This window comes from Kogia breviceps, chromosome X (assembly GCF_026419965.1).
Source record: "Kogia breviceps isolate mKogBre1 chromosome X, mKogBre1 haplotype 1, whole genome shotgun sequence".
Classification (NCBI taxonomy): Eukaryota; Metazoa; Chordata; class Mammalia; order Artiodactyla; family Physeteridae; genus Kogia; species Kogia breviceps.
Window position 1 is genome coordinate 116,721,476 of NC_081330.1, and position 71,672 is coordinate 116,793,147.

General features: G+C 39.6%; 1 protein-coding gene and 3 pseudogenes across 2 annotated transcripts; 3 read left to right on the top strand and 1 right to left on the bottom strand.

Annotated features, from left to right (window-relative positions):
* Positions 1-12,459: 12,459 nt before the first annotated feature.
* LOC131748796 (membrane-bound transcription factor site-2 protease) lies at positions 12,460-51,785 on the bottom strand. Of its 2 annotated transcripts, XM_059051155.2 has the most exons (11): positions 51,499-51,752; positions 48,495-48,643; positions 46,521-46,749; positions 36,614-36,717; positions 34,793-34,920; positions 26,377-26,495; positions 25,286-25,466; positions 17,036-17,130; positions 16,475-16,670; positions 14,345-14,420; positions 12,460-13,221 (listed from the first exon to the last, which is right to left on the bottom strand). In XM_059051155.2, exons 1-11 carry the CDS (start codon positions 51,571-51,573, stop codon positions 12,999-13,001), a joined length of 1,575 nt encoding a protein of 524 aa, XP_058907138.1. In that variant the 5' UTR covers positions 51,574-51,752; the 3' UTR covers positions 12,460-12,998. The 2 variants fall into 2 exon arrangements, with proteins under 2 accessions (XP_058907138.1, XP_066879738.1); XM_067023637.1 differs by lacking the exons at positions 12,460-13,221; positions 14,345-14,420; positions 16,475-16,670; ... (1 more) ...; positions 25,286-25,466; positions 26,377-26,495 and adding an exon at positions 30,052-32,143 and having other exon boundaries at positions 51,499-51,785.
* On the top strand, positions 16,067-16,154 carry LOC131749037 (U2 spliceosomal RNA; annotated as a pseudogene).
* LOC131748801 (heterogeneous nuclear ribonucleoprotein A1-like) lies at positions 41,085-42,097 on the top strand (annotated as a pseudogene).
* On the top strand, positions 51,572-56,259 carry LOC131748218 (nudC domain-containing protein 2 pseudogene; annotated as a pseudogene).
* The last annotated feature ends 15,413 nt before the right edge of the window (positions 56,260-71,672 follow it).

Consider the following 71,672-nt stretch of genomic DNA (forward strand, 5'->3'; position numbering starts at 1 on the left):
CCCTTCCCTTTCCCTCTCCCCACTGGTAACCACTAGTTTGTTCTCTATACACGTGAGTCAGTTTCTGTTTTGTTATATACATTCATGTGCTGTCTGTTTCTTTTTTATTATATTCACTAGTTTATTTTTTAGATTCCACATATAAGTGACTTCATACAGTATTTGTCTTTCTCTGACTTATTTCACTTAGCATAAAACCCTCCAAGTCCATCCCTGTTGTAAATGGCAAAATTTTGTTCTTTTTAATGGCTGAGTAGAATTCCAGGCTGTATTTATATAAATATACATTCTTTACCCATTCATCTGTTGATGGACACTTAGGTTGCTTCCATATCTTGGCTATTATAAATAATCCTGCTAAGAACATTGGGGTGCATGTATAACATCTCTTTGAATTAGTGTCTTCATGTTCTTCAGATATACAGCCAGGAATGGAATTGCTGGATCATATGGTGTTTCTATTTTTAGCTTTTTTGAGGAATCTTCATACCGTTTTCAGCAGTGGCTGCACCAATTTACATTTCCACCAACAGTGTACGAGGGTTCCCTTTTCTCCACATCCTCACCAACATTTGTTATTTGTGGTCTTTTTGATGATAGCCGTTCTGACAGGTGTGAGGTGATATTTCATTGTGGTTTGGATTTGCATTTCTCCAACGATTAGTGATGTTGAGCATTTTCTCATGTGCCTGTCGTCCATCTGTATGTCTTCTTTCAAAAAATGTAGGGCTTCCCTGGTGGCGCACTGGTTGAGAGTCCGCCTGCCGATGCAGGGGACACGGGTTCGTGCCCCGGTCTGGGAAGATCCCACATGCCGCGGAGCGGCTGGGCCCGTGAGCCATGGCTGCTGAGCCTGCGCGTCCGGAGCCTGTGCTCCGCAATGGGGGAGGCCACAACAGTGAGAGGCCCGCGTATCAAAAAAAAAAAAAAAAAGTCTATTCAGGTCTTCTGCCCTTTTTTTTTTTTTTTTTTTTTTGTGGTACGTGGGCCTCTCACTGCTGTGGCCTCTCTCGTTGCGGAGCACAGGCTCTGGACGCGCAGGCCCAGCGGCCATGGCTCACGGGCCCAGCCGCTCTGCGGCATGTGGGATCTTCCCGGACCGGGGCACGAACCCGTGTCCCCTGCATCGGCAGGCGGACTCTCAACCATTGCGCCACCAGGGAAGCCCTCTGCCCATTTTTTGATTGGGTTGTTTGTTTTCTGAGGTTGAGTTGTATGAACTGTCTATATATTTTGGATTAGCCCCATATCTAGCCAAGTCATTTAGCTTCATTAAATGTCCCAACCTGTAAGGCAGAGAAAATGATTGTAAAGGAGAAATCAAAGAGGTAACGTATGAAATTTAGCCACTTAGCTAAACGTATGGTGTGATACAAAATAAGCTGTTACCGTGGGGGTGATGAGGGGAGGTTTCATAAGGGCAATGAGATTTGAACTGGTACTGGAAGGGTAGAGAATAACATTTATTGTGTGCCTACTGTGTGCCTATCTCAGTTTACATAGCAACATTTTTGAAGGTATTATCCTCAAAAAGAAGGAATTAAAACACAGAGATAGGGCTTCCTTGGTGGCGCAGTGGTTGAGAATCTGCCTGCTAATGCAGGGGACACGGGTTCGAGCCCTGGTCTAGGAAGATCCCACATGCCGCGGAGCAACTAGGCCGGTGAGCCACAACTACTGAGCCTGCGCGTCTGGAGCCTGTGCTCCGCAACAAGAGAGGCCGCGATAGTGAGAGGCCCGTGCAAAGCGATGAAGAGTGGCCCCTGCTTGCCACAACTAGAGAAAGCCCTCGCACAGAAATGAAGACCCAATACAGCCAAAAATAAATAAATTAATTAAAAAACAAAACAAACAAAAAAACCCACAGAGATATAATCTGCCCAAACCTCAAAGTAGCTCCATATTTCAAATTCCTCATTTTTTCCACTCATAGGAAGTTGTGAAATAAAAAGGGGTTGATATTGGAAATAGATGATAATAGAAAATAAGAAAGCAGAGATGATCAATAAATGCAGAAGCTGGTTCTTTTCTAAAAAAACCATTTTATTTTGAAATAATTTCATACAAAAGTCTCAAGAAGAGTACAAAGAACTGCCTCATACCCTTCTTCCAGATTCAGTAATTGTTAATATTCTGCCATATTTGCTTTATCATCTCCCTCTCTTTCTCTCTCTCAACCATCTTAGAGGATCATGCCCCTTTACTCTTGTCAGAGAGAAAACAGTTTTTCCTCTACCCTCTTAGGTTAATGATTTGAGGCCTACAAATTAAACTGACAAAAGACAGATTAGCAAGAGAAAAAAACACACCAGATTTAATTACATATATAACACAGGGTTTCACCAAGAAATGTGACTCAAGGAGGCAGCTGGAATTTAGGGCTTATCTAACATCTTAATGGGGGATGGGAAGGGGTGGAGGGCACTCCTAGAAGAACAAATGACTTCTTAGAAGCAGGGGAGAAAGGGCACTTAGGAAAAACAAATGTCTTTTTGGAAAGATAAATGGGCCCTTAGGAGTATAGGTAGGAGACAGGGTAGTTTTGTGACAATATTTGAGAAAATTAGAGGTGCACCTGGGAGGCACTTTATGATAATCGAGCTCTTCTGGGAGGCTCTGCTTTTAGGCAGATAGAGGGTTTTAGGAACTCAAATGCCTTCCATTCAAAATCATTTTTATGCCACAATGCCTTATTCTGGACCTCTTCTACTTTTGTACTTCAGCCCTGTGTTTCCTGAGAATTTAGGTAAACACAAAACATTCTTGAAATCACAAAATTCAGTGCTGTTATCCCAGAGCTAAGCAGTGTGCGCCTGTTCCTCAAGTGCCTCTGCTGGCAGGTCTTATCTACAAGTGGGATTGGCTAGGCTGCTTCTTGTAGCTGTGTGAGGACTATCTTACTCAACAAAGATTTCTAGAGTGCCTACTTCGTGCCAAGCACTGTTCTAGACACTTAAGACTCAGGTGATGTTTGATGGAGAACTTCAACTGAGGTTCTCCATCAAACCCACAGATAACCACACCTGAATCCGTGTTTCCTCTTTCTCCCCTCTTAGAGAGGCATCCCTCTTGCTGCTTTGCTTGTGCTCTGGATCCCATCTCCTCCCTTGGTCTTTTTGTCTCTAGGGTTCTTCCCATTTGCACCAAAAACATGCCTCATGAACTTCCCATTGCTAAAGCCACGACAGTAACACTAAAAACTTTCCCCTACATCCTTCACCAAGTCCCTTCACTCTTTCTCCCCACCCCTTCCAAATGGAACTTCATGAGGGCATTTTCTGCACTTGCAGTCTCTATCTGCACGCGCCACCTTCCCCTGTCCCCACAATTCCTCCATTCACTACAACCTGGCTCAGCTTCCCCTGCTGTACTGGTGCTGCTCTCTTAAGATCATCTATGAACTCCTGCTAATCCCATGGACATTTTGCAGCCTCTCTCAACCACATCTCATATTATTGACACCTCCCTTCTTTTTTTTTTTTTATTGGAGTATAATTGTTTTACAATAGTGTGTTAGTTTTCCCTCTACAACAAACTAAATCAGTTATACATACACACATGCTCCCACATCTCCTCCCTCTTGCATCACCCTCTCTCCCACCCTCCCTATCCCACCCGCCCAGGCGGTCACAAAGCACAGAGGTGATCTCCCTGTGCTATGCAGCAGCTTCCCACCAGCTATCTAATTTACATTTGATAGTGTATATATGTCCCTGGACACCTCCCTTCTTGACACATGCTCTTCCTTTTGTTTCTCTAATACCAAACTCTCACTTATGATTTTCTTACTAATTTTTCTGAAGCTCCTTCTGTTTCCTCTTCCTTGTACCTTTCTTACCTAAATGCTGGTGTTCCTTAGAGCTCCATTCTAGGACACCTTCTCTTCCCTTTTCCTTTTTCTACATTCTCCCTGGACTATCTATCCACTCCCATGGGTTCAATTACATATTTGGTTTGCATGGTATCTCCAACTAATTTCTTTTGAGTTCCAGACCTGACTCAAGAGTTCCAAATTGAACTGTGCATTTTCTGATGTTCCCTAGCTCTGTTAATGGCACTGCCATCATTTAATTATCCAAGCCAGAAATGTGAAGTCCTCTTGACTCCTTCCTGAACCTAAACTATGTGTAACCATCAAATATAGTGGATTCTACTTCTGAGTTGGTCCTCTTCTCTCTTTTGATCTTTACGGCCACCATTCCATTCTCTCTTTCTTTTATTTTATATTATTTTTTAATTTTTTGGCCATGCTGTGCAGCATGTGGGATCCTAGTTCTCCAACCAGGGATCAAACTGCACCCCCTGCAGTAGAAGCACGGAGTCTTAACCACTGGACCACCAGGGAAGTCCCGTGCCACCATTCTATTCTATATCATCATCATCTCTTGCTGAGATTACTGAAATAGTCTCCTAACCAATTTTGTTGCCTACAGACTTGCTTCCCTCTAATCCATGCTTTACCCTCAGCCAAGGTGATCCATACAAAATGTAATTCTGATTATGGCACTCTCTTGCTTGAAACTTTCAATGACTTCCCATTTTTGATGAGGTTAAAGTCCACAGTCTTCTCTTCATATTATTAAGACTTGGCCTCTGCTAACCTTCGTTTTTTTTGGCTGCATTAGGTCTTCGTTGCTGTGCTCGGGCACGGGCTTTCTCTCTAGTCGTGGTGAGTAGGGTTACTCTTCATTGCGGTGCGCAGGCTTCTCATCGCGGTGGCTTCTCTTGTTGCGGCACGCAGGTTCTAGGGCCTGCGGGCTTCAGTAGTTGTGGCTCGCGGGCTCTAGAGCACAGGCTCAGTAGTTGTGGCTCACGGGCTTAGCTGTTCCACGGCATGTGGGATCTTCCCGGTCCAGGGCTCGAACCTGTGTCCCCTGCATTGGCAGGCAGGTTCTTAACCACTACGCCACCAGGGAAGTCCCTCTGCTAACCTTTAATCTCTTGCCACCCCATGCCTACAACACTTAGTAGTAGTCAGCATACACTTACTGTTTTAAAAATAAATGGCATTTTTTTCTTTCAAAATACAAAAGAGAAAAATTGTCTTACTTACTGCAGCATCTCCAGAGCCCAGAACACTGCCCAGAACATAGTAGGTATGCAATAAATATTTCTTAAATGAAGGAAAGAATATATGTATCAGTTCTAGTGACAGCAGGATGAGGATGAGCAAGAAAAAATGGGACATTTTTAATCCAATAAGCATATATTAGAGTAGCATACTTACAAGAGTCATACTCTAAAATTTGGCAAGTTAAAAAACCAACTACAATGATCTCAGAAGCATTTTAAATGGAGGGGAAAAAAGCACACTTAACCAACTTCTTTTAAACTGATCATTTATTATGAATAGAAAAAGTTAAATTTTTATAAGAAATAAAATACAAATTCATAGTATCCTAACCTCTTATTGTCCTGATTTTAAACCATGACTAAAATTAACGCATATATTTGAACAAGTAATCAAGAAATGCAGTGTTCCATACGTAATCATTATATAACTAAAACAGATGAAGATAAGATACTTACTTTAAAATCAGGACATCTATTTCAAAGACAGATTTTTTTTTTTAAGCTTTAAAGACTAATATTTAAAATTCCGCAGAAAGAGGAATTAATGTTTGAAAATCTCAGCAAAAAAAATTATAAGAAATTGATGAAAACAGTACCTTTAGATAATGATATATATTAAGGATAATCTCCAGATTGCTAATCTATATTGTTTAGGAATGAGAAACACTATTTCAAAAAAGACAAAAAAACCCAAAAAACTTACCTTAAGGAAAATAAATTTAAGCACTCTATTCAATTAAAACACATGAGATATGCTCTAAGTTCATTGTACTAATGAATTGAAAAAAATAAAATAGTAAATAGTTGCTTCCTATATAAATAAGAATGATTTATCAAATGAAAGATAATTTCACTTATTATATCTATTCTCTCCAAGGGATATAAATTTATGCCTCTTCCTGGCTGGTATGAAAAATCTCTTAAGACTAAACCATCTCCTTTGAGACAACTGGTTAATCATTTGGGGATAACAAAACACAAGGTTACATCCCTACTTTGCACCAACGTCAAAATACATTGCACGTAGATTAATGATTTGAATGTGTGGAAAAACAAAATAATAAAAATATTATAAGAAAATGTGAATACTTATAAAATCTTGAGGAGACTTTCAAAACATATCATCAAAGGTGGAAAGCATAAGGCAAAGACTGACAGACCATGATATATGAAAACATAAAAATAAGCATTATACTTAAATGATGTTTTAATATATTTGCAAGTAACAAATGAAATGATGGAGCTGAGCTTATGAGGAAAAGCAGTAAGAAGACAATAATCACTCCCTTGCAAAATGGGCTAAGGATAGGGATAAACAAAGATAATACAATGGCCAATAAATACATTTTAGTATTCAACCTCTTTTCTAATCAAAGAAATGCGAATTAAAATGAGACGCCATTTTACCTTACCCAATTAACAGAAAAAAATGTAAATGCAACAAGGCAATATGTATATATAAAACTTTGTTCAATTTCAAGATAGCAATTTTTCCTTTTAGTATTAAGTTTCTAGAATTACCCAAAATCATAGATATGCAAAAAGATGTAGTTATAAAGATATTCCTCACAGCTTTGTTTATAATATTGCAAAATTGGAAGTAATAGGGGCTAATTAACATATGGCATATTTAACACTGCAATATTATACAGCTATTAAAATAACACCAGAATATTAATAACATTGAAAAATGCTTATAATACATTGTCAAGTTTAGAAGGTAGCTTACCAATTATCTATAATACAATGCTATTTTTTCAAGAAATTACAATTTACTTTCATTTAACATGTTTTCTATAATGAACTTGCCTTTCTTTTCTAGTAAGAAATATTCTATAAAGGCCCCCGAATTACATTATCTGTCTCTTTCTGTTCCAATTCCAGATTCCCAAAGTAAACTCCTGATAACCAACCTCTTTTTCCCAGTTATTTCTGTAACAGAAAAGGGGATGGCCTGAACTGGATGAATGAAAATTCTGTAAATTGCTAAGTACTACCTCCCACTGTAGATTGCTGGTGATACATAAAGCCTAGGAAGAAAATTAGAAGCCATTAAAGGATGGAAACAAAGTGGCTGAAAGGGAAGATAAGAATGCTAGGAATAAAGCATGAAAGTCAAGGGCAGGTAAAAGAAATTAAGATACGGTCCAATATATCTGCAAACCCTTTGTGAAAATGTGAATCTTGAATGATGACAAGTAGTAAGAAGGTGATAATGGCTGCAGGGAAATATGGGCAAAGGATGTGGATAAAAAAGATCTACAAAACAACAGACATTAAGAAAAAAGTTTAGCCTCTTTTCTAACTACAAAAATACAAATTAAAATGAACTTGTTTAAAAAAAAAGAGCTTACTTTGAAATGCAATGTTCCACACTGTGTACAGCTTTCTATTGTCTGTGGTTTAGTCGTCAAGGTGCATCCTACCCCAAATTCTCTCCTACACTGGTTCATCACAGTGCCTCCTTCTGAGTTAAGACAGTTTGGGTTAAATACCCATGTTACTGTCAATGAATACACCCATGAACACAGATTATTTTGAATAGTTGCAGTGAGCAAAATCCTTAGCCAACACCTTAAGTACGATTTTAGGTCCATTTTGATTGCAGGAAAAAATATTTAAAAGGGTCAAGGCCTGGGGGAGACACTCTGGAAAACCAGAGCTAGCCCAAAGGCACTGGAAGCCAAAAAGGCATACCAAAAGGAGGCAAGATCTAATGCCAGTGTGGACTGAGATATGAGGGCAAGTTTATGTTATAATTCTGCATTCTGAAAATAAATAAAGTACATAATAGTAACTTGAGCGTGTCAGGCGCCATATTAAGAACTTTAGGTAAACTGTTTTACTTAACAATATTATAAAGGAAAATACTATTATGTCTATTTTAAAGATAGTTCATTCTATACAGAAAAATAAACCTGGATTTCCTACCTCACACCACGTATTCTAGAAATTAAAGATCACATTGTGAAAGTACAGCTCTAAAGCAAACAGAAGAAAGTATAGGATATTATTGTGACTTTGGGACAGGACAGAACTTTTTAAGTAAGACTCACAAAATACAAACAATGAATCAAGAAATTAATAGATTTGACTACATCAAACTAAAAATCCTTGTTCAACAAAGGATCTCATAAATAAAAATTTATAGACGGATGATAGACTGGGAAAAAGTATTTTCAACATCTAAAATGGACAAGAGCTGATATCTAGAACTTGGGTTATTCTGTAAATAGATAGTAAATATTTTAGGTTTTATGGGCCATATGGTCTCTGTTGCAACTGTTCAACTCTGCTGTTGTAGCATGAAAGCAGTCATAGGCAACACATAAATGAATGAATATGGTTGTGTTTCAATAAAAACTTATTTACCATAATAGCTGGTGAGCAGGATTTGGCCTTCAAGGTGTAGTTTGTTGATCCCTAATCTAGAATATACAAGAAATTCCTATGGATCAATAAGAAAAATTTAGGATGCTTGATGGAAAACTGAACAAAGGATACCAATAAGCAATTGGCAGAATGAAAAATCCAAATGGCTAAACAAATATATAGATGTGCAATATTATTAATAACATGAGAAATGCAAGCTCAAAGGAAATGCCATTTTGCACCTAAGGGATTTGTCAGGACATGGAAGTCAGATAATTCAGGTGGAGGTAAGGGTGCGGGTAAACATGAAACCCACACGCCTTGCCAAAGAATAAGTTTCAGTTACAGAGAGATATTAAGTGCTAAGTGAAATTATTGCATTTCCATACTCCAAATAAAGGAGGGCTCTTTGATAAAGGGCAGCAGGCAACCTTTCAACAACACACATACATTATCTTTATTTTGCAATTAGCGATAATACACATTATCTTTATTTCACTATGCCAACTGGACTGCCAGGGAATTCCCTCGACCAATGTGTTTTAGACATGAAGAAAATCTTAATATTCATAGGGTTTAATTCTTTTACAGTTTAGAGTTTCATATCTGTAAGAGGAGGACTGGCTTTATGATGCCTGATTAATGGAATGTAAAATTCACATGAATTTAAGATAAAGTGAGATTCAACTTTATAGGATGGAGAGCCAATTACAGGGTTCTACTCTTAGATACTTCTGGGTTTTCCCTTCTCTACAGTGTCAGGAGCACTTCAGTACAAAAGTCTGAGAAGCATTCAGATAATAAGGGACATTTATTGAATATCCATCAATCTTTAGCTAAATGAAACTAAGATATAAGGGTGTTTTTTTTTTTTTCTTTCTTTAATGGGAAATCAAATTACACAATATAACCTGCTTGGTAATTAGAACTGCAACTTCCTTTAGCCATATTTTTCTATCTCCACCCTGAATATAACCTATTGTAGCATTAGGTTCTGAAATAGAGGCTTTCCCCTCATTGAATTCATTTGCCATGGTCTGATAAAATATACAATGGATTATTCAAATTAGTACGGCCTAAACAGCAAGAGTAGCTTGCATATGCACTGACTTAAAAAGGCTTACTGTTTCAATAAAGTATATCCACATGCTTTACCTTAAAAATAAATTTGTGACTTAACTCTATAATTTATCACATGTTCATGTACTTTAAAAGGTTAGATTATACTAAAGCATATGTATACTATTGTTTGATGAGTCATTAAAAGAAAACTGGTTTACATTGAATCGTACATTTTAAACAGGTGAATTTTATGGTATTTAATTATATTTCAGTAAAGCTGAGAGATAATCAATCATCTAGTCTTGTGGCTCTTAACTGTAGTATAATGGGATCAGAGGCAAAGAGGAGGTGTGAAATGGGGCTAGCCAGTCAGGAATTGCGCTAAATTCCCAGCCTATTTTATCTGGCCCTTAGTAACCAAGAAAAGAGAGGAAGAGGGGGAGGGGGAAAGAAGGAAAGAGAATGTGAAGAATGTGTGCGCGCGCGTGTGTGTGTGTGTGTGTGTGTGTGTGTGTGTGTGTGTGTGTGTGTGTGTGTGTGTGTGTTCCAAAACAGTAGTGAGAGTACGGGGATTTCATTTAAAAAAGACTTCTTTCTGTGGCCTACCAACAACTTTCATATATGGATTGCTTGAGTGAAAACTGAGGCTGCTTTTAGAATCAAGAATTTTAAAACATCTAAGATGGTACTGTATGTAAAGGGAAAAATTTTGACAGAAAAGAGTACAAATTAAAAAAAAAAAAGACAACACATAGATGATAAAACATAGAGTGCTGGTACACATTTATTCTTTTATTGCTAAACATTAAACACCAGCAACTATGATATCTTCAAGTTAAAGCCTAAGAATGAATTACAGCTCAGTTGAAAGATTTATAGAAAAAAAATACCTGTGTACCATTAGTATGTGGACATTCAATAAATACCACAGGACAAACTGATGACTAAGAGCCACATATCCATGAAGTGCATGGTTATAATTTACTGTTAGAACAGATAGTGACCTGTAAGAGCGATTATCAGAAGGTCAAGTTTAACTGCATGTCTTTTCAAACTGAAATGCTAAAAAGAATATATACATCCTTTATGGATTTTAAGTGATTAAAAACAACCCTGAAAAATGTAAACAGTGCAGAGTAGAAACACTGAAAATAAAGTTTTACCGTTGAACAAGTGCCAACACAACACTTTCTTCAAATCCTCAAAATAATTCATTTTTCTAATTGCTCTACAGAAACCAAAATGGACTATTTTCATAAAGATGATAATATATCAGGGACACAGACCTTCCAAGTTATTATTTTATGTTAACATATATTTACAGTATATTCAATAATACTCTTTACAGCTTACTTAAATAGAAACATGCTTTTCTAATCCATAAATAACACTAATCATCATCCATTCGACCACATTTATTAAGTATTTTTGATGTCTCATGCACTGTGCCAGGGATGCCAAGATGAGTATGACATGGTCCTCACTCTAGAAGTGCCCACAATCAAGGTGAAGGAACAACACATAACATTTCCTTTCTTACACAATGAGGCCATTTCTGTAAAAATGGAACTGATCTGCTCAATACCCTAATACAGTGTTTGCCAAATCCTGACCCAATGTAGCAGGAGACCAAGGTGTTTAAAAGCCATAAGAAAATGACGTGCTTGGGGTTTTTTTTCCACCCAGAAAAAGAACTTTACAGGTAGGATTTCATCTACTAAATTTTTTTCTCAGTTTTAAAAAACTGACCTGCACATATATAGCATTTCCATTAATAAACTGCTTAGTTCATGCAATCGAATTAATTATGTAAGTATTTCACGGTATTCCCCAAACTTTACTACCTGAACAGGTCTGCGTATTACTCTGCTAATATACTCTAATCCTGAAAGACTGTCTGCCTAAAAATAGAACAAATGCCTTCTTCCTAGGATAAACCAATAATTTGTACAGTTTTAAGTAGTGGTAATAACTGATGACCTTGAGTCATTAAAAAAATGTTAAAATTATATTCAATATATAATTTCTGTTTAAGAAGGCAGGCAGATTTATAATACAATCTAAAGTTTCCTTAAAAATGGTTAAAAAGTTTTAGTGCCTAAAAAGCAACTCAGTGATCTGAAAGAAGTGAACCCCACAAATACCTCAATTAGTGAAAGAGCTGGATACGTGACTACTCATGTTCTTGAGTATATGAGAGAAGTAAATATTTGTCATCAAAGAAACAGCTTGCTCATATACTTCTAATACCAAAAGCTTCACACTGGCCTATTGACTTCCCAGATCTTCCAGGGCTGCATCTCCAGTCCAAAAGATCTCAAACTAGGCAGGGCTCTTTCGGGCTCAAGAGTCAGTTCCCAGGCACTGGCAAATCCACATTTGTACTCACATGCAGCCATACTCACTCTACTACCAAGTCTTTCGTGGACCCACAGAGGTAGCTTAGGGGAAAGATGGAAAGCAAGGACTACATATTTAATTACCCAACACAGAGAAACATCGTAGCCACTGGTGGGGACAGAGTATGGTCCAAGGCTTAAGGTAATTGCTTCTTGAAGACAGGGACCTAGGAGCTAGGCCCCAGATAGCTCCAGCAGCACAAGAGAAAATATCTACCCCGGAAGGATTCCAAGCTTTGAAGCTCTGTAGAGAACAGTACCCAGGACTGCAGAAGGTCCTGTGATCTGTCTTGTGACCTGCCACAAGACCCACCTGGCTCAGTTCTGAGGTTCACCCCTAAATGTCCCAGCTCACATACTGCAGGTGGGAGATACTTCTGCGGCTCACTCTGAATGTCAAGGGTAATGGTGCTTTATGAGAGTATAGGGACATATTATCAAAGAGGCAACTCTTGTGGGGCAAAACATGTCTCACCCTATTATAGACCCTACTTCCTCTTTGTTCATTTATTTGGCGTCATTTGACAAAGATTTTCCCTTTTATGTCAGCAGATTCTTTTACAGAATTTTATTAATTTAATTGTAATCAGACCTCAGTTGTCAGAGTACAAAATAATACACAATTGAATTTAAAAATACTTTTCAAACAAGACAAGGGACAAGAGATATAGACCAAGAAAATGCTCACCTTTCCACTTGGCCAAAGTCTGGTCTCCTTCAAATCTGGATTAATGATGCTTTTTCAAGAAGTTTTTCCCAATTAATCCTACCCAATTCTGTTTTCCTTTACATTATTTCAACATGATACGTAGCCACACAAAAAAGGTTTAATATGAATTTGCACTTGTTTAGAAATTGTTCCACAAGCATCTGCGGGTTGTAGGTTCAGTCTTTAAAACTAGAATGTAATCAGGGACTATGCCTTTCATTTCTTCTGTTTATCCCCCATCCCAGAGTTTGGATACTCTGGATAAAGAACTTAAAGTTGTTGGCTAAAATGTAATTGTAAGGAAACACTTTATATTTCACACCAAGTAAGGTTCTCAATATTGTATATTGTAACTCAGAGATTCTATCAAATGAGTGCAAATATTACCGTGCTGTAACCATCCAGAGTCCCAGGGTCACATTGGCAGCCAAAAGTATACTGCCACCAAGCAAGATGAAAAATCCTATCAGATCTTTGACATCATTGTCTCCAATCACTGAGGTAAGAGTAGCATCTAGGAAAGAGTTTAAAATCCATTGTCCATCCAAAGCAAAGCAGGGCACTGCATTAACAATAGCCAGAGCTCCCGAGAGGGAAATAAGGTACCTGGTTAAAACCGGTTAAGGAGCTTACAGTGAGGTCTGAGGGCAAAGCACATTTCTGGGAGTCAAGCAGGCATTTTACCAGGACTGGATTTGAGATTACAGGTGACTTCCTTCCTTTCTTTAAATCTCTGCTTACTAGTATACACCATTGCTTCTTAGATCTCTACTATTTAAAACAAATGACAAGTTATTTCGAAGTTCAAAAACCTTGACTAGAAAAATAAAGGCCAACCACTTGTAAACCAAGACAATCTGTACTGAACTCCTTCAGAAGACTAACTCTTTCTAATCTTTTAATGATACATCAAGAGAAAGGAATAAGAAATAAGGGAAAATTACTTTTTGATCCTTATGAAGTATACGTTATATTAGATATATAAAGATTTTGGCCCCTTGAACTCTGTTTTACTATCATCTGTAAGGTCATAGTGTAAATATCTCTGAGAAAAAGCTGCAGTCTACAAGGTACAATTTTGACTGTACACAGTTTTTAGTAAGTCATTTGTTAACTAATTTGTTACTAATTTGCTCATTTGTTTCGTTTCATGTTTTTGCCAATCATTAAGGAAAGAAATTAAAAAGATTTAAAAGTGACAAAAATAAAGAACCTTTCCAAACTGTTCAGTTTATTCAAATTCTATATAATAACCAATTAAAATTTTTCTTTATATGCAAATATAATACGCTAAAAAACACATGAGATTTTGTCTCCTCTGAATGCTACTTTAGTAGTGGAAACCACTTTGATCTTCCTTACACATTCCTCCACTTGGTCAGAGCCAACAGGCTCAGAAGGGGTGGAATTCATCACCTCATCAGTAGCTAAAGCGTTCATCCTTTATAAACGTACTAAAAGGTTTTATACCTCTAAATTCAATTCTCATTTTGTATTCTAGGTTCCTTCCCTTCGACATCTTAACCTTTCTCTCTTCCCAATCAATCTTCCTTCTCTGACTTCTCCCTTCCTAGGTACAATCTGATCTTTTTCAACTTTAAAGTCTCTTTTTTTGGTATTAGCAGTTAATTGATACTTGTAAGGTCTGTTCATGCTCTCTAGTCAAGGTAAAACTGATGAAGTTCCAAGTAGCACATTTTAAAAACATCTTTCACGCCAGAAAGGATACTTGACAAATGTCTCCACGACCACAGGCAGATCTATGCTTAGAAAGTTGAAACGTGGGATAAAACTGGTGATGCTCACTAAAAAAGAAAAATAAGAAATAATGAATATTATTTATACAGATAAGCAACAGCATTATGAATTTTACCATATGACTAAAAATTGGGCTAGCCTATTAAATTGATTGAGAAAGCCCTTCCCAAACATATGCAGGCAGGCTCTATGGCCCACATATAAAAGCAATTGGCAATTGTAGAACATCTAATAAAAATAGTGGAATACAGAAATTCATGTCTCAGTGTACTTATATTTTGAGGTGAGAATACGATCAAACTGATTATATATCAACTGTGACTATCAAATAGAGATTGACTTTAAAAATACACTAGAATTTATATCAAAAGAGTCCTTATTCTTTCAAAGAGGTATAACCTTAAAATCACATTCACTCCAATTATCAATATTATGCCACTTAACCTCCTTCTGGTCTCGGTGTTTTTTTTCATCGCTAAAACAAGGATTAAGACTAGGGGCTTTTTAAGGTCTCCTCCACTTTGTGTATTCCATGATCCTGTTTTTGTTCAAAACATTTAAAAACTCTCTTATAATTAAATAGAACCCATAGCACACATTTCTGAATTACCCTGAAAAGGGACATTTCTACATTTGTTGAGTAGGTATTATATACTCTAGAGTCACTTAGTGTCAAACTAATAAATAAGAATGACCCGACTTTTATCTTAGGATATGACTATGGAGAAATGAGAGAGCTTTTTAAAGAGTAACATAAAACCCACATGTCCATCAACTGATGAATAAATACAGTAAATGTAATATATCCATACAATGGAATATTACTGGGTTGGCCATAAAAAGAAACGATGTACTGACACATATTACAACACGGATGAACCTTGAAAACATTATGGTAAGTGAAAGAAGCCAGCCACAAAATATTCCATTTATATGAAATGTGCAGAAACAGGCAAATTGGCAGAACCAGAAAGTAGATTAGTGGTTGCCAAGGGCTGGGGGTGGGTGGGTGTAGAGAAGTAGAATGACTGCCTAATGGGTACGGGCTTTCTTTTTGGGGTGATGAAAATATTCTGGAGCAAGACTGTGGTGATGTTTCCATTTAATACACTCTGAGTGTATTAAAAACTACTGAACTGTACACTTTATTTAAAAAAAATTTTTAACATCTTTATTGGAGTATAATTGCTTTACAATGGTGTGTTAGTTTCTGCTTTACAACAAAGTGAATCAGTTATACATATACATATGTCCCCATATCTCTTCCCTCTTGCATCTCCCTCCCTCCCACCCTCCCCATCCCACCCCTCTAGGTGGTCACACAGCACTGAGCTGATCTCCCGGTGCTATGCGGCTGCTTCCCACTAGCTATCTACTTTACGTTTGGTAGTGTATATATGTCCATGCCACTCTCTCACTTCGTCCCAGCTGACTGTACAATTTAAAAGGGTGAATTGTATGATATGTAAATTATATTTCAATAAAACTGTTATAAAAAAAGGAACATAAAAAATCTTGTACGACAAAATAAGTTAGACTGTATGATCTTCAGCCATATGGAAAAGCTGTATGTTTAATCCAATCACGTTGCCACTGTTAAAACAATTATGCTGGCCCGGTTTTGAAATTATATTCATATAAAATTCATGTGTCATGCACAAATCACTTTATCATCATTATCACTATGATTCCAATCGCTTCTCGGCCTTTTGGCTAAGATCAAGTGTAGTATCACTATGATTCCAGGCACTCTTTGACATATGCTGCTCTTGCTACTCTTTGGGGAGCTTGGATAAATTTAATAAACGCTCAGAGAATATCTGAGAGATCATCTATGTGATATAAACGGTAGTGAAGGAAAAATGCGTTATGTGTCACTCTCCATAGGCAGACATGGGGATCAGCTCCATCTTGCTTTGTAAATCCAGATTATTTTCCTACTGCTTAAATTTCATTTCATGCTTAAGAACAAGTTAACAAGACTTTGAAAAGTGAGCAAATATAATAAATAAAATTAATGCAAGATGTGTACTGAGTTGCTACCACTGAGAATATATGCCATTGTAGCGATATTCTGAGGGTCTACCACAATAATACCCACCTGTGTAGTGAAGGTGCAGTGGATGTCCTACATACAACATATCGATTTGAGGTGGGTGTTTCACTTTTATTAAGCGAGTATGAGTTTCCAAAGAAGGTATTATACAGAAACTTGAACTTGAGCTTTTTTTACAATCTTTATTGGTTCTACAAACTTGGGTGGCTTCCACTGCTTTCCGGGCAGGTAGACATGTATGCTAGGGATAGAACATTAATTAGTCAATACTAAAAATGACTTGTTAACAAGAAAAACACCAAGTTACATTACTTCAATATCTTTCATGTCACCTAGTATATTAGGAACGAAGTTCATATACAGGAAATGCCATTTATGTGTATCTACTATAAATTAGATTTAATTATTCCACTTTGGCCAAATAAGATATCACCATTATAAAATGTTTAAAGATTCTCAGATGAAATATGACATGTGAAATGTAGAGATTTTAATAAAATGATACAAATCAAAAGGGCAATGGTTTCGTAGATTTCATTTTAGTTCTATATGCTTATTTTGTAATAATTATATCAGGCAAGCAAGACTGCTTCAGGGACAACTTACCAAACGCTTATTAAAATTATTTCTATAGGAAAAGCACACATCTGTAAGGCTGTGATTGTTACAGCATTCAGTTGAACCGTCTAGGCGTTTGTACGCTGAAGAGAAATGGTTTATTAAAATGTGTTATTAAAAGAAAAGAATCCATTACATAGAAGTACATTTGTAATAAGGATTTTGCTTTCAAGACAAAAAGAATTAAGTAAAATGCATATGAGTTCAGAAACAACTGTATAATTGACAGTTCAGCTTGTCAGCTACTCTCTGCAGAGTTTGATTTTACATTATAAAAAGAGACATCCAATGTGAAATCAAGAGGCATCAATTACCCGAGGTTAGTTGTCGTCATATAAACTTACCCACTCGTAAAGCTGGAGTTCCAGGGTCTCAGTAGGTTTTGCAATAACTCCAGGTGGTCACGCACAAATATTTAATGAGCCACTATTAGATGTCCTCATGCTGCTGATCCACTGATCCAATTTCACTACTGAACTCCTGTGCTGTGCTGTTAGCAGAGTGAGCTAGAGCAGGGGGTCCCCAACCCTGGGGCCACGGACCGGTAGCGGTCCGTGGCCTGTTAGGAACCGGGTCGCATAGCAGGAGATGAGCGGCGGGCAAGCGAGTGAGCGAAGCTTCACCTGCCGCTCCCCATCGCTCCCCATAGCTCTCATTACCGCCTGAACCACCACCCCTGCCCCCTGTCCCGTGGAAAAATGTCTTCCACAAAACCGGTCCCTGGTGCCAAAAAGGTTGGGGACCACTGAGCTAGAGGATGCCTAAGAGACTCTCATCCCTAAGGACATCCCTATTATAGCAAATATCTATCCCATCTCCAGGCTTATCTTGAGGCTTTCCCCACAGAACCAGGGTGGCCCAGTGTGACCCCACAGATATGCACATATTCGCCTGCATACTAGTAATCCAGTTACCATTTTTGGAAGATAACAGAAACAGGGCAAGTATCCCCATTATTCATTTATTTTTTCAAGTTCTTTGGTAGACTGCTTCACTTGTGTCTAGGGTAGAATAAAGAAGCTAAATCACTGATACAGCTGGGACAAAAATTTTTTTCCATATATTTATTTTGGAAGGTTTCCTGCATTCAGCACATCAAACTTGTAAAGCAAAATTGTTGTGTGGGGACTTCCCTGGCAGTCCAGTGGTTAAGACTCCCAGCTTCCACTGCAGGGGGTGCAAGTCTGATCCTTGGTCGGGGAACTAAGATCCCACGTGCCACGGGGTGTGGCAAAAAAAAAAAAAAAGGGGAGAAAAAAAATTGATGTGTGGCAAGGACCAATTAAACTTAGAATCTTATATACCTACTACCATACTCATATGTACTGAAGAAGACCGAGTAAAGTTATCCCCAATTTCCAATACTGCGAAAAGCATTATTAACAAGAGTGTCTTTAGGAGTGCTGGCATGAAAATGGTTGTTGATATGCAATCTGACTTTATAAGGATTTTATATTTCAGGCAAAGGTTTTTGTTTGTTTTTAAATCTTTTCTTTTTTTCTTCTAGATCATTTGGTTAGACTGGATGTCCTTAAACACGCACTGTTGCCAACACGAAGAACAAAACAGAGGTGAAGTAAACTAACAGATGCATCAATTTCTCCTCTGCAATGGCTGGCTGTGTGGGTAGTTTTGCTTTGTTTTCTTACCATAACTGAATGGGTATTTAAATTCTGGGTAATGAGTAATATTTAAAATATGAAAGCAAACTGTGAACATCTAATGGCACAAACTTGTGCCTATAATCACTCATCAGCCCTAATGGTAAACTATAGGGTAAAAAGGTGTTTAGGATTAAAAAAAAAAAAAAAAAAAAGATCCAGGCAAAAGCCCTCAATATTTTTTCTCATCAATTGCCAAGTCACACCAATTTTTACCTCCTCATTATGTTTCTCTTTATTCCCACTAAAGGGTAGACTCCAATCCTTTCTCACTTGCCCATTTGAAGATAGTCCTAACTCATCTAGCTTACCACCTAGCTCTCATATGCAAACTTGTCCTACATTACTGAATGCTTCAGATTAACCTTTCAGTGTAGAACTCTGAGAATGTAGCTCTTCTAATCCAAATATCCAAAGACTCTGTGCTACTCCCAGACAGTCTAAATGCCATAGCCTAAAACGTAAAGACTTCTACTTTTTTTTTTTAGTCACCTTAGCTCATATTCTTCTCTTGCTGAACCAAATTATTAGCAGTTCCCTGACCAACTTCTAGTCTGTGGCACCAAGGTTCATTTATATCGGTCTCCCGAAATTAAACTCACTGTTGAGGCCCAGCTCGAGAGCTGCTGCTATGAGGCCTGTCCTCACCTTTTCAGTCAAGACTGACTGCCATCAACTCTCACAACTCCCAATACTTTTTGTCATTAATTATATTAAACCTTGTACTGTAATGTGGGCACGGTCTAATTCTTCGATTAGACTGTGAGGTCTTTGAGGGAAAACTTTCTCAGTATCTTATATAAGGTGAATAACTCAATATGCACTGAATACATAAATGGTGCTCTTTGCCACTTGTCTTTGTATCAGTAATGATTTAAAAAAATTTACATCTTGCTTGATCCTTATTTTTTCTTGGAGGAATGTATGCAATACAGAATTGAAAGTCAAGAATTTGATATCACCGTTGATATAGCATGTCTGATAATACAACAGCTTAAAGGGGCCAAGCAGGTATCAAATAAATGAAGTGGATAGTGTGGGGAAAAAATAGGAAATGGTGGGGACTGTGATGAATTAGAGAATATATACCTTGTTCTAAGTAGGGTTAGCAGCCAGGCCACTCAACTTGGGGCCCAGAGTCAAGAGATCATCTATTTTATTCCATGAGAAAGAAGTCTGAACCCTCATGTGAAACCTTTTCTTTTTGCTTTTTGGCCGTGCTGTGTGGCATGCGGGATCTTAGTTCCCCAACCAGAGATTGAACCCGTGCCCTCTGCAGTGGAGTCTTAACCACTGGACCATCAGGGAAGTCCCGAAACCTCTTAAATATTAAATATTGGCAGCCAATTAAGAATTTAAAAAATATTGTGCAAGCCAAACCACACACATCTGTCAAGGCTGGCTGGATTTGGCCTCTAGGTTACCACCAATTTGTGACCTCTAGGTTATGGCTTCTTCCTATGGTGATTAATCCAATTAAAACATAAACTGATGGCTATGGCTACCCTGACAAAATGAAGTGCCCCCTGACATACAGAATTTCCCATTATTTTGTTATCATGTGAGAAGTAAACTTGATATTTCTCTGTTTATCAATTAAAAAAAATTTGTACGTTTAAAAATGTATTTTATTTTAGAATCTTTTCTACTGGATCACATTAAAGGACAAGTCACTTAATTTCTGTGACTCAATTCGTAACCTATAAGACGGGTATACCACAGGTAATTTTCACATTAGTATACTGCTATCAACATGAGAGACCAATCCAATTCTACTTTGGAAGGCACAGTCAAGACTGCAATGGGAGGTCCCAGAGGCATTCATGGGTTCAGTTTAACTCTAGGAAATTAGAATTCTCCCTTAAATCTCCCCAGACTTGGAAACAATTAGGGAAATTAAGACCAGAACAGTTTCATAATTCCATTACAAGGAGAAGCTGCATATTCTGAATGTACCCTAAGATGGGCCCTAAGATACTTGTAGAAATAGTCTAGTCTTCAAAGGATGGTCTAGACCAGAGGTAATTTTGGAAGAAGGCTGGAAGGAAGAGACTTTTTCAATCTATAGTTCACAGTACTCACTACTTTCTACATCACTAAAATGAATTGAACAATTTTCTTACCCTAGCTTAATAAGTACGTAAATGTAACTAGACTTCCGACATAGGCATGCAAACCTATTTATTCTATTTATTTATTTATGGCTGCGTTGGGTCTTTGTTGCTGTGCGCGGGCTTTTGTGGCAAGTGGGGGCTACTCTTTGTTGCGGTGCGTGGGCTTCTCATTGCAGTGGCTTCTCTCGTTGTGGAGCACTGGCTGTAGGCACGCGGGCTTCAGTAGTTGGGGCACACGGGCTCAGTAGTTATGGCTCGCGGGCTCGAGACCACAGGCTCAGCAGTGGTGGCGCACGGGCTTAGTTGTTCCGTGGCATGTGGGATCTTCCCGAACCAGGGCTCGAACCCGTGTCCCCTGCATTGGCAGGTGGATTCTTAACCACTGCGCCACCAGGGAAGTCCCTTTATTCTTAGTTCTATGGTAGAATTTATACCAGCACCACCTAGTACCAAGCAGTTAAAAAATTATAAACTCTCTCTCTCTCTCTTCAATTGGTGAGAACAAAGAAACCGTGGATGATACCTTGATATTCAAAATGGGAGAACAGACACTTTTTCCTAAACATTAGAGAAGATTTGAGCATAAAAACAATCTGGGTACTCAAACTATGTGGAAAAGATTTCCAGAGTTTTCCTTTTATTACCTTAAACTAAGGCAGGAACGGTCTTTTCTCACTTCAGTTAAAGATGCATAAGACAGGACAATACTCCCTGTGCCAGGCAGTTACAGGTATATACCCTCATCTCCTTTGAACATGAATACAGGCTATTCAAAGGGGATGCCTGTATCTGGACTCATAGCTTCATTTTAGGGAGCGGCTGCCTTTAGTATTCAATCCCACTGTTTTTAAAATGCCATTCAGATGCTGGCTTTAGTAATCTTTCTTATTCACGACAATGCTTCCAAGAAAGAAAAAAGGAATTTAGCTTTAGGCATATATGAAGAGTATCCCCTCAAACTAAAGAAAGAGGATGCAAGCTACTGGTTAGAAAATAATCCCCCAAAAGAAACAAACTAGTTCTTGTCTGTAACTTTTAGTTTCATTCAAATCACTAAGTGGCATATGGACACACAGCAATCTCAAATTAAGCAGAGGCTTGAAAATGAAGAGGGGAAAAGTTTGTTCTGTTCTGATGCAGAATGAAACCAGATATTTATTCCAGGTACAAAGGGCTCTTAAGCCTCACCCAGTGTCCTTTTTGGGGCTTCCTGGAAAGTCCATTCAATCTCCAAGGAGCGCCCATGTACCAAGGGCAGAGGTGTAATTCAACCAGCCTTGGCTCTGTTGGTGCTGCTCATAGATTAGCAGGTTAATGTTTAAAATCAAAAACGAAAGCCCTGACAGAAGAGACAAGTAGTTCCCAACAATTTCATAAAATGAATAGCCATTTCATGTAGATTAACCACATTTTTCTAATTTGCAAGACATATGCCTGTTAATATTTTAAGGAGAACATCTAGTCTGCTTAATTAATACCTTAATTAATTAATATCTTAGGGAATATCTTTAAAAATTTAAAATTACCCCTGGGAGAGTCAGGGTATGAAATGAGGCCAGAAATGATTGGCTGGGACAGCTTATGAGCACTTTCAGAGTCAGATCTTTCCAAGGTGGCTTTATTGTTTTCAAGTGGTATAAAGTTTTAGAATTTTAATTATGTATATTGAATTCTACTCTAAATTGAATATGAATCACTTTTGGATTATGAGCTACTTTGTATCACCATATTTGGCTATATCTTTGCCCTCTATTCATAATGTAGGATAACAAAGGTCCCTAGATACATGTAAAATAATACATGGAAAATAAAATAATATCAATCCGTAGTTTTCTTAAATGTCCATAGCCACAGTAGTCAAGTCTGCCATTAAAATTAATCTAGTATATATTTTAAGTTAAGTATATATATATATATATATATATATATATATATATATTTTTTTTTTTTTTTTTTGCGGTATGCGGGCCTCTCACTGCTGTGGCCTCTCCCGTTGCGGAGCACAGGCTCCGGACGCGCAGGCCCAGCGGCCATGGCTCACGGGCTTAGTTGCTCCGCGGCATGTGGAATCTTCCCGGACCAGGGCACGAACCCGTGACCCCTGCATCGGCAGGCGGATTCTCAACCACTGCGCCACCAGGGAAGCCCTAAGTATATATTTTAAGTTAAGTTAATGTAACTTAAAATTGTTACAGTCTGGCTAAGAATATGTACTCCATTTAAAAATGATTAAATGGAGGTACGAGTTTATCAGATACAGTCATCATGTAAAATCAGCAAGTATCCTAATACAGTCGCTCCTAAGGAAATGAAACATATATTGAAGATTTTTTTTTATTAGTGTGGGAAGAGTAATATCTGCTTTGGGCTTTTAAACAAATACCTCCGAAATATAGCATATGATCCATAATAGTGAAATATTCAAAAAGTGAATAAGGAAAGAGTTTCAGAGTATTTCAAGAAAAATTTCACTTCTATTCTGTCTGCCGGAAAAAAGACAAAACCTTAAACATCTGAAATGCAGATATTCTAAATAAAACAATCCTACTGGAGAGAGCTTTATTTGATTACTGTGTCATTTTGGCTTTTGTAATTCAATACAGATTATACGAAATTTAGAGAAACTTGAGGAAAATGATAAAGGACTTAAGAAGTATGAAATTATGGATTATTTCTCTTACAGAAGAACACAGTGTGGATTACACACCCAATTGAAAAGATGCAATACATGGAAAAACATGAGATGCAATATGAAGTACTGAGTGCTACCTATGAGGTATTTTTGCCCCTGCCAAAAATGGATCCTGAATCTAATCAAGCCTCTGGACCTAACTACCATCTATAGGAAATTTGGGGGATAGCAAACATATTAATGATAAATTTGACAAAACAAATGACTCAGTTTCTTCAATAAATGATATTAAAAAAAAAAAGTCAGGAGGAATTGTTACAACTTAAAAGTGACTTAAAAGGCACACCATCCAACTTAAACCTACTATAAAAACAAAACCAGGGAAGAGTACAGGTATTAGGAATTATTGTAATTTTGTTAGGTGTGATAACAGTACCGTGGTCATGTCTAAAAGGTCATCATCTATTCAAGATATGCTGAAGTTTATGGATGAAATGACAGGATACCTGGGATGTGCTTTAAAATACTTCCCTCAAAAGTGGGGCTTCCCTGGTGGCGCAGTGGTTGAGAGTCCGCCTGCCGATGCAGGGGACATGGGTTTGTGACCCGGTCCGGGGGGATCCCACGTGCCAGGGAGCGGCTGGGCCTGTGGGCCGTGGCCACTGGGCCTGCGCGTCCGGAGCCTGTGTTCCGCAGTAGGAGAGGCCACAGAAGTGAGAGGCCCGCATACCGGAAAAAAAAAAAAAAAAGTGGACAGGCTGGACCAAAAAAATGGCAAAATGTTGATAACTGCTGAAGCTAGGAGAAGGATACATGAGGTTTCAGTTTTTCTATTCTCTCTCTTTTTTGTTTTTTGGGCCGTGCTGTATGACTTGTGGGATCTTCGTTCCCCGACCAGGGATTGAACCCATGCCCTCGGCAGTGAAAGCGTGGAGTCCTAACCACTGGAGGACCACCGGGGAGTTCCCTGTACTACTCTCTTGACATTTATGTATGTTTGAAAAATGTTTACAATAAAAAAAATTCTTAAAAGTGGGTTATACATGGAAGACTACATTTGAAAAAAATTTAAAATCAGTTCTTACTACTTTGTTACTGTTGCACACAGTACTTTAATACAGTTATTCTTGATAATTAATCATATTTCTTAACCCCAGTAGATGTAGACAAGTATCCAGGTATTTCTTGACTTAAAGATGTAGTCTGTGAGCATAATTTGTGCTTTCCAGCATTTTCAATAATTTGGGTCCCCATAATTTTGTATGAAGAGTTGGCAGACTGATTTTTCAGAGCTGGAAGAGCTAAAAATAAATTTGGAAGCTTCTGAGAATAAACTTGCTTCACCCTGTCGCCTACGACACAGAACAATGTGAAGTCAGATGTGACTTCAGTGGGTATTTTCGGACACCAAGATGACTTCCCCTGGATGACTGCCACACAGAAAAACCCTACCCCAAATAGCTTTGGACATGCCACCATCCATACAGCACAAGGGTATTTAATTGCTGGAATTTAGTTAATTGGTTATGTTTGAGCTTGAATGTTGACTTAACACAAGTGTTTTTTAAATGCTGAAAGAATTAGATACTACAGTTCTGAAAATCAAATATGAAATTAGTTAGAAGTTCAACAACAATATATAATAAACAAAACATACATATTAGTATCTAACTTACCAAGAAGAATGTTTACTAGTTTAGGCTTATTATTACTTTACTGATTTGTTTTAAAGAAGTTAGGATAAAATAAATCTACAGACATGATCTAAGAATTAGCAAATGGCAAGTACTGCTGCTTGAAGCATTATATTATACTGAGGAAATATACACACCTCTAACTGGGAAGCTTAACTGCTGTAAAGTTGATGCACTTATACAGTAACCAATTTGGGGCTCATAGGCGATGGTATCTAGACATTCATTCCAATCTTGTACATTTGTAACAGGACAATCCTGTAGATGGGTGACAAGGTCTCCCACAAAAAGGCCTCTGGGTCCAACGGCAGGTGAGTCCTTGGGAAGAGGGCAGAAATAAATCAGATAATGTGTGAAGACAAGCTATGATTAATCTGAGCAAATAATAAAGACACTGAAATAAGTAGACAATTTTGAATAATGTAGAACATAATCCAGCTTTGAATCCAAGATGTATAGTCCTAGAAAATTAACAAAATAACACCCAACAACTAGTTACTTTTCATATTTCACTAAGATTTTGAATTTTTCACAAGTGAAAACCAAACAAACCCCACTTGCCAACAGTTAAGATTTAAATGATAAACTTTTTCCCAAACTGCTAATTAAAATTTTTGGTGAAAGTAGTCAACAGAATGCCTTCATTGTCCTATATCATCAATAGATAAAATTATAAGACTTATCTAAACACAGTCTCAAATATGCAGACAATACCGTCAGCACAATGAATACATGAGTACGTGAGGCAGTTGTTCACAAGGTAATTTTCCTTGTCCCAAAGTGTGAAGAGAAGACTTGATACCATCACAGTAGTCGAAGGGAGTGAAATACAGAGTTGAAGACATTAATTTAAACTCCCACGAAATGTTCTGGCTGGCTAGCCTAGGTTCCATCTTTCTTACTTCTTAGGAGTAAAGACATCTGACTCAAAAGCAGAGTTATAAAAATAAAGAGTACAGGTAAATGATGCATTTAATCAACAAACTACAGGTAGAAAGTCTTGATACTATCCTTGTAACTCAGAACAGAAACAATTTTCAGTATTTTAAAAGAGCCAATGTAGTTCACAGAACTACTTCTTTGATTTGAAAGGATTACAGTAATTTCTTCAGGAGAAACTGAGCATTCTGTATATGAGAAGAGTTTGAATAAAAGTTCCTGACATAAAATGCTAAGTGTTACATCACAAAATCTGGTGAAAGAATACCCCAAGTAATCTATTATTTACCTCAGCAACTTCAGTGATAAGCACCCCGACTCCAGTGTAGTAAAACGGCAAGAGAATTACAGGAAGGAGAACAAGAGCTAAAATACCCAGGAGTGCAAGGACGAAATTATGCCAGATACCTGAGAAGAGAGAAAAAAAGGAATAAGCTCAACCAGGGGTAGGGATGATATCATTCCAGGTAGTTGTACTCCATAATACTTAGGCATTCTGATAATTTAGTAGAGTAACCAAAAGAAGCTGTGAGGCAGATAGATCTACTTATTAGTACAGAAGACAGATGTTCAGTTAGAGGTTTCTTCCATTTCAGATATTAGAATCTAAAATGAGCATGTTAATACAATACCAGGAAGACCACATGCTAATACGATTTAACACTATTAGAATCTATATTCTATTACATATATACCTCTATTATATATGTAAAGGTGTGTGTGTAAATAATGAATAGAATATCTTCTACTTACTATACTCTTTTCTCAGAAAATGTATACGTATTAATTTAAACATACTTGTGAAATAAAAAACATACTTGTGATCTTTGAAAGGAACTTCAGAGCTATCAAATAAAAGTTAGGATGAAGTAAAAAACACCCTTGCTGAACTGGGGTATGTATCTTACATCAAGACTATAACTATCTCTGCCATCTCTGCAGAGATGGTTAGCTGAACCCAGTGGTGTGCTGGAGCTTGCCACAGCGGACTGGGCCTCTTTAACCAACTCCTCCTTCAGGAACTTCAAGTTGGCACTTTGAAATTGGCCATGGTGGGAGTATTTACACCACAGAAACCAGCAAATGCTACGTATCAGAGCTCTCCGCCCTCTCCTTCAGGGCTAGATGTTAAACATTCACTAGCATACCTCTAGATAACCCCCCCTCCCACACCGATCCTTGCCCTCTAGTACAGTTTTTCTCATAAGGCAGGGTGGAGGCACTACCCGCTCTCTGAGCAGTGTGATGCTTAGCTGTGCAGGTCTTGTCCCTACAATACAGGACATAGAGCATTCCTGACTCCATCCTCTGAGTGTCATTAGTGCTCTCCAGTCACTGAGACAACCAAACAACTGCCCCCACCCCACGCATTTCAAATATCCCCAGGAGGGTGATAGCACCAGTGGTTGAAGACCAGTGTTCTATAATGATAGAAACATAACTTAAAAGACATCTCCCAGACTCTCAGGAGGCTGAGTAGGGCCATATGACTATGTTTTGGCAAAAGGGTGCAAGTGGAAGTGATGGGGATTGTCTTACTGGCTGGAATGTAGCTATGACGGAGCTAAACCTCAGTCCATGATGTAGAAGCTGCGCGTTGGGAATAGTGGAGCTAAGACAGAAAGAGTCTGAGTCCCTCAAATCATAGAATTATCATAGCAGCATTGAACTACTTACATTTGCAATGTTTTAGGAGAGTTTAAGTCACTGTCATTTTTAGCTTTTATAGCGGCCAGATACCTAGCTAATATGGACCATATTCACATTGTAAAATGTTCCTCTAGTCCAGGACATATTGGGTAAACAATATTTTCTGGTTTGCACACAGAAAGATCTTTTAAAAAACACTAATGGTATCAAGCTATTTATCACAAACTATATTTTGCTTTTTCATTTATATATTTTCGACTTCTTCCTTACCTGCACATTCATATCTAACCCATTTCTTATATCCACTACAGAGTAATCCTCTTTTTTTTTTTTTTTTTTTTTTTTTTTGCGGTACGCGGGCCTCTCGCTGTTGTGGCCTCTCCCGCTGCAAAGCACAGGCTCTGGACGCGCAGGCTCAGCGGCCATGGCTCACGGGCCCAGCCGCTCCGCGGCATGTGGGATCTTTGCGGACCGGGGCACGAACCCGCGTCCCCTGCATCGGCAGGCGGACTCTCAACCACTGCGCCACCAGGGAAGCCCCAGAGTAATCCATTTTTAAAAGAACATACTGACTTATTTATAAGGTTCCCTACTAATGATCACTTAGGCTGTTTTAACTTTTTCATACAATGCTGCAACAAACAGCTTTGCTCATATTGTTATGCATCTAATTAAGAATGCATCTCTGAGGGTATGGAAAATTGCCCAGAAATGGAATTAGTTGGTCAAAAAATACGTGCATTAAAATTGACCTCCAACAAGTTTGCATTCTCCTAAGTGGCATATGTTTCCCACCCTCTAAACAATAGTGGATGGGATGCTATCATAACTTTAGACTGCCATCTGCTAGGTGAAAAGTAAAATCTCATCCTGACTTCTATTTCTTTAATGATGAGTGAGCTTGTATGTTTTTCATGATTAAATGGTTATTTGTATTTTTGTCTGAGAATTGCTTACTTCTGTCCATTGTCAGTTTACATTTTTTGACTGGGTTGCCTTTTTTTTCTTAAACTAATTTACATATATTCTTATTTGTAATACATACACTAAGGAGTTTGTTCTTCTGTATGAGGTACTATGATCATTTCCTCCAGTTTGTTTGGCTCGGTTTATAGTTTTGCCTAGGCAGACATTTTAAATTTTGGTGAGGTCAAATGTCTCCTTTTGTATTAAGTCTTTCCCAGTTCAAGATTATAGAAGACACTCACCTGTGTTTCCTTGTATTGTTTTCATAGTTTTTTGTTTGTATGTTTGTTTTTAATTTTCACTCGAGGCATGCGGGTTCTTAGTTCCCCCACCGGGGATTGAGCCCATGCCCCTTGAAGTGGAAGCACAGTCTTAACCACTGGACAGTCAGGGAAGTCCCTAGCATCATTTAAAAAACAAAATTAAAACAAACAGAAAAAACCTCTAATTCTTTGACCCGCTGAAATTTACTCTAGTGAAACTAATTAGGAATACAGCTATACCACCCCACCATCCTGTTACTAGTCCCAAAACAACTTCACAAAATAATCCAGCCGCATTGATTAGATATACCACCATTACCATGTGCTAAATCCAACTTTACCCTTAACCCCTCAGGATGGCCTAAATGCTTTCACCCTACCTCTCCCTTATCAGGATGACACCACCATACGACTTTTTCTCATCCAAGCAACAGTCGAAGGGGCACACAGCAGCACTGATTCTTTGACTCTCAGGGCAGGGGCAGGACTCTCCTATCTCTTGTCAGGGATGCAGGTGGTACCAGACTACCCTGCTGGATTCCAGATTTGCCCATGATGGCTAAATTGCAATGCAGGTACCTTTATTTCCTTTATTTAAACAAACTCTTGTTCATTAATGATTCACTTTTTGAGTATACCAAACAAACTTTTGTTACAATTTTTTTTTTTTTTTTTTTGCGGTACGCGGGCCTCTCACTGTTGTGGCCTCTCCCGTTGCGGAGCACAGGCTCCGGACGCGCAGGCCCAGCGGCCATGGCTCACGGGCCCAGCCGCTCCGCGGCATGTGGGAATCTTCCCGGACCGGGGCACGAACCCGTGTCCCCTGCATCGGCAGGTGGACGCTCAACCACTGCGCCACCAGGAAGCCCTGTTACAATTTTTATTTTCTCTAGAGCAGGGTTTCTCAACAGTGGCACTACTGGCATTTTGGGCCAGATAATTTTTTGTTGTGGGGGACTATCTTGTGCACTGTAAAATGTTTAGCAGCATCCCTGGCCTCTACCCACCAGATGCCAGTCGTATCCTCCCTGTTTTCTCTATTTTCTAGGTACAATATTTATATAGGCAAGTTTTTTTCTTTCTTTAGAACAGGTATTTTATTTTTTTTTCTATTACAAGGGATGTATGTACCAAGTATTAAAAAGTCAATACATACACAACGTATTCCACAACTGAGCACCACTCCTTAACTAAACAGGCAAAAAAATGACACTAAAAGACAGCACCTGGTAGTATTTGGGGGAAAATAAGAAGACTAAAACAGGTTTAAATCGACTACTACATTTCATCCAATATTCAATACTACACAGTCCAGTTCATCTAAAAGGTAGTTATGCAAAATGTGTTAATGTCAAAGAATACAACCAAAATTAAGATGGCAAACTAAACCTATATCACTTTTTTTAAACAGGAAAATACTTTATATATGCATGTAACTGTCCTTCTTTTAAAGAAAATCTGCAAGCAACGTTTTCTACTTCCAGAAAATCCATATATAGAATTACTAAACATATTCTTAAAAATATAAATATGAACACTTAGAAAATCCAGAACTTTAAAAACTTATCAACAGATGAACTTCATATTTAAAGGAATGTGAAAAGTCCCATTTTTAGCACAGTTGTATAAACAACAGTCTTTTGATGTGAGCTTCATGAATTGTCCTCCTTTTGTGAGCAAATATTAAAAACATAATTTTTTTTAAACGGTATTACAGAACAAGACAGAACATCTTAACAATGTTATCTTACATAAAGAATTACTTTTTAAAAACTTTAAAATTTTATTTTTACTAACCTGTCAAAACCTGACCCTTAAATGTGTTAGAATCATTAAAAAAATTCTTTTCTAGAAACAGTACACAAAAAAGAGGCATATTTATTTCCCATCACATTCCTGGAAGATGCTTTCCGAGCCTGAGAAGTTTCTTCTCTTCTTTTTACCGTCTATCTTTAGGTTTAGCATGCGTTAAGATATGAGATTTCAGGTTAGCTGACTGAGTAAACCTCCTATTACAGTAATCGAAGGGGCACACGAAGGGCCTGTCTCCGGTATGGATTCGCACATGGGTACGCAAATTGAAATCCAGGGAAAAGCGCCTTCCGCAGCCTTCGAAGGTGCACTGAAAGGGCTTCTCTCCCGTATGCACCAGCTGATGACGTTTCAGTTTTGAGCTCTCAATAAAAGCTTTGCCACATTCTATACATATGTGGACTCTGGGGCCATGGGTGTGCATATGTTTTCTCAAAGCAGCGTTATCCCTGAACATCTTCACGCAGCCTTGGTTAGGGCAAGCTATTGATCTCGGGAGCTCTTCTTTGCTTTCCCGGGGCTTCTTTCTAGTAAATTCTGCCAACTGTTTGGGATCTGACAGGTCAACGCCAGGAATTCCTCCAGGAGGCAGCTTCTTCCCCGTCATGTACTCTGAATAACCAAGAGTCGGGTTCCCAACAGCCTGCCCAGCCTCACGGCCTCTCTTATTGCCCACGGAGCGCACGGTGACGGCGAACCCACCTTCCAGGGTTTTGATGTGCACCTGCTCCTGCTCCCCCTTCTCGCTGCCCTCCTCGGAGCTGCTTCCCGCCCTGGTCTTGCCGCCGGCGTAACGATTCTTGTCGCTGGGCTTTCTGCCTTGGCCACTGGGCTTCCTGCTGTGGCTGTAGGCCGAGGAGGATGTGGAGGGTGACAGGGGAGCCAGGGTCTCCAGAAAGCAGTCGTCTTTGTCGGCCAGGATGACCATCTTGTTCTCCAGGTTGCTGACCTGCACGTCGTCAGACTGGTAGTAGCCCACCACCTCCTCCTGCATCTGCACCATCATCATTTCCTCGTTGTGCTCACCTTCGTTTGGGGTGCTGATAATGAAAGGCTGCAGCATTACCAGAGACGGATGGTGGTAGCCATCGTGGACAGAGCTGCCGCTGATGTCCTCGTACTCCTCAGCTACCTCAACCGCCATGGTCTCCACAGGAACGGTCTCCACAGAGACGGTCTCCACAGGGGCGGTCTCCACAGGGACGGTCTCCACAGGGACGGTCTCCACAGGGACGGTCTCCACAGGGGCGGTCTCCACAGGGATGGTCTCCACAGGGACGGTCTCCACAGGGACGGTCTCCACAGGGACGGTCTCCACAGAGATCTGGTGCAGCTCCACAGCATCAGCATACATCTCCGAGTTTTCTACGGTGACGGAGAAAGTGTTTGAGGCCATGGCCGAGGGCTCTTCTGAGGCTTTGGCTACTGGGCAGCGAACGGATGACTAGAAGGCCGCAGAAAAAAACGGCTGTGGGAGAAAAGCCCGAGCTCCGGAGGAAAGAGAGGGCACTTCCGGTGCGGGACGCCGGTAAACGGTAAGACGTAGAAGCTTCTGGGCACGCCTCGCACATGCGCATTGGGGCACGCCCCTCACATGCGCTTTGCGTCACCCCTCACATGCGCTTTGCGTCAACCCCGCACATGCGCTTTGGGCACCCCGTGCATGCGCTTTGCATCACCCCCGCACATGCGCTTTGGGCACCCCCCCCCACAATGCACTTTGGTCACCCCCCCCCCACAATGCACTTTGGTCACCCCCGCACATGCGCTTTGGGGCACCCACCCCCGCAATGCACTTTGGGGCACCCCCGCATGTACGCTTCGGGGGGCACCCCCCGCACATGCGCTTTGGGGCACCCCCGCACATGCGCTTCTAAGCTGGGGCACCCCAGCAGGGTGCACGACTATGCTCATGCCCACCCTCAGGCGCTCGTGCGTGCGCCAGCCCACCTGCTATTGCATGCCTCCTCGCTCAGCGCACCAAGCTATTGTTTTTTTTTTTTGAATACGGTAACCAGGCTCTACAGAATTTTTCTGTATTTCATTCCCATTGACTTTTTTGTCCCTCCCTCTCCCCACCGCCAGGTATATAATAGTATGGGGTGGGAAGGCCTACTCCTTTCTAATATTTATGCTTCATTTTTTTCTTATTTGATTGCACTGACCCACATGTACAGGTCATTTTTAATAGTATCAGTGGAATGCTTCTCCTGCCCTTTAATAGGAATGCTTCTAAGTGTTATACCATTAGGAAGTAACCAGCTATTTCTATTCAATACTTCTACTAAAGACTTTTGGTTTTTAGCCATTAATGGATGTTGAATTTTGTTAAATACCGATTTCAATATCTGCTGAGATGAGGATATTTTTTCCTTAAGAGTAATTAATGTTTACCACATTCGAATAAGGTTTCCTAATTTTAAGCCATCCTTGCACTGTTTAGATACACCAACTGTCTGTAGAATTTTTTTGTGCTTTACAAGTATCAGTGTTACACTGACTTTAAAAAAATTCTTAGTTTCCTTCTCTATGCAACCTGGAAAGTTTATACTAAATTGGAATTGAAAAGAAAAATCTTTTCCTTCAAGATTCCTTCAAGATTTGAAAGAATTCTACCTATGAAACTTTCAGGACCACTCTTAAACTTTCTTAATTTCTCCCATGGTAATTAGCCTATTTATAATTTTTTTGTGTCGCCGCTGGGGTTAATTTTGGCTGTTTTAAAAAAGATAATTATCCAGGTTTGTGAAAAATTTTTGCAGACATGAACAAAGAACACTTTTATAATTGTTCAAAATTTCTCCATCAGTTGTCATTCCTAATCTGACTGCTAATTCTGTCTATAAATGCTTTCTCCCATTTAATCTTTTTTTGTTCTTCAAAGAACTCTTTTAACAGTTCTACTTTTTCTAATTTATTATTTTTTGCCTATATGCATGCTAATTACATCATTTCTTAGCTATTTTACAGTTGTTTTCTCACTTCTTCAGTTTAACTGATTTACTTTCATTTCTTATTTCATAATAATTGCCTAAGGCAGTGACTTTTCCCTTTAGCAAAACTTTACACATTTCATTATCATTTTTAAACATACTGCAATTATGGTTTTGAATTGTCCAATTTTTGTAAGTTTCATGGGCACTTGAAAAGAAATTGTCATGGTATAGGGTTTGACATAACTATTGATTTTGACCTTGCTAATTAGAGCTTCGATGATTAAGACTTTTTCATACTTACCTGCTATGTGTTGAGAGATGAGATAAGCCTCCTTTAGTACATTTCTGTTTTTTCCTTGTACTTTTTCCATTTTTGTTTTGATGATTTGTTACTTTATTCAGTAAGACTCACGATTACATTTTCATTGTGGATTATACTCCTTATGATTATCAAGTGACCTCCTATATCTAATTTAATGCTTTAGTCATATTTTCATGATATGTTCTCATTTTTCAATCTTTTAAAAATAATTCATGTTAAAAAAATGAAAAAACTGGAATGTAAATTATTTTGCTCTACCACTTTTGACTGAGAGTCTTTTTTTAAAAAAAATTTATTTATTTATGTATTTATTTTTGGCTGTGTTGGGTCTTTGTTGCTGCGCACGGGTGTTCTCTAGTTGTGGCGAGCGGGGGCTACTCCTCATTGTGGTGCATGGGCTTCTCATTGCGGTGGCTTCTCTTGTTGTGGAGCATGGGCTCTAGGTGCGTGGGCTTCAGTAGTTGTGGCACACAGGCTCAGTAGTTGTGGCTCGCGGGCTCTACAGTGCAGGCTCAGTAGTTGCGGTGCACGAGCTTAGTTGCTCCGTGGCACGTGGGATCTTCCCGGACCAGGGCTTGAACCCGTGTCTCCTGCATTGGCAGGCGGATTCTTAAGCACTGTGCCACCAGGGAAGCCCTGACTGACAGTCTTATAAACTGAATTTATCAACCAAAAGGTGAGGTGTTTTCATTTGTGATGTATTTTCCATAAAACCACTAATAACACACAGATGAATAAAGAAATGAAGTCTTTTACCTGCACAAAATATCCTTAGCTGCTGGACTGGTGATATAAGTTGCAAATGAGTGGTGAACAGATCAACAAATGCTCCAGGATAAATAATGAAGAGAAAAATCCCAAAGCCATTAAATCGAACTTGTTCCCTAAGAAATCACATAAGAAAAAGGAATTTACTACTAGTATTGCATTTTTCAGATTAATAATGCATGTAATCTTTAAACTTCCCACTGTAATTCAAATTCTTGCTTAAAATACAAGTCTCTCTGGACAGTCAAAAATTATATATGATATATATCATAATTTTATAATAGCATACAGATTTAGTTACTAGAGAAATTGCATTTTGTAAAACAGGGCATTCTGAAATAGACTTAACTTCAAAAATTTTTAGAAACCAATATGCTGAGCAAATAACTTAAAATTAGTCACTTGTATAAAGAAATAGTTAATATTTCTACGAGAAACTAAATGAAAAACATTTTTAAGGCTTATTCTGAATTATTTTCAGGGAAGGAGATAGCAGAAAATAGAATTCAAGTAAATTATCTAAATATATTTCTCTTAGCCACTATAAAGGTGGAGGTTTATCTAAGTGTATTTCTGTTGAATTAATGTTAAAATAAGAACTACATTTAAAAATGCATAATGCTCAGACTCTCCTCAAGAGAACTATTTTTTATCAATTCATCCTCTAAAAATGGAAATACACTTAAAAGCCTCGTAAGACCACACAGCTACTCTAAAAAAAGCATCATCTAAATATATTGTGCTGTCACCTAGCATTAACTATATAAGATGACTGTAAAATTCACTTTTTCTTGGCAGTGGGATTTTATAAAATATTACCCAAACTATTTCACAAACATATTATGAATGATTAAACTGTAATAACAATGCTTTTCTATGTAAAAGCCTAAAAGCTGCAAAGTTAAGGTGGAAGTAAAGATGAAAGAGAGAAAAGAAAAAGTAGCCAACCACTTAAACCACTACACGGCACACCTGTGTAACAGTATATGCTCTGTCAAGATGAGGGTTTATTGCCAGTCAATAGACTCTTGTTCATAAGCAACTGGAAAGTAATAAGAAGTGATTAAACCTTCTCCTCTAAAACCTTTTATCTGGTCCACACACCCAAAGGATGAAACACATTGCCATCAGTATGTGTGTTTATTATGTGGGAATGAAGGGGAGTTGTGACTCAATCTCTCCCCCCATCAGGATTTTACACATTTAGGAGTCTTTAAAATGCTCAGGTATAATCACAATGATACATTTGGATAGTCAAGACAAGAACATGGTGTGATACTTGAAGCAAGTCCCAGGTCTCATCCTCCCTTATCTTCTTCCACTTGGATTTCTAGATAGGCTATGATATTCGTTAACAAACCCAGAGCTTTCAGTGTTCTTGCTGTAGCCAGCAGAGGCCATGAGTAGAAGCAGGAAAGTATTTCAGATGATGAGCCAAAGAAAGTACTAAGAAGGCAGGTGGATGGGCTTTGAGTGCAGTGGTTACCATTCTGATCCAGTGATGAATAGAAAGATTAGGTTTCAGGATTGGATGAAAATAGTGAAGAACCATGAGGATATAACCATGCTGGCAAAGGACAAAGGATAGAAAGACCCAGATTATAGATGTGCACATAGTTAACTGAGCATATTCATCAATATATTAATCTATACAAAAGAGAAGTTACCTTAAAATAATAATGGTGGATATGCACTGGGCAGTATCCAAAGGAAGAAAAAAGTATCAAATGTAGCAGATTTTAGTAATAAATCCTCCTAAATGAAAAGCTTCTTTGCATGGAATAGAGAGAGAGAGGTAAATATCATTACCTAATAGCTGCTATCCCATGTCCAATTTCATGTACAACACCACTAATGAGGACTGCGGCGAAGAAATAGGTCAGTTGGTTGACGGGTAAATTTATGCCAGGAACCTGTTCACAGACACAATGATAAAGACACACTTGGGCACCAAGCGACCACGATGTTCACTCTGTACTAAAACGTAAACTTCCAAACTCAGTGTTCGGTAAGCTAAAAGTAATATGAACACCGATGGCCCACTTCTCCATTTCTATTATAATAAATATAAAAACACCAGTCACTTTTTTTGAACTAGGCAGTTTTTGAGCTAAGCACAACACCAATCTAAAGAGAATAGGAAACACCAGGTTAAAAAGTTGAAACGTTAGCTTCCTGAAGTCTTTACCACGGGAAAGAATTAGGGAGCCTGGCATAGTGCCAGGGAAGGCAGAGTGGCAGTGAAGGAGTCAGTAGCTGATCCACCCTTGAGGGCTGGCAGCCCAATTTGGGAATTCTTGTTACAGTTCCCACTCCTTCCGCTAAAGTGTTATTTGCAAGGCTCCAAGTACTTATGTGAGTAATACAGGATGTCCCCACCACCCTTCAATGAGTTTCATTTTATTATTATCAAGTTATATGAGAGTTGATCATTAAAGGCAGTGTAAGAAAGTGCCTTATTGGTGTGGGAGCACCAGGCCCTTCATTTCTTCTATCAGTTTGTCTAGCACATTGGTTAGAAAAATCATATCAAAGTGATACATAAATATTATACTAAAATTGAAATTTAATGCAGAAAGTAAGGCATTTGGAACATACAGGCATGTTAAGGACCCACGTGCTCCTGACTGTTATGCAGTTAAGTTTGCTATTTTAAGGGCTGCAGAGTGAAAATTTTTTTAGATAACCAAGAATCTTCTTGTAAGATAAATAATCGTTCCTAAGTTCTATTTCTCACAATCAAGGCAGCGGGACTCTAAAGGTATCCTTCTGGAGGAAAGTTCGTCTTTCTTTCATTAGTTAATATTTTAAATTAATTACAAAATACGTTTAAAGCAGGAAAACTTGAAAACTCAAAGAATAATAGAAACCGTTCCTGTTCCCCAAACACAAAACAAAAAACCATTCTCAGTGTTTCAATGCATGTCTTTCCAATCTTTTCATGTACACATATTTTAAAAAATTATACTCTTTTGTTATAAATATGGTTTTGAAATCTACCCGTTTCTCTTAATAGTATCACAAACATTTTCCCATGGAGTATTTCTGGTTCAACATGATTTTTAATAGCTGCATTGTATTTCATGGAATAGACTGTTGGCCATTTAATTGTTTTAAAGGCTTGTGCTCTTATAAAATACTGTGATAAATATATCTGGACACATATACACAAATATTTGGGGAGAATAAATTGTTAGAAAAGCACGGTTGGTTCAGGCTCTGGGGACATATCATTTGGGTTTGGTGTTCTGGCTCCATCATAACTAGCTAAAGGACCTTGAGGAAGCTTGGATTATTCCTCCAGTACTTCAATTTCTCCATCATTAAAATGGAAATCACATTTACATAAATGGGTAATTCTGAGGATTACAGGAGATAATCTTTGTCCACTGTTTAACATTACACCTAACAGAGAGGGTAATTATACACAAAATTTAAAGGACTTTGATATATATCAAACTGCTCTCCAGAAGCAGACACTTCAATAACCGTGGGTAAACTCATTTTATTCAAATCTACAGTTTGAGAGGAATAAAAAGCATCCCCTTGTTTGATCTGTATTTCTTTGATGATTACTAAGCTGAACACTCCCCCTACTTTTTGGCCGCTGATAGATCTTTCGTGAGTAGCCTACTCCCGACTTGTGAAGTTTTTTCTCCTTAGAGTGTTCACGTTTTTCTTATTGTCTGTAAAATCACTTCAAGTATCAATGATCAATTCTCTGTGATACATATCACAGATGCATTCCCAAGTTTTGCCTTTTAATTTTATTTTGCTTTTTCGATATATAAAAAATTCTATGTAGTCAAATCTATCAATATGCATGGTTTCTGCCATTAGTTTTATGCATATGTCTTTCTCATTCTGTGTTCCTATAAATAGAAACCTGTTTTTTTTTTCTTTCAAGGTCTTTTATGATTTCACATTTTAATTTTAATTCAATTGCAACTTATTTTTGTGTATAACAAAGGAATTTCACTTTTAAGCCTTTTTTAGTAACTGAAGAGGAGATTCAAACCATGCTGCTTGGATTGCTTTCTAAATTCACTGATTCCAAGAGTCCTTTCTCTAGTTATGAAACTAGCTTTCATAGTCATCATTTTTAATGTATTCATAACATTTCACCGAATGACAATCCCATAATTTAACCATTCCTCAATTACATATTGTGGTTGTTTCCAATTCTTCATAGTAATAAATGTTAGGATAAAGAGCTTGATGAATACTAATTTTTCTATAATTTGGAAGTGTTTCCTTAACCTAGAGTCCCAGATGTGGAAGTAAATGGTCAGAGGATATTTTTATGATGCTCATTATCTGAAGTTCTCTCTACTCAGACCCTACTAAGCAACTCTTTTCAAGAACATCAGTGTACCTTTTTCTACATATCTGCTCCATTCCCATGTTGTCAGGTATCTGTCTGTTCAGACCTCTAGTTTCCTTTTCTCTGATTCCTCTCTAAGTTTATGTACTTAAGAATAATACTCATACATTCCCTCTACATCACAAAGTATTCAGGTTATCTTACCTTTATTTCAAATAAATCAGTAACCTTGATCCAATAGGATATTGATTTCTTCTCTTTATTATTTCAGTGATGTAATAATGAAATAAGGTAAGGATTTGAACATGTGACTACACCAACAGATGGTAGGTCTTATTTGCTGGCAACAATACTCGACTGCCCATCTGTCTCGGCTGTGATCACACAGGGTATTAGATGTAATAGATGTACCAAAATTAGACGTACCAAAATACTGATCTCTCAATAGATGTACCAAAATACTGATCTCTCAATAACATAGAGTGCCAGGTTTTGGGGAATTAATACTGAATGAGGCTGTAGGGAATTATAGAGTAAACAGAAAGTATGTCCTCTAAGCTACAAGAGCTCATATCAAAGTCAGGAGATACAACAAACTTAAACAAAAATATGCCGGGTAGATATACAGAGGGCAGCTGACTTCTTAATGGTTTCAAAGCATGGATCTCCTAACAGATTCAATATTTTGTGAGCTCTATGAGTAAGCTGAAAAGCAAACAGAAGAAATAATTTCTTCTGTAAATAACACTTTACCATTCAGGCAATGATTCTTTGGACGTGATGCCAAAAGCACAAACAAAAGCAAAAATCAACACATGGGATTACATCAAACTCAAAAGCTTCTGCATAGCAAAAAGAAACAACCAATGGCAGCCTACAGAATGGGAGAAAAGTTTTGCGAACCATATACTGGATAACGGGTTAATATCCAAAACATATAAAGAACAAACAAAACAAACAACCCCCTGCCCAACAATCTGATTAAAAAATGGACAGTACTACTATTTAGTAGTTCCAAAGGAGACAGCAAAATGGCCAAAAGGCACATGAAAAGATGCTCCACATCACTAATCATCAGGGACATGCCAATCAAAACCACAATGAGATACCACCTCACACCTGTTAGAATGGCTATCATCAAGAAGAAAAGAGACAACACAGGTGCTGGCCAAGGATGTGGTAACCCTTACACACTGTTGGTGGAAATATAAATTAGTCCAATCACTATGGAAAACAATATGGAGGTTCCTCAAAGAGTTAAAAATACATCTAAGGTATGATCCATCAATTCCACTTCTGGGTATATACCCAAAGGAAATGAAAATATTTCAATGAGATATATGCATATCTCTGTTTATCACAGCATTATTCACAATAGCCAAGATTATGGAAACAACCCAAATGATCACCAACACATGAATGGATAAAAGCAATGTGTTACATGTACACAAACAATGGAATATTACTCAGCTATGAGAAAGGAAGATGTCCTCCCATTTGCAACAACATGGATAGACCTTGAGCACATGATGCTAAGTGAGATAAATCAGAGAAATACAAGTACAGTACGATATCACTTATATATGGAATCTAAAAAAGTCAAATCTATTAAAAAACAGAGTAAAATGGTGGTTACCAGGGCATGGGAGGGATATGAGTGATGGTATTTAAGGGTACAAAATTGTAACAAGTAGTAAATAAGCCACAGAGATCTAATGCACAGTATAAAGAATACAATCAATAAAATTGTACTATGACGTGATAAATATTGCTCCAATGGCAATCATATTACAATAAATAAATGTATGAAAGTAACTCGCTGAACACCTTAAACTTGCAAATTGTAACATGTCAAATTTATCAAATAAAAAAATTTAAAAAACTTGTTAGCTTTCTTTCTGCCCGTGGACGCTGCCAAGCAAGCATCATTAAAGTCTCCCCAGCTCCACTGCTGTCATGTCTAAATCAGAGTCTCCCAAAGAACCCGAACAGCTGTGGAAGCTCTTCCTTGGAGGTTTGAGCTTTGAAACAACCGATGAGAGTCTGAGGAGCCATTGTGAGCAGCGGGGACGCTCACAGACTGTGTGGTAAGGAAGGAGCCAAACACCAGGCGCTCCAGAGGCTTCGGGGTTGTCACGTACGCCACTGTGGAGGAGGTGGATGCAGCCATGAAGGCAAGGCCACACGAGGTGGATGGAAGAGCCGGGCTGTCTCAAGAGAAGATTCTCAAAGACCTGGTGCCCACTTCACTGTGAAAAACATTTTTGTTGGTGGCATTAAAGAAGATACTGAAGAACATCACCTAAGACATTATTTTGAAGAGTATGGGGAAAAAAGTGACTGGCTGAGGCAATGGCAAAAAGAGAGGCTTTGCTTTTGTACCATTTGATGGCCACGACTCCGCAGACAAGACTGTCATTCAGAAATATCACACTGTGAAGTAAGGAAAGCCCTATCTCAGCAAGAGATGGCTAGTGCTTCATCCAGCCAAAGAGGTCAAAGTGGTTCTGGAAACTTTGGTGGTGGTCGTGGAGGTGGTTTTGGTGGGAATGACAGCTTTGGTCATGGAGGAAACTTCAGTGGCCGAGGTGGCTCTGGTGGCAACCGTGGTGGGGGATATGGTGGCAGTGGGGACGGCTATAATGGGTTTGCTAATGACGGAAGCAATTTTGGAGGTGGCGGAAGCTACAATGATTTTGGCAATTACAACAATCAATGTTCAAAGTTGGGACCCATGAAAGGAGGAAACTTTGGAGGCAGAAGTTCTGGCCCCTATGGTGGTGGAGGCCAATACTTTGCCAAGCCCTGAAACCAAGGTGGCTATCGTAGTTCTGGCAGCAGCAGTAGCTATGGGAGTGGCAGAAGGTTTTGATTACTGCCAGGAAACAAAGCTTAGCAGGAGAGGAGAGCCAGAGAAGTGACAGGGAAGCTACAGGTTACAACAGATTTGGGAACTCAACCAAGCACAGAGGCGGTGGGGCCTAGTTGTTACAAAGACATGTTTTAGACCAGCGGTTCCCAACCTTTTTGGCACCAGGGACTGGTTTCGTGGAAGACAATTTTTCCATGGATTGTCGGGGGGCGGGGGATGGTTCAGGCGGTAATGCAAGCGATGGGGAGCGGCCGATGAAGCTTCGCTCGCTCGCCACTCACCTCCTGCTGTGCGGCCCGGTTTCTAACAGGCCACGGACCAGTAGTGGTCCATGGCCCAGGGGTTGGGGACCCCCGTTTTAGACAATACTCCTATGGGCAAAAAAAACCACAAGGACTATATTTGTGACTAACTGTATAATAGGTTATTTTAGTTTCTATTCTGTGGAAAGTGTAAAGCATTCCAACAAAGGGTTTTAATATAGATTTTTTTTGAACTCACGCTGTTGATTGCTAAATGTAATAGTCTGAATAAATGTGACACTGAATAAATGTGTCTTAAAAAAAAAATAAACTTGTTAAACTGAAATAAAACCAAAAAGCCAAAAAAAAAAACCTTTTGCCATTCTAATCCTAGCAGGCAGAGGCCAGTGATCATATTTTCTCCAAGCCTGCTTCTTTCTCTACTATCCTCTTTCTTGGCAAACAATAACCAGTCATGCAGCCTGAGAGTCATCCTCGACTTTCTTCTCCCTCCAGCCTCACATTCAATTAATGACTGAGGTCTGAGAACTCCACTGCAAAAGAGTGGAGTGAATCCAGCCCCTTCATTCTCCTTACCACTAATTTAGTTTAGATCTTTATAACTTCTAACATGAATTATTCCAAATGCTCTCTTAAATGGTCTCCCCATCTTTGGTGAAACCCTACTCCAGTCCATTTTGCACAGACTTGTTATCTACAGATAAAATCAAAACTTCTTAGAACGGTCCTTCACAACTCAGACCCTACCTATATCTCCCATCTTATCTCCTATACCATATACCTTCCACCATATACCTCTTAGATACAGGTCAAAGTTACTTTATAGTTCCTCAAGGAACTGTTGGTCTTTTTTAAGGGAGTAGAGCATACTGTGCACAGGCTCTGAGGTCAGTGGTTGGTGAGTGATGGACCCACCATTTACTAGCTGTGGCCACAGGCAAGTGACTTAACAGCTCTGTGCCTTGGTCTTCTCATCTGTGAATGAGGGAGAACAATAATACTTACCTCTAGATTGCTGCAGAAATAAAATAGGCACAAAAAAACCTCACATGGGAAGCACTGCATATTAACTAGTTTTTTTAAAAAAAATAAATTTATTTATTTTATTTATATTTATTTTTGGCTGCATTGGGTCTTCGCTGCTGCGTGCGGGCTTTCTCTAGTTGCGGCGAGTGGGGGCTACTCTTCGTGGCAGCGTGCGGCCTTCTCATTGTGGTGGCTTCTCTTGTTGCAGAGCACGGGCTCTAGGCGCACGGGCTTCAGTAGTTGCGGCACGCAGGCTCAGTAGTTGTGGTGCATGGGCTTAGTTGCTCCGTGGCATGTGGGATCTTCCCGGACCAGGACTCGAACCCATGTCCCCTGCACTGGCAGGCGGATTCTTAACCACTGTGCCACCAGGAAAGCCCCTAACTAGGTTTTATTAGTAGTATTATTATTTCCTCTGCCTTTCCATGTTATATGGTTCCCTCTGTTTCTGGCATGCTCAACTGCCATCTTTCTTTCCCAGGCTATGTGGACTCTCCTTCCCTTCCCTTCTCCTCTACTCTCTTCCCAGTGCCAGGCACACCTCAGCAGGGCTTGTCTTTGTTCCTGCAGCACCTTGTACTCTGTCCAACTGTAGAAAATCATAGCAGCTCTCCCTCTAGACTAAAAGCTCTGTAAGTGCTAGGATTGGATTTTGTTCCCTTTAAGCAGGACTATGCACAAGGCCAGTAGGCAGACAACACTCAGTAAATGTTTGCTGAAGAAATAAATCATCTCGTCTGAGGCCTCACCCACCTGAATCCTTTTAACCTCTAAGAAAGAGCTATTACCATAGGAGAGATTCTTTATTTTTTGCTACAAATGACTTGTAATCTTCCCATAGTGACCCAGCTAGTAGACGCCACAAAGGGATGAGTTAAAAAAAAAAATCTGTCAATCTTGAATAGACATTTTTCCAAAGAAGACATACAGATAGCTAACACATGAAAAGATGTTCAACAGTGCTAATTATTAGAGAAATGCAAATCAAAACCACAATGAGGTATTACCTCACACCTGTCAGAATGGCCATCATCAAAAAGTCTACAAATAACAAATGTTGGCAAGGATGTGGAGAAAAGGGAACTCTTGTACACTGTTGGTGGGAATGTAAATTAGTGCAGCCGCTATGGAAAACAATATGGAGGTTCCTTAAAAAGCTAAAAATAGGACTACCAGGTGATCCAGCAATCCCACCCCTGGGTATATATATGAAAAAAACAAAAACACTAATTCGAAAAGATACATGCACTCTAATGTTCATAGCAGCACTATTTACAATAGCCAAGACATGGAAACAACCCAAGTGTCCATCAGACAAATGGATTAAGAAGATGTATTTATATATATATATATACACACTGGAATATTACTCAGCCACATAAAAGAATGAAATACTGCCATCTGCAGCAATGTGGTTGGACATACAGAATATTATGCTTAGTGAAATAAGACAGAGATAGACAAATACCGTATAATATCACTTATATGTGGAACCTAAAAAATAATACAAATGAATGTATATGCAAAACAGAAACAGACTCACAGATATAGAAAACAAACCTGTGGTTACAAAAGGGGAAAAGGAAGAAGGGAGGGACAAATTAGGGGTATTAACAGATACAAACTACTATATAGTTTGTATATTTGGGATGAAGTGAGAGAAAAGCATTGACATATATACACTACCAAATGTAAAACAGATAGCTAATGGGAAGCAGCTGCACAGCACAGGGAGATCAGTTCAGTGCTCTGTGACCACCTAGAGGGGTGGGATAGGGAGGGTGGGAGGGAGGCTCAAGAGGGAGGGGATATATGTATACTTATAGCTGATTCACTTTGTTGTACAACAGAAACTAACACAACATTGTAAAGCAATTATACTCCAATAAAGATATAAAAATAAAATAAAGTAAAATAGGTAAGTAACAAGGATATACTGTATAGCACAGGGAATTACACCCATTATCTTGTAATAACCTACAATGGAATTTAATCTGCAAAAATACTGACTCACTATGCTGCATGCCTGAAACTAACGTAATACTGTAAATCAACTATACTTCAATTTCAAAAAAAGTCACTAACTCATATAGTCTATTTCATTAATAAGAACACGATTAAAAACATAACATCCTGGGGCTTCCCTGGTGGCGCAGCGGTTGAGAGTCCACCTGCCAATGCAAGGGACAAGGGTTCGTGTCCCGGTCCGCGAAGATCCCACATGCCGCGGAGCGGCTATACCCGTGAGCCATGGCTGCTAAGCCTGCATGTCCGGAGCCTGTGCTCTGCAACGGGAGAGGCCACAACAGTGAGAGGCCCGCGTACCGCAGAAAAAAAAAACCAACAAAAAAAACCCCAAAACATAACATCCATGACTCACAGAAATGGAAACTATTAACGTAAAAAATTTAAAATTGAAGCTAGTCAGTGGTAAAGCACCCTTTCAAACTCTAGAAACATGAATTGATAAGGTATTGGTCTACACATGTGCTTTAAAGTGGGAATTATTTTAAGGAGCTTACAGTCAAAGAAGTACAACTCAGCACATTATTCTTCATATCAAGAAATCACAGTGATCATTCAAAAGGTCTTTTATCTTTAATTAAAAGGATATTATTGCTTAAGAATCTGAAAGCCATGAAGAAGAAAGGGGAACATTTTGCATAGGATTAAGATGTAATTTATTTCTACATTATAGAGATCTTAAATCAGTATGCTTATTCCTTGAGAGTAACAATTATTCAACACCTCAAGAAGACAACATGAATTACCAAGTTAGGTATAAAACAAGCTACAAGTATATATTTTACATCACAGAGAATAGAGCCAATATTTTATAATAACTATAAACGGAATATAACTTTTAAAAATTGCGAATCACTGTATGGTACACCCACAACTTATATAATATTATACAGCAACTATACTTCAATTAAAAAAAAAACCTTGCACTGAAAAAAAAAAAAAGACAACATGAATTAAATTGAATACTTGTGTAATTGTTGACCGTCTTAGTGGTGGTCCATTTGTTCTATTATTACTACCACTACTACACATTGCAACAATTCTTTGCTATTCTCTTACTAATGATTTTAAGCAAGTAATTTGAGAAACTGTGAGACTTTTCATTTATTTCATATTTATATTATGGATAGGAATTATGCTATCCAGAAGAAATTTCTTATATCTATGTTTCAACAAAGCTACTTATAGCAATAAGGAGGCACTTACCACAACTTGTAGCACTTGTTCATTGTGAAGTGAGGAAGAGGAAGAGGATGAAGAGGAGGAGGAAGAAGAGGAAGAGGAGGAAGAGGAGGAAGAAGAGGAAGAAGAGGAGGAAGAATAAGAAGAGGGAGAGTCAGCCATCATTTGGCCTAAAGTCTGCATCAGCGTTTTCCCCAGAAGAAAAAAAGAGCTGAACATGGCAATTACACCAAACACCATTCCAAAATTGAACCTGTCAAGAGGAAAAAAATTACATAAATGTACAATTCCTCACAATTCATGGGCTAAAAGATTCATTAACCAGCCACCTTTCATAGCTTCAAAACAATGTCTAAAAATTTCAATAACTCTGCATCTTTTTCCTACTTGAAGTTCAGATACTTAACTGAAGCATGGGCACTAGTCTCTTTAAGCAGTTATAATTTACAATTCCCTCATAACTGAAGAGGCTGAATGTTGTTCCCAATAAAAAGTTTGTTTCCTCTCATATTTTTTTGCTCATTTACATAGCATTGTTTTGATCTTGTTCTCATGTAGTTATGAAAGCTCTTTTGACATCATAGACATCCATTCTTTCTCATCTACTGATTCTTTTGTTTACATTTTATTTTACTTGAATTTTGTAATGAGCTTAAATATTAACATGGTAAAACTTAACAACAGTTTCTTTCTTCTACTGTTTTAATAATTAGAAATCAGTCCTCTATAGTTGGGAGTAATCTATTACATTTTTAAACTTTTTGATAAGTTGTGTTTTTCAAGGCACTTGTCCATTTCATCTAAACAGTCAAATTTATAGGTATACAAGTGTTGACAATAGTTTCATTTTTCAAAATGAGTCTCACTCCATTCTCTCATTGCCAAGGGCTTGGGTTCAATCCCTGGTTGGGGAACTAAAATCCCAGAAGCCGCATGGTGTGGCCAAAAAATAAATAAATAAATAAATAAAAATAAAATAAAACAAGTCTCAGAATCTATAGTAATGTTTCTCCTTTCAATTTTGATTTTTAGTTATTCTGTTTGCTTTTTTTCTTGATCAGTCATGGTAGGGTTTTATTAATTTTGTTAATCTTTTCAAAGTACCAACTTTTGGCTTTGCTGATTTTCTCTACTGTATACTTTCTATTCCACTGATTTCTGCTCTTATCTTTATTGTTTCTATTTTGTTTGCTTTGATTTGCGGTTGCATTTTCTGCTTTTTGATGACCCGATCATTTATATTTAGCTCTACTCTAGCTGAAGCTAAATTTTTAACAAAAAGGAATTTCGACAAAGGCCCCCTACTGCCATACTAGAAATTCTGTCAAGTACAGAAACTGTCAGTCTCTAGGGTGTCCCAGAGATCATTGTAAACCCCCTAACCATAAACACTATAAACCATGATTTTAAAAATATTTTAAATTAAAGGGATATGCCTGGCATAGCCAGAGGGCTCCAGGACCCTGCTGCTGTAACCTGGCTGGCCATTTTCCTGATTGATTTGTGTGTATGCCTTACTGGATGATAAGTATTTTAAATATCCCTGCCCTGGATGGGTATCACAGAAGAATTACAAAGGAAAGCCTGCAGACTTTGGGGAGCCCTATGACTCCCAGGACCCTTGTTTCTATGTGTCATGATGGGGGAGAGAATTCTCCAGGATTATCTTCCCGGTGGAAAATGCTCCATATGCTTTTTGCCTTTCTATTTGGTGTATAACTTACACTAAGTGCCTAAATCTGAAGCGTACAGCTCACTGAATTTTTACATATGTGTACCGATGTATCCACCGCCCAGATCAAGACACAGAATCTTGATTCTGAATGTATGCAAAAGCACAATGATGCAATCCCATGAATTTATATAAAGCCAGAAAGTTTTTACATTGTCAACATTTTAAAACTCAATAAAGTGAAAATGATGGAAACAGTTCATTTAACAAGTATTTCTCATGATCACAATGACTAATTTAAACCAAAAAGAGAAAATAAAGAATACCACTGGTAAAGCATCCTTGCTTTCCGCCGTCCCCAACTGTAAAAGGCACGATTGAAAACAGCAGTCTGCCATCTTATGTGAAAAGGGGAGATGCTCAATCCGTTGTTTTCCAGCCAGTCTTCATAAGAATGCTTAAAATACACAGATGACTAAGAGAGAAAGAAAAGTTCCACATCACTAAATTTTGAAGAATAATTTATAAGCTTTAAGAAAATAAAAGTGTTTTCTACAGGAAAGCAAGATACTGACTAATCAAATGTTTATAATTTTAAAGCTTTATGTTTATTCTTCAGGATATTAAAGTTAAGAGTCTTGGACTAGCTGATCTGCTGAAGTCAGGTTCTGGCAAACTACGGCCCATGGGCAAAAAAGTTTGCTGACCTTTGCTCAGAACAGCATTGTCCAATAGACATATAATGTGAGCTACAAGTGCAAGCTACATATGTAATTTTTAACTTTCTAGTAGCCGAATTTTAAAAGGCAAACAGAAACAGAGATTAATTTAAATGTATTTTTAACTCAAAATATCAAGATATTATCATTCAAAATATAATTAATATATTGAAACACCTCACATTCTATTTATTTGCTTACTTACGCATTAAGTCTTTGAAATTCAGTGTCAGCTTTACACTTACAGCACATCTCTATTCGGACTAGCCCCCATTTCAAATGCTAGATGGCCACATGTAGTTAGTGGCTACCATACTGGACAGCACAGGTCTAGAAGCCTTGTTACCAGAGAAAGAGGTCTTTTGTTGTAATTAAAAAAGACCCCCAGCCAATCCAACAGAGGGGACAGGTTAGTTGGAATTGGTGCTTTCTATCCTCTTCTGAGCAATAACCCTAAGAAATTAGGCTGAATTTGACCATGAAAAAGTACAAAACTTATCTAAAGCCACCTTGGTCTCAGTAACTTCTTACATTCTTCACTGTTGGGGAGACAGCTGCTTATATGCAGCCTAACAAAGAGTTTTATCTTTAGGGAAGTTTGAAGTCCTTGAGTAATGCAAGATTTTGGATAATATAAGGCTGTTTTACATACACTGCCACTGACCTCTTACCTCTTACAGTAAGTACGGTAAGTATTTTGTCATATAGATACCCATCCATTTGAGAAACTTATCTAGAAGGATATTTCAGCCCTATCACAGTCATAAAATGACCTGAGTCTGAATATAGGTATCTGTTTGCCTTTGGATCCATAATGCTCTCTGCTCTCCATCTTCAGGTGAAGTTATTAAACCTGCTTGTCTTCTAGGACTTGGAAAAGGAGAGTGACACACCCCTCCAGGTGTCTACTGAGGAAATCCTAGACAAACCAAGGGTGGAACAGCAGACCAAGTTAGTAGCAGAGAAGCTGAAGGTGCAGGCTCCTAAAACCTGACGTCTCTCCATTTCCCCAAGCAGATACTCTGAATGAGAGATTGGTCTTTCGCTCAAGGAATAGTGCTCTCTTAGCGAGTTAGGAGCTGTTACTGAAATTAAAGTGACGTCCTAATCACCTCACACACTGGACCAGAGACTACAGAAGTTTGAAAAATTCTTTTTATTTTGGATTTTTGTCACACATGCAACATGAAGAAACCACGTGGCTTTGTTTTTTCCAAACAACAAAATCATTGTTTAAACAAGCAGTGGCCCGTACTGCTCATGACATGCTAAGCACTGTGCCAAGTATGTGCAGAGAAAGCACCTGGGGATCTTATGAGGATGCAGATTCGGATTCTGTGGGTCAGGAATGAGGCCTGAGATTCTACATTTCTGACAGACTCCCAGAGGATGCCAAGTGCTGCTGGTCCTTGAATCTCAGGTTGAGTAGCAAGGGTCTATGTGGATGAATTAATGAAATCCTCTCTATAATCTCAGGAGAGCTTTACAATTATCACGCCTATTTTAAAGATGAAGAAATGGAGGAACAGAGTAATTTGCCCAAGCTGTCAATGGATAGGAAGTGGCAGAGCACAGCTCTAAGGACTGCTCTAAGGATTCAACTGTATAATCTCCTCACTTTGCAGGTCTGAATGCAACAAAGCAACAAAAGTATCATTTTGCTGTTAAGCCTAAACCACACAATACTAAACTACAGTATTCTATTTAAAACAGTATTCATAACATGAAGGTTTTACTAGTCATAATTGTAATTTTCATTAAGTATTTGAGAATTTACATGACTTTGTCCCACGCATACAATACTCCCACCCCCAATATGCAGTTCCGAAAGGCTGCCTGAAGCATGTGGTCAGAAAACTGTCCATAATATCTGCTACCCAAATAAGAATGGACCGTGCACCCAGGGTGTGTGTGGGGGGTGGGGGTGGAAGTATTAAGGGGGGTTAGTGTGAAGAAACGGCGTCTAGGATACAAATTAGAATTAGAGTAGTCAGAAACTAGTTATCTAAAGCCTTGCTACTTTGAAGTATGGTCTGTAGATTGGCAGCATTGGTAGCACTTGGGAACTGGTTAGAAATGCAGAATCTTAGGCCCCGCCCCAGACCTGCTGAATCAGAATGTGCATTTTAACCGGAACCCCAGATGGTCATAAGCACTTTAAAGTTTGAGACCACTGATGTAAATCACAACTTGATTTAGATTCATTCCAATACCAGTCTCTGGAGGGTCGTGGCCTTAAAGACAAAGAGGGCAAACAATGTCTTTCCCAGGAGGATATTTTATTTCCTCCCAGGTGCAATGCCGCGGGGTTTGGCAGGGTCCCGGCCCTCCCGAACCCACTACCGGCGCCTCCCGGGCAGGCCCCGAAGGCTGCGGGGCCTGCGGAGCCCCGCAATGAGACTGCGGCAGCTGCGCAGGCCGCCACACCCCTCCCGCGGCCAGCCGTGCTTTATTTACTCCATGGGACCGGGAGCCACGCGGAAGGCCGCACGTGGGTTCCGGTCGCACGGCTTTCAGCCCGGGCGGCGCAAGGCAGAGAAGAGAAAAGGCCTAGGGCCTTGCGCTCCGGCCCTGGCACCGCGGGCTGGGGCCTTAGGCCCGAGGCCCTCACCTTCAACACCAAGTCGGTCAGGTAGACGGCAGTCCAGCCGCCCACCACCACCACCACCAGCGATACCGGAATCATGGCAGCGGCGGGGGCAGCGGAGGGAAGGCGAGCGCCGGCGTCCTCCCTGCGAGCCGCAACCAGCCGGCCGCGCGGCGCCTACAGCCCCAGCATCTGCGCAGGAACCCAGCTGCCACCGGCTCCTTTTTCGTGGTGGCGTCGTTTCCTTCCGGATCCTTCTGGTGGGTCGCACGAACGGCAGTGTGCGCACCGGAAAAGGGCGTGGGGGCTTATTTTCGCGGGGCACTCGGGCGCCGCTGTCTAGGTATCATCTAGACTGCGGCTGTCAGCCCTCTAGCGATTTCTTAGGCTTTGGCCCTCCCTGCTGTCTGCTCTCCATTCTCCGGTTCTGGTCTGGGGTTTGCGGTTCCTTTTAATCTAGTGGGGGTTTGGGTAATCCCAAATAATAATCGTCTCCGCCGCTCAGACTCTGTCATAGGTATCCAGATTTAAGTTAATTATGTTTATTCGTTCTTTTTATTGAATCGTAATTTACATATAGCGAAAACATAATACGGATCTCAACTATTTCGATGAGTTTTGATAACTGTATATCTGTGTACCCTAACAAAAATAGAGAACATTTCCATCTCAGAAATTTTCTTCGCTCGCTTCCCGGTTAATCCTCTCCTCGCCCTCCCATCACCCCTTTTCTAATTTTTAAATCTTTGTGTAAATACAATAAGTACTCTTTTTGTGTGTCCGGCTTATTTCGTTCAACATGATTTTTTTGAGCTTTAGGTTCTTTTCTCAACCTCTTCCATTATAAAATTTGAGATTGGTGCTACATTAAAAAAAAAGTTCTGAACATCTGTACATATTTTTTTTTGTTGACGTGTACCTTATTATATATTGACCTGGAGCAGTGGTTCTCAACCTTGGCTGTAACATTAGGATCACCAGGGGGCTTTAAAAATTCCTGATGCCCGTTCTGTAGATTAGACCACTTGAATCAGAATTTCAGAATGAGATCCAAGCATCAGTATTTTTTAAACTCAGGTCATTCCATTGTGCAGCCAAGACTGAGAACCACGGAAGGAAAACTAGTATTTATGGAGTTTTGTTTGTTTGTTGTTTCTTTGTTTTTTGCATTCTCTTAAGGCCCAAGTCTTAAAAAGTTATTTGTTTTTACTTTTCTGGAAAAATCATTAGCAATAGTAATACTAATACCGAAATATTGAGAACATAATACTAGCTTAAGAACAAGTATCCCAAATAGAACTGCACCCTCAGCCTTCTGCAAAGTAAAAATATAGTGTCATAGTAGGAACCTGTATGACGGATACTGTTACTCATTTGCCTCACTCTCCCATACTTCTCCTAAAGTTTTAATAATTTAGCACCATATCTCCCTAGCTTCAAGAAACCTTATGACTCAGTTTTACATCTTCTTGCCTATATGTTTGTATATGTGTTGTTTTAAAATGTTTCAATTTATTTTGGACAAAGCTAGGTATAATTATAAAAGTTCATATTCAAGCACCCTGTGACTCCACAGTTTTCCATGTACAGGTATCCCGAAAGTCTTAGTGCAGTTTTAGGTTTTGATACTTTCAGAAGTATAAATGCTGAAAACTTGCAAAAAGCATCACTTGAAAATTTATTTAAGTTTCTTTTACACTATTTAATTTGGTGAATTTTGAGTAATTTTAAATTGCAAATTTTTTAGTCCCCCTAACTGAGGATGGCAAACGTTGACTGAAACAAAAAATTGATTGAATTACATTTATTATTCAAAAATTCCCGAGACCAAAGCAGCATGAAAGAAATTTAAATAATTTTATTTTTCAAGTGATGTTTTGTGTAAGTTCATAGAGTTTGTACTTCTGAAGTTATTAAAGCTTAAAACTACACTAAGATTATTGGTACACTATTGTATTTGAACTGAACTTTGTTTGCTCTCGTATAATGACTGTAGTTTTTAACACTGTTCTTTCCTAGGATGAAAAAATTTACTTAAGAATTAAAATGTCTTCTCTTTTGTTAGCCTGAAGCCTTGTCTGGACCACTTGCTGGGACAAAAACCAGTTACTGTGTGGCTGATTACCCAAAATATGTAGGAAATGAGTTGATTGTGTTTTTCTGTTCCCAACCTAAAATTTTACTTGTTCAACTGACTTGGTGTTCTCATCAGGGACCCAGCAGTCAAAACAAAACACTGAATAGAATCCTGCTGGTTTCTGGAATTTATCAGTAGTGGAAGCCAGCTGGTGGCAGCAGAAGAGACAAGACAGAGGATGCAAGGTGGCAGCAAAAAAACACCTGTATTCCATAAGATAAAGGTATTCTTCCTTAGAAGAAATGTGACCTAATTTACAAATACTTTCAGGTTTCTGTCAAGTAACTATCTTGAAGGACGCACAGCCAGGCTTTTATTCATATCATTTTTATTTAGTATATATATTTTAGAGGGGCGCCAAAAATACATTTTGGCTGAATGCAAAACAGCTACATGTTAGGGACTTCCCTGGCTGTCCAGTGGTTAAGACTCCATGCTTCCACTGCAGGGAGCATGGGTTCGATCCCTGGTTAGGGAACTAAGATCCCACATGCCACATGGCACGGCTGAAAACAAACAAACAAAAACCAGCTACATGTTAAAAATCAATATTTGGCTGAAGCAGAATATCACTATTATATAATAAACTTCTGAGATACCAGAATCAACATGAAATATAAAACTTAGGTAATATTAATTTTAAAATATTATAATTTTGTTGTTAAAATGTAAGTATTCAGATTTTTAGAGTTTGACATCCCCTTCAGGAGTGTTTATTTCTCATCAGTGTAAGCTGATAGTTTGCTTCTGGTCGTTATACTCTATGTTTATGACACTAACTTAAACCAGTCAGGACAAGCTAGGTTATGCTTAGGAAACAAGCCCTAAAATCCCACTGGCTTAAAATGACAAAGATTTATTTTTTATTTGTGCTGCATATCCAACAGGGGTTGGCAGACTGATGGAGACTCCATTTTATCATGCCCAGTTCTCAGAGTGAGGCTCAGGATTTAATGCAGCAGAGAGAGGACTAGAGTGTTTACCACTGGCTGCGAAATGCTATGGCCCAGACATACACACGTTCCTTCCACTCCAGCTTCATGAGCCAAAACTAGTCAAATAGCTGTTCCTAACTTAAAGGGCAGGAGTGTAATCCTCCGTATACCTAGAAGTAGAGAATAATATACCTGGAAGTAAACAGTAGTGCCATCTACCACATACATAGATGCTCTCTTTCATCTATGGAGGGCAGTGTAACAGAAAATGTTTGGTTAGTGCTGCCATTATGGGATACTGCTAGTATTGATGCCACCACAAAATTATTAAGCTTTTCTTTCTCTTTAGTAGGAACTGACTAAGATAAAGGCTCATGTCTGTTTTTTTTTTTTTCTTGGCCATGCCGTGCGGCATGTGGGATCTTAGTTCCCCAACCAGGGATCGAACCTGCACCCTCTGCAGTGGAAATGCTGAGTCTTAACCACTGGACGGCCAGGGAAGTCCCTCATCTCTATTTTATATCCTCAGCTTGGTGTGGTTGCTGATGATGGTGCAGTTTGGTTGAAGCAGTCCCACAGATGGAAGCTTCTAGTTCCAGGTGAAGAAAATATTTTTTGAATCTTTTCTGAAAGTATTATCCGCGCTTATATTTTTTACTCCAAATACACACACACACACACACACACACACACACACACAATTTGCCTACAATTGCTGCTTTACACAGTCATGTGAATAAACTCTGTCCTTAAACCTTGGTTCTAAAACTGTGGCAAAGGAGCAATACAATTGGCCTTCAAGAAACCAGTCATCTGGGATTTTCCATTTATATTTCAGTTTCATTTCATGTACACCAGTCTCAGCGTCTTCCTGGAGAAGAATGATAAGAGAATCTTTTCAGCCACTGTCATGTAAGAAATACTTGTACTCTGCAATCATCAGTTTGATGACTTCTTCCTCAGTTTCCAGAAAGCAAAGTATTTTTCTCTGCAAGCAGTTTTAATAAGTTAAGATACATTGTTTTCATCCAGAAAGCATGTTATTTTAGTTTTGCTCTAGATGGCTTTTAACCACGTAGTAGCTGCTATTCCATCTTGTTTTAAACATCTTGTTAAATATATCACAAGGCGATTCAAAAACCTCTGGATGGCCACCGGGGCCAGGAGGCTACGGAAGTGCCTCAGCCCCGTTTGAGGAGCGCAGTGGGGCAGTTCCATGCAGAACGCCGTGGGGCCAGCGGTACCAGATCTTGGAGGAGGTGTTCACTGAAGTTCAGGTGCCGCCAGGCACTCGCGCCCAGGATATCCAGTGCGGCCCGCAGAGCCGGCATGTGGCGCTGGCTGTGGGCGGCCACGAGATCCTCAAGGGCAAACTCTTTGATTCTACAATAGCTGATGAGGGAACGTGGACTCTGGAGGGTAGAAAAATGGTCCGTATTGTTCTTACAAAGAGAGATGCAGCAAATTGTTGGACTTCTATTTTGGAATCTGAGTATGCAGCTGATCCTTGGGTGCAAGACCAAATGCAGAGAAAGCTTCCAGAAAGAAAATCCTGGTTTTCACTTCAGCGGAGCAGAAATCTCAGGAAACTACACTAAAGGTGGACCAGATTTCTCAAATCTTGAGAAATATCTGTGAACTTGCTGCATTTTGTGGATCCTAGCAAATGTTGCCAGCTTAATCAAAGGAACAGATTATGTGGTGGAAGAAAAATGTGGATGCCTACAGTTAACAAATTGCAAAATATATTTAAATATGGTTCTGAAAATTGCATTCAAATGTGATTTACATAGGAAACAAATACTGTAGGAACTATTCTATTGATATACGGTAGCTTTTCTTTTGGACTTGTTTTTGCTCAGCATGAACTTTCATATGCTGCGGTTTACTAATTTCATATTTAACCTGTTTTTTTTATTTTTTTTGCGGTACGCGGGCCTCTCACTGTTGTGGCCTCTCCCGTTGTGGAGCACAGGCTCCGGACGTGCAGGCTCAGCGGCCACGGCTCACGGGCCCAGCCGCTCCGCGGCACGTGGGATCTTCCCGGACCGGGGTGCAAACCCGCATCCCTTGCATCGGCAGGCAGACTCTCAACCGCTGCGCCACCAGGGAAGCCCTAACCTGTATTTTTAGTACAAAAAACTTTAGGGTATAGATCATGTGAAATGACAGGGTGCCTTCAGGGAAAATTAAGTTTTCCTTTCAATAAGTGTGATGCAGGAATAATGTTCAATAAACTTTTCTAAATAGGAAAAAAACCACTTTGTACATCATGTATTTTTGTCTTTGAAGTATGAGGCAGTGGCCCACTATCTTTCTGCTCATAGACAGTTATAATTGCTTTCAGATTACAGTACTGAAGGTTATATGAACAAAACACTGTATGCTTATGATTCCTAAATCACTCTAAGCCTTTACCGTGTTTGTTCTATTATCCATAACAATTGACACATTTTGAAACTGATTTTCCATCCTATAAGTAGTTCTTCAGTCAGAATGCATTATGTTGATAGCTGTGTGAGGGAGGCCTCAACAATCTCTCAACAATTGAACAGAATCAGAGTTGAATTCATTATTAATCTACAATACTGTTAGACTTAAATATGACTTATAGTCGTTTTTGCATATCCAACTGTCTGGTGTCCAAGATATAGTGGCACATTTAATACTACTGCCTTTTTGTTCATAGCAGAATACAATTCAGGAAGTTTTTCAATACCATATTTCCTAGAAGGAACTTAACAACTAGGATTTATAGCTTCAGCAAATATGAAAAATCCATCATCTTCAACTACTGAAAACAGTTCATAGTCTGTAGCAGGAATTGTCAAATTATGGCCTGGGGATCAAATCCAGCCCTCTGCCTGTTTTGTAAATAAAGTTTTATTGGTAAACAGCCATGCTCCTTTGTTTGCATTACCTTTGGCAGCTTTGCATCACAACAACAGAGCTGAGTAGTTGTGACAGAGACCTAATGGCCCACAAAGCCTAAAATATTAACTATCTGGTCCTTAAAGGAAAAAGCATGCTGGTTTGGGGTCTGTAGTGATATTGTCAATAAGATTTTTCTTTAACTTTAGCTTCCCTAGACATAGAACTATAAGGAATTCTCTACTTTTTTTTTTTGGCCACACCGCACGGCCCTGACCAGAGATCGAACCCTGCGCCCCCTGCACAGGAAGCACTGAGTCTTAACCACTGCACTGCGAGGGAAGTCCCAGGAATTCTCTTCTTAAAGCCTTCTCATAAGGTCTATTATTTTGGACTTCCAAAGGCAAAGTTGAGGGGAAACTAAATCCCAAATCCCAAGGCGTAAACTAAACATAAGTGCATCCCTGTTATTTAACTCAGCAGGCTCTAAAATTAATCTCTTACTACTTCTCTGAACATATTTTGATTTCCCTCTTATTTGTAGATAATAGTTATATAGGGCAAATAATTCTAGATTGAAAGTTGTTTTCATTCAGCATTTTGAGAATGTGACTTATTTTCTGGCTTCCATTGCTGCTGTTGAGAAGTCTATTGTTAGTCCAACTGTCACTTCTTTCAGGCAATCTGTTTTCTTTCTAGCTTCTTTCTACTGAGTTCTGAGTTTGACTTTGGTGTGTCTAGGTGTAGATTTCTTTTGTCTAACTTGCTTGGAATTTGTCATTATATGAATCAGTGTCCAGGCAGGAGAACAAAAGCCATGCTAGGTACTTCAAAACAGAGAGGATTTGATAAGGAAATCCGCTACACATGTATTGGGAGATTGAAAGAGGAACAAAGGTCAGGTAGCCTGGAGATTAGAAAGCAGAAAGTATTAATAGCTAGCATATCCCTAGGGTTCAAGGCACCAAAAGGAGGAGGTTATGTTACCAGAACCTAGGAGGGTGGAGCAGGTGGCCACCATCTCAGGAACAGCTATGCTATTAGGGATGGATGGGTGGCTGTTGCTAAGGGCTTGGGACCAGAAGGAGTAAAAGGAAGAGAAAAAAAAAAGAGAGAGAGAGAGAGAGAAAGAGGAACTCCTGCTGTTACCCTCCTCCTACCTTTTGATCACCTACCAGCGCTTCTTATTGGTGGAACCTAGGAGGAAGCCAGCTGCTAAATGAGCCTGGAAAAGCATTGTGGACACCCAACCCCAGTGCTGCCTTACAGGGAATAGAAGCCTGGGTGTGGAGCTGAAAGACCAGCACAGTTTAGGTTCCTGAATTTTAAGATTTGTCAGGGCTTCCCTGGTGGCACAGTGGTTGAGAGTCCGCCTGCCGATGCAGGGGACGCAGGTTTGTGTCCCGGTCCAGGAAGATCCCACATGCCACGGAGTGGTTGAGCCTGTGAGCCGTGGCCGCTGAGCCTGCGCGTCCAGAGCCTGTGCTCCGCAACGGGAGAGGCCACAACAGTGAGAGGCCCACGTACCACAAAAAAAAAAAAAAAAGGATTAAAAAAAAAAAAAGATTTGTCATCTTTATCAAACTTGGCAAATTCTCAGCCACCTTCTCTTTGAATGTTCTCTCTCCCTTGTTCATCTCATTTTGAAAGTCTGATTGGATGTAACAGCTTCTCTAATCCTCCATGTCTGTTTTCCTTTAACATTTTCCATGTCTTTACCTTGTTGCATTCTGGGTAATTTCTTTCTTTCTTTCTTTTATTTTTTTTTTGGCTGTGCCACACAGCATGTGGATCCTAGTTCCCAGCCAGGGATAGAAACCGCATGCATTGGAAGTGTGGAGTCTTAACCGCTGGACCACCAGGGAAGTCCCGGTAATTCCTTGAAATCTATCTTTCAGTTCATTATTTCTTACTTCATTCAGTTGTGTCTAATCTGCTGTTTTGACCAGTCTATAGATTTTCTAATTTCAATTATTTTATTTTATTTTTCATTTCTAGAAATTATATGTTTTTGTTTCAAATCTGATTTACTATTTTTTGCTTTCTCTTGTTCCTTAGCCATATTTTTAATTGTACAGATTAAACATGCTTATTATATACTGTATATCTGATAATTGCAGTATCTGTAGCATTGGCAGATCTGATTCTTTGTTTCTGCTAATTGTCATTCATGGTGACTTGCATTTTTTTCTTTTTTATTGCAAACTCATGTTTGTTGGAACTCTATCTAGTGGAAGTACTTAATACCTGAGCTTGAGGTAAGTTTATCCAGAGATAATTGGAATTTACTTTTCCAAGTACCTAAGGACCTCACTAACCTAGGGTCACTTAAATCTAAATCCTTAATGTAGGGTTCTTTTAGGTCACAATTTTAGGTTTCAGATTAGAAGTTGATGTCCAGTTGTAGTAGGCTGCTTCTGAAATGGCTTCCAATGGTCACTGCCTCTTGGTAATCACGCCTTGTGTAATCCCCTCCCTTTGTGTGTGGGCTGGACCTAGTGACATGCTTCTAACAAACTGAATATGGCAAAAATGATGAAATGTCACTTCCATGATTAGGTTATAAAAGACTGTGACTTCTGTCTTCCTTTCTCTCTCTCTGGCTCTCCTCACTTTCTCACTCTGATGAAGCAAATTATTATGCTGTGAGCTGCTCTGATGAAAGGCCCATGTGGCAAGGGACTGAGGGTGGCCTCTGGCCAACAGACAGCAAGGAACTGGGGCCCCCAGACCAACAGCCTCAAGAAACTAAATCCTACGCAAAACCACAAGAGTGAGCTTTGAGGCAGATCCTTCCCTGGTTGAGCCTTGAGATGACTGCTGCCCCAGCCAACAACTTGACTGCTACTTTGTGAGAGACCCTGAGCCAGAGGACCCAGCTAAGCTACAACCAAATTCCTGCCCCACAGAAATAGTGAGATGATAACTGTTGTCATTTCAAGCCCCTAAGTTTTGGCTAATTTGTTATTCAGTGGTAGATAACCAAAACGTCAATCATGAGTGGTAATAGTTCCATTCTAGTCTGTCGGTTGAGCTAAATCTGTTCCTATTTTCCATTATGACTACCTCCTTAAGGAGATACTGGAACAAGCCAGAAAATACCCAAAGGGATGCTGTTAGGGGGATAAGAGGTCTGAAAAATATATCATATGAAGAAGAGGTGAATGAATTGGGTGTGTTCTACCCCCAAAATTGATCTATGATACTTTTTCAAATTTTAAAAAAGGTGGTAGAAAAGAAGCCTGATCTGGGAGCAATAGGAATGATCAAGATGTATGGGCTTCAAACCTACTAGAGTCCAGTTTGTAATCAGAAAACTACATGGGAGACTTGTTTTCTCCTCTATTTATAGCCAAGGCCAAGAGAGGCAAGTTTTGTTAAGGTCACATTCTGGGAGTGGTTGGTTTGTTCTAGTTCATTCACCAAGGGTCCAGTTTCCAAGTCTCTGAGCTTTATCTTCTACCCCTACTGAAGGCCCACTCATAGCTAAGGTCAGGAGATGACAGCAGGGCAGACACCAGCTTTAGATCTCACCTCTCTGGATCTATGTTTTTTCATCTTGCCTTTAAAAAAAAGAAAACAAAAACCTCTGAGCATTTCCCTTACTTTCCACTACCTCTACTACGCATTTATGAAATATTTATAGTACTTTATCCAATGCTTTATGTATTTTTGTCCCAGGAAGGTTTTTTCAGGACGGCTAATATGCTATATTGCTGGAAATGGAAGTCCCTATGGACCAGTTTTTTTAAAAAATGGTGGTAAAATATACGTAACATAAAAAAGATCCTGGGGCTTCCCTGGTGGCGCAGTGGTTGAAAGTCCGCCTGCCGATGCAGGGGACACGGGTTCGTGCCCCGGTCCGGGAAGACCCCGCATGCCATGGAGCGGCTGGGCCCGTGAGCGATGGCTGCTGAGCCTGCACGTCCGGAGCCTGTGCTCCGCAACGGGAGAGGCCACAACAGGGAGAGAGGCCCGCGTACCGCAAAAAAAAAAAAAAAAAAAAAAAAAAATCCTGCATGCTGCAACTAAAGATCCCACATGCCACAACAAAGATCCCGCATGCTGCAACTAAGACCTGGCACAGACAAGTAAATAAATATTGTTAAAAAATAACCATTTTAACCATTTAAAAGTGTACAATTCAGTGGCATTAAGTACATTCACAATGATATGTAACCATCACCACTGCCTATTTCCAGAAATTTTCCATCATCGGAAACAAACTCTGAACCCATTAAATAATAATTTCCTACTCCCCCCGCCCCCAGCTCCTGGTTACCTCCTGTGAGCCTGTTCTAAAGGGATAAGTTACTACACACCTTTGAGAATATATTTGCCAAATCCCAGATATTCTCAGATCCCAGGTTGAGAAAAAAATGGTCTAAGACTATAAATTTAACATTGGGAACTTACACCAGGGAAGTGCTATTGATTACCTTTGTACTCTGTGCCCATGACCAGTTCCTTTCAAAGTTGACATGTGCTGCCAATATTCATATTTTAGGAAACTGCAACTTGGCTTTTCTCCTATTCTCCAGAAGCCATGCTAATTCCCAATTTTACTTTTACAGTCTCCAGCAAAACAAACAAACACAAACATGCTGCATGGAATTCCTGGTATAGGCTAGTAGATATTGCTAAGAAGAGCAAGACCAAAGTTTACTGCCTTTTAGGTAAGAAGACAGTTGTTTGTACTGGTGCCCACTCTCATTCAAAAGAAATAATTACTCAGTGGTATTTTTGCCCTAGGAAAGTTCAATTAACTTCATAACTGAGGGTGTGAGAGAGGAAAAGATACATCACTGGCTGAGCATTCTCTACTTCTCTCCCTGTAACTACCTAGTAAAGGGAATTTTGTCTTTGCTGTCCTATTTGAGATTTTTCAGCGTGCGGAACTGGGAGAACGAGATGGACTTAGAAAGAGATGGTCCTGAGAGATCGACAAGAGAAAAGAATTTAGTAAAAAGCCAAGTCAAACCTGGAGTTAAGGTTAAAAGAAGGGAGAGAAAAAGGACAAACTAAGGGCTGGATGTCAGAGACAGTTTGGGGATTTGGTCAGTCAGAGGGACTGTAGCAAGTGTGTGTGTGAGGGAATTGGGGAGGAGAGGAAAGCTGACTCTAGGGCTGTTGCTGTCAGTTATGATCTGGATCCACTTTCATAATCTTTGCTGATTTCACATTTTTCTTTTATTTTGAGATGTTACTCATGTACAGTCATGAGCACAAATCTTAAGGACTGAGCCTGATGAATTTTTACATATGTCTACACCTGTGTAACCACCACCCAGATGAAGATACAGAACATACCAGCACCCCACAGCTCTTCCTCATCCCCTTCCCAGTCCACCACCCTGGAAGTAATCACTCTTCTGCTTTCTCTCACCATGGATTAGTTTCTCTCTGTTTACTTAACTTCATAAGAATGGAATCATATGGTAGGTATTCTTCTGTGTCTGCCTTCTTTCACTCAACATTACATCTGTAAGACTGAGCAGTGTTGTTCTAGGTAGCAAAGCAGGTTATTATTCTTTTACCATTGTGAAGTATTTCACAAATTATTTCTCTGGACTATGCCTGATGAACATTTGGGTGTTTCTAGTGTTTGGCTATTACGAATAACAATGCTATGAACATTCTTGTATCGATGTGATGGTGGACGTAATCACTCATTTGTGTTGTGTATATGTCCAGGTGTGGAATTACCGGATCCTGGAGTGGACATATCTCCATCTTTAGTATTTGCTGCCAAACAGTTTTTCAAAGCAGATGTACTAATGTACATTTCCACCAGCAATGCAAGAGAGTTCTGGCTGCTCCCTGTCCTTGTCTAGACTTGATATTTTTAAAATTAAAAAAATTTTCCCCCCAGATTTATTGTATATTATTGACATGCAAGGACTTGATATTTTCAGTCCTTTAATCTTAGTCACCTTTAACGTTCTTTGAAGGGCACAAGCAGACATCAGAAATCCCTTAAAATTATTTTTGTTGTTAAACTCTGCTTCAGTATAAAAGATTCTATGCATAGACTGGGTACATGAAGCCTTGGAAATGATCAGGGTCAGAGGCCTGAGGATTTGGATTTGTGCAGATCCAGTTCAGCTGTTGCAGGAAGAACATATCTGAGAAGAATTCAAGAAGATCACTGTGTTCTTGAAGGTGAAACTTTATTCCATAGAGATAGAGCACTCTGTCTTAGAAGATGGATCGTTCAGTAGAGACTGTCTGAAGTAGGCAAAGCTGTCAGAAGACTGGACGAATGCATCATTCTGTTAAGCCAGTTGTTAAACTTGAGGGTGCATCAAACTCCACTGGAGGGCTTGTTAAAACACAGCTAGCCAGTCCCACCCCCCCAGACTTTCTGAGTCAGCAGGTCTGGGACTTAGAGGGCAGAGAATCTGCATTTCTAACCAGTTTCCAGGTGATGTCTATACTCCTGATCCCAAGACCAGCACTGTGCCATGAGGGCCACTGAGGTCCCTTACTGCAATGTCCCAGTGAGAAGCAGTGAAGGCAGTGAGAGGTAATTGGATTTGGGATATATTTGGAGGGATCAAGCCTACAAAACTTGATGTTAAACACTGTGATCCTAGAATGTTCCTTAAGTAGGTTTCTTGCTTGTGTGTTTTTGCTTTTTAGTTTTTAAATTTAAGAGCCATGCAGTTTTGTTGTTAAGCATACAGGCTCTAGAGTTCAATGGCCTGGGTTCAAACTGCAACTCTGCTACCTCTCAGTTGTGTGGTCTTGCACATTTATTTCTCATTTGTAAAATGTGGATAATATGAGCAGGGGGTTCTTGCAGGGAATAAATGAGATATATATAAAACACATTATATATGGAATATAGATTTCTGATTGCTTCAGTTTGGGGCAAGAACACATTGGTTAGATATGATAATGAGGATTGTCAACATAAAATAACTGAGAAGAAAATTCTGCATTTATTTTCTAATATTTTTTGATAACTAATAAAATTTACAGAAAGCTAATTTTTAAATTTAGATTTTTATTACTTTTACATAAAGCATAAATTGTGTCAAAATAATTCTGATAGGTGACTTGAAAAATTTAATTTGTACCTTCTGTACAAATTCTGTACAATATTCTGTACAATATTCACAGTGGACATTTTATCTATTCAGATTTAGTGGGTTTTGGTAAGAACTGCAAATTAGATAGCAGTTGTACTTGGCACTTGAAAATTTTCATCTAATTAGTTATCTTATCAGTGACACAATTAAAAATTGCTGAATTATTATCTATTCAGCTAAAACACTGCCAAAGGTCAAAACCTCTGATACTGGTTTTCAGCATATTGACAGGCCAAAGCAAATGATATAAAAGTTTTAAAATGTTCTCAGAGCCCAGCAAAATTTTGGCCAAGGAGTTTTCAAGCAGGAAACATGAGGTAAACATCTATTTTTTCTTACCCTTTTAGAAAATGGAATTGTCCACTATATAATGGTACATAATTCCAGCAGGGTCTTCTGCATCCAATTGGCTGTAAAAAGAACTAACCACCAAAAGGCAATCCTCTGTAGCAAAAGCATTTTATCTTTGTAGATGCCAATAAATGTTTCATTTCTTTTGAAAAATAGGCAAAGCATGTTTTCCTGCAAAATATAAACAGTCTCCTCACATGATATGATTATCCAAGCTTGTGATTTTGTGTTCCAGTGGTTCTTGAGCCGGTACACACACCAGAATTGCTTGGTGTGGGGGTGTGTATTCAAAGTACCCATGACCCTGGCCCCTGGCCGGATGCAAGGCTGGGACTCTCTGAGGATGGAGTGTGGACACACCCATGTTTACATGCTCCCTCAGCTTCGACAGCACCTGCATTTTGGCCATGTGGCAGTTTGGATAATCTGCAAGCCTTTCTGCTCCTTTTATCCTTTTTTATCCCTTTTATCCACCTAGAAGTGGTAGATAAAATAAGGCAAGCATCCTTTTAAATGCATAGTTAGGATAGTAAGGGCAAAACTGAAGGGCCAAAATCAGAGCCAGACCTACAGTTGCCCATGGTGAGTGGCTGCTGACACTTCATTTTTCCTGGAAGAGGAAGAGAGTACGCCCATCTTTGTAACCAAGTACTTGTATCTTTGGGCTTGGGTTTGCACAGCTTTTGGGGTACAGAGAAAAGGCTCTGGGCACAGACAAGATGGGGAATTGGAACTAAAAACCTTGTACAGACTTGGGACCCTGATTAGGCTACAGTGGAGTAGAAAGCAAAGCCATCCATCAGCTGAGGCAGAAAACAAAGAAGCTTGTCTACCCTTGTCTGAGCTTTGAGTGGAGAAAAAAAATATACACATATATGTATAAAAAAAACCCCACACATGTAGAATCTCCATGGGAGCTAATAATCACCACCTTTCCTCAGGTGGTTTTCTTTCTGTATTTACACTAGCTGTGTGGTCTGGCAGCCCTGAACTGAGAAATTAGTATATGAAATGGTCCCAGGCTGGGACACTTGCAGGGCTCCTGGCAGGTGGGAATGTAACTACAGCCACTATGGAGAACAGTATGGAGGTTCCTTAAAAAACTACAAATAGAACTACCATTCGACCCAGCAATCCCACTACTGGGCATATACCCTGAGAAAACCATAATTCAAAAAGAGTCATGTACCACAATGTTCACTGAAGCTCTATTTACAATAGCCAGGACATGGAAGCAACCTAAGTGTCCATCATCGGATGAATGGATAAAGAAGATGTGGCACATATATACTATGGAATATTACTCAGCCATAAAAGGAAATGAAAGTGAGTTATTTGTAATGAGGTGGATAGACCTGGAGTCTGTCATACAGAGTGAAGTAAGTCAGAAGGAGAAAAACAAATACCGTATGCTAACACATATATATGGAATCTAGGAAAAAAAAAAAACGGTCATGAAGAACCTAGGGGTAGGGCGGGAATAAAACACAGACCTACTAGAGCATGGACTTGAAGATATGGGGAGGGGGAAGGGTAAGCTGTGACGAGGTGAGAGAGTGGCATGGACATATATACACTACCAAATGTAGGGTGGATAGCTAGTGGGAAGCAGCCGCATGACACAGGGAGATCAGCTCAGTGCTTTGTCACCACCTAGAGGGGTGGGATAGGGAGGGTGGGAGGGAGGGAGACGCAAGAGGGAAGCGATATGCGGACATATGTATATGTATAACTGATTCACTTTGTTATAAAGCAGAAACTAACCCACCATTGTAAAGCAATTATACTCCAATAAAGATGTTTAAAAAAAAAAAAGCAAATGCAGGACTTCTGAGGGACACACACACAGCCATGCAGCTGTGGTTGCAGTGGGGTCAGGGGAATAATTTAAGTAGAGCCGAGGCACTTCTGGGGTGCGGAGTGGCTGAGGGCAGGGTGCACTGCCTGACCTTGGGCGATCACCCCACTCCCTGCAGACCCTCATAGCTGATGGAGTCTGCCTTCTCCAAGTGGGTTCAAAGGTGTACCTCTAACCCAAGAATTTGTTCGGTGGGACGAGAGTTAACAGGTGACTGACTCTATTTCACCATCCTGTCCCCAGCACGTAATATATTTAGTGCCTTCCTTGAGGATTTGTTTATAGGGAGTACTTTTATTTGTTACTTCCCTTGAACTGTGGAGCTGACCCAGATTAGGGGCTGGCCTTCAGTCATTACCTGTAGATATTACCAGGCCAAGTAGCCAGGACCTCTAAGGGAATGTGCATTCATAGACCAAAATAACCAGATATCTGAAGAAGATAGATACCTTAAAAGAAAAACGACAAACTGGAAACCATGTACCAATTTTAGTAGCAACACTAACAAACTAAGGGATGTAAACAAATATGAAAGGACTTCCTTTTCTGGTTAGGGTGTTAAAAGTTGTAAGAGATAGCTGTTCTCGCTCTACCAGTTGATTCTGATGTAACCATCCAATGAAAATGGCTACTCTGGGGATTTCTCTGGTGGCGCAGTGGTTAAGAATCCGCCTGTCAATGCAGGGGACACAGGTTCAATCCCTGGTCCAGGAAGATCCCACATGCCGTGGAGCAACTAAGCCCGTGTGCCACAACTACTGAGCCTGCGCTCTAGAGCCCACGAGCCACAACTACTGAAGTGCCTGTGCTCTAGGGCCCATGTGCTGCAACTACTGAAGCCCAGGCGCCTACAGCCTGCGCTCCGCAACAAGAGAAGCCACCACAATGAGAAGCCCGCACACCACAATGAAGAGCAGCCCCCGCTCGCTGCAACTAGAGAGAAAGCCCGCGCACAGCAACAAAGACCCAACGCAGCTGCGGGAGGTGGTGGGAAAAAAGAAAAGAAAACAGCTACTCTGTTCCAATAACCTGTAGAGCAGTAAGTGCCTGGGTTAGGCTGATTTTTGACAAGAAGAGTGATCTATAGTGATACTGTTTACCTTGATTTTGACAAGAATCAAAGCTTCTTGTGATAAGCATAAAATGTAAGCTTGTGCTTACATTTTATTCAGTGCCATGTAATTTTATCTTGCAACTGCTTAATTAGGGGTTAGTTGGGGGAGATGTAAAGGTGAATACACCACTGACAGAATGATTTCTTAGTTTGTAGTTCATTGGAAGACCAAAGATTGTTCAAAGAAATACTTGTGAAATTTTCCCTAATCCCTTGTCATGGAGGTGCAACCCCCAATTAAAATCAGTGTGCCATTATTGTAGTACTACAACCAGCTTTATAAGAAGAGCCAGCCAAATTTTATTTCTTTAGTACTACTTCACTTGCTGGTTTTTTTTTTTTGTTTGTCTTTTTAAACAAATTGTATTTGCGTATTCTACCCTGCTGTATTAAAACATTCCACATGGGAAGGTCCCATGGCCTTGATGTAGTGAATTCCCTACAGAGGCTTCATGGAGACCCAAGTGTGAATCAGAAACAAGGGTGGCCAGCAATGGAGCCTAGAAAAAAACAGGGTGAGCTAGGTATACATGGGCAGTGCCTTTCTATGCACTGTCCTGAGGAGACATTCTCTAAAACCTACTGAATGAAGTGCACTAAACTAAGTCCTAGCTCTTTCTGTATAGCAGTGTTCAGGATGGGTGGCCCACAGTGCTTTAGGGCCAGCTGTAGCCTGTGTACTCGTTAGTACACCTTAGGTTCTGGGAGTCTCAATAAATACCCCCCAAAATGCCTGACACTTCAAACCATGAAATTAAGTCAGGTTAAGAAAAACCTGATTGTATTTTAACATTTAAACCCTCTTTGTCTGCTCTAATTCCATATACCTCAAGCCACCTTCTGATAAATAGACATCCCATATAGCTTGTTTAAAGGAAAAAGTATACTGGTCAGACAGCTAAGAATAAAAAAAGTCCACACGATAGTCATATTTCGCAATAAAAATTAATCACGAAGGATATTAGTGCATAATATTTAGTTCCTTGCGGTTAGCATGAATCAGGATCTCGGAGAGAAAGCTCATAGACAGTAACAACCGAGGGCCAGACTTAGACCAGGGTGAATTCGTTACGGTAAATGCCGATAAGGTAGTGTAGGGCCTCAACTATACTCACACCCCTACTTCCCTATCGATACCCAAAAACTTTTTGGGCTTTCCGGCTGGCGGGTGTAGATAAGATACTGGAATGTCCCTCTGGGCAGAAACCGTTCCGAGAAAAAGGCCTGGAAAACAGGACATGTCTGAGACATGCCCTAACCGCGAACAAACAAGGACGGCGGGGGCAAGAATGCCTAAGCCAATGAGTTTAAAGGTCGCCCCAGCCAATGAGTTTAAAGGTCGCCCCGTTTACCCAATCATTGTGAAACTCCAAATATACCCGCCCTATAAGTGAATAAACCTATAAAATGTATGTGATTCCGCTTGGGGGGGGGTTCCTCTTCGGCCTTCTGCGTGAGGACCAAGGAACCCCGGTGCACCGGCTCCTAATAAACCTCTTGCGTGTTGCAACGACTCTCGACTCTTGGCGGTTCTTGGGCGAGCTGGGATCCCTCGGAGACCGTTCAGGTCTAGCAGTAGTAGCCATCCTTCTAGCCCTTCTTAGCTGTGTACCTTCCTCCCCACATCTACCGTGCATATGGCGAGTATGCTAATCCCCACTGATGGAGAACTTAAAACCAAAAAAGCAGGATGAGGACGCTCGCGCTTGCAGTGTGGTTTCCTACCCCAGCACTCTATCGAAACTCTGCCCTCAAAAGTCAATAGCAGCCTCCTGGTGGCCCAGTGCGATGTCTTCTCAGTTTTCCTCCTACACTCTCTTTGTTGCTCAAAACTATTGACCATCATCTCGGTTCCCCAGGGAATGCTATCTGAGGTAGTCCAGACCGGAGAGAGACAGAGGGTGAACCTGAGCCAAAGTTTGGGAAACTAAGCACAAAAACCAAATATTTATTAACCACCTACTAGTTATGGGTGCTAGGCATTTTCTTTTAGGTACCTGAGATATATTAGTGAATAAAACAGACAAAACCCCCTGCCCACATGAATGAATATAAATGTCTCCAGGAACATTCATGAAGTAAAGGATTGTACTCTCCTCTGTGTTCCTGTAGGTTTTATTCTCACTTTTATTATAGCACTTCCAACATATTATTGCAATTATTTGTTTACGTGTCTGTCTCTGCTTCCTGCACTGTGGGTGCTGGGATGGCAGGGATGTCATATCTTATTACTCACGCAGCAGGCGTTCAACAAATGGCAGTTGAATGAATACCTGAATGGACAAATGAAGCTGGACTGCTAAACGGGCTGTTGAGCTCTAATGTCTTAGAGAGATTGTGCTTATCTTGGTCTTAGAGGAAAAGAGGTTTTATGTTAGAAAGAGAAAGCCCCACAAAACAAGAATACTGCACGAAAGGAATACTAAACAGGTATTAGCACTTCTCTCTGTCCCCTCCCACTAACACCCTAGGCAAGGCCACCGTCATTTCTCTCTCGATTAACAAAACCATGTCCCAAATGGTCCTCTCTCCTTTAGTCTGTTCTCCATAATGGAGCCAGGGAGTGTTCTAAATTATAACGATGACCATGTCACTCCCCTCTGGAAAATTCTGCCATGGTTTTGTATTTTAGTCACTTTTTGCCCCATAACAATCCCAAATCTCAGTGGCTTACCAAAAGAAATATTATTTTCATGCTCTCGGGTCTGTGGGTTGGTGGCAGTTCAGCTCACCAAGGCTGGGTTCAGCTGGGTAGGACCTCAGGCTTCTGGTTGGGTTTAGTTCTAGCTCATGAAGTGTCTGTCATCCTAGGGCCCAGGCTGAAGGGGCAGCAGTTACCCAAAGCATATCCTTTTCATAGCTCATGGCAGGGGCACATGAGGGGAAGTCAAACCAAGTGAGCTCCTTCAAGCGTCCTCTGGCCTTCTCTGTTAACTTTCCTTTGGCCAAAGCAAGTCACATTGCTAAACCCAAAGGCAGGGACGTACACGCTGCCCGTTGTGAGGGCACGATCACTTCTGTAACATGAAGGGAGTGAAGAATTGGGAATAACAATCAATCCTACTTTTCCTTGACCTTAGTTAGGGTCAAGTCCAAAATGCCTTTAAGCGCAAGGCATTGTTAGTGCCTTGCATACAGGGCGTGCTCATTTTGTTTTTATTTAACGAATGTATACATGAGAGAGGACAAACAACCAAGAATACAATTTGGTTTGAGGATCTGCTCAAAGTAATTTATTTTGAAAAGTCTAGTATATAGCCATGTCCAAAAGACTCGTGGCAATGAAATATGTGCATATCCTTTGCCTTTTTCAAAGTCTCCTCTGCTGTTTATTTTCATTACACAAATCTCCCCTTTGTTAGACTTTTGTCATCCACTCACTACACTGCAAGACAGCCTACAGGTGACCCTAGTAGTTTGAAGAGAGACTTTACCCTGTGGCTATAATAAAAAAGACAGAACTGGGCTGATAATGTTTGCAACAATTCAAAGGATGCATCTGGAATAATGATGAGCTCTGGTGGCTGACTGGATGCCAAGGGGCGAAGGCATCTTCCCCAGGAGGGAGTGGTAGGATCTGCCTTTGTAAGATACACTGCTCCAAGTTATTGTTTATAGCCAGGAGACTAATTTTAATCGATGCATTTCTGAGTGAAGAGACCCAGATGTTACATGCTAATTTTCCTTTTTAGATTGTGTCAATTTATGCAGTCTGGCTTGAGGGTTGGGAGAGTCTATCCGTCACCCCTGACTAGCTGCTCTGCATGAAAATATGAGCAGTAATGTGTTGTCTCTGGAATTTGAGGAAGAAAATTTCATTAAAGACAGGAGTCATTCC

Coding starts and splice junctions, on each gene's coding strand:
- LOC131748796 (XM_067023637.1), bottom strand. CDS start 51,573: ATGATTCCGGTATCGCTGGTGGTGGTGGTGGTGGGCGGCTGGACTGCC. Junction 34,921..36,613: donor CATGGGATAGCAGCTATTAG/GTAATGATATTT, acceptor GTGATTTCTTAG/GGAACAAGTTCGATTTAATG. Junction 32,144..34,792: donor GCTAAGGATATTTTGTGCAG/GTAAAAGACTTC, acceptor CCGTCACCGTAG/AAAACTCGGAGATGTATGCT.